This window comes from Protopterus annectens, chromosome 5.part0, assembly GCF_019279795.1.
Source record: "Protopterus annectens isolate FY-2018-M chromosome 5.part0, PAN1.0, whole genome shotgun sequence".
In the NCBI taxonomy this organism is placed as follows: domain Eukaryota; kingdom Metazoa; phylum Chordata; order Ceratodontiformes; family Protopteridae; genus Protopterus; species Protopterus annectens.
This window is the reverse complement of record NC_056735.1, coordinates 1,293,899,343-1,293,971,431: the sequence shown is the minus strand read 5'-3', so window position 1 is coordinate 1,293,971,431 and position 72,089 is coordinate 1,293,899,343.

Here is a 72,089-nt window from a genome sequence, read left to right as displayed (position 1 = left end):
CATCGTTATACGTCGCCACACGCCTAGCCAGGGTGGGGCTCTCAGTACTACTTTGGGACTACTGGTGTACATATGCCTGTGGCTAGTGTACTGTATGCCTACACATGTCATTCCACTCTGCCACTAACATGGCACCAACATACACATTTTACAGAGGCACACACATTACACTCGCACAGCGACACACACGGCACCCTCACCGCACACATACACATACTGCGGCAGTCATGGGGATGGTTGCACACAGTACCTGCGTGGGCCGCATCACCGGCGGCAGTGTCTACCTCCCCCCTCATATCATCATAGTATTACCCGCGCATGTACTGTTACTGTACTGTGGCCTGGCGATCATTCCGACTCGCGGTTATGCATTTCGGTATGTTGACCTTTCCATGGGTGGCGGTTTCCTCTTCTGTTAAACCTCCCAGATGCTCAGGTTGTCTTTCACTATGTATACTATGTACACATATCGCGTGTTACATCTCTGTCACCTTACATCCCTCTGATTCCCTGTCTTACCTGTGGTACTTATATGTATATGTGTACATATATTTCTATATATGTAATTATATCTATCTACATATCTGTATATGCACATATCTACATGTCTATATGTATACACCTTGCGGCGAACGTGGCAGCATACAGCAACGCCGTCTGCTGTAGGACCCGCGTACGATTCAGGTGTTGGCGTTCCATGCTCCGCTGGCTGTTGGGTGTACAGTGTTTGGGTGCTGCCTATGTTGGAGTCACACATGGGGCCACCCATACGGTACACTTTATGGGTGGTCATGTTTGTGTGCCGTCCATTTCACTGTGTGTGCAGGTAGGGAGGTGTCAGTCCATGGGGCCTACAATGTCAGAGTATATGCTATACGTTCCCTCTTTGCCAGGGCATAGGCATATTGGGTACGCCTCCGTCTGCCTACTGGGGCTGGCACAGTGTGTTCATGGTCCTGAACCCTCTGTGCCTGGACTGGCCTTGGCAGTTGTGGTGAGCTTTGTGGCCCTTCACCATTATGTCCCTGCAGCAGCTGCTTCCGCAGGATCATATTATGTAGCATGGCACATACTATGAATATGTGGGCACATGTGCCTGGAGAGTACTGCAGGGCTCCACCGGATGTATCCAAGCACCGGAACTGTGATTTCAGCATCCCAAACACACGCTCTATGATTATTCTGGTTTGTGCATGTGCCTCATTATGGCGTTCTTGCATGTGTGTGTGCATTTCTGATGGGAGTCATCATCCACGGCTCCAGTGCATAGCCAGCATCCCCCACAAGGTGGCCTTGTGGGATGTCCCCCCTGGCGAATACCTGGTACAGCTGTGAGGCATGCCAGATATGGGAGTCGTGGTAGCTTCCAGGGCTGCCAGCACACACATCCATGATAATGCCCTGCGCATTGCACACGACCTGGCAATTGATGGAGGGGAATCCCTTGCGGTTTATGTAGCGTCTACCCTGCTCCCCAGGTGGTGACTTGATTTGTATGTGCGTACAGTCTATTGCACCCAGTACCTCCGGTCATTGTGCCACACGGTGGAAGTGGCACATATTGCTAGCCAACTCCTCCTGAGATCTGGGGAAGTATATATGCTCATTGGCATGTGGTAACATGGCATCCAGAAACTGGTGTAGTACCCTGGATGCTGATGCCTGTGAGATGCCCATTATATCCCCAGTTGGCCTTTGAAAGGTACCTGTGGCCAGTATTCACAAGCTTACACATACCTTTGTGTCCACTGGGATGGGCTCCCCTCTGTTGTTTCTTGTTCTCAGGCATGGCCGGCACAGCTCCACTATTTGCTGTAATGTGTCCCTATCCACCCTGTAACGCTCTACTATCTCCAGGTCTTGTAGCCCCTGGTAGGTTACCCTTGGTCTGAACACTCTCCTTCTCCTCTGAGGCCTACGGTAGTTGTCGGCACCCTCCTCCACAACTCCGTCTGTCTCTAACACATGCTGATGGATCACGGCCACGGCGGCACCCAACATGTACATTTTAAAAGTTCCCCGTGTGTTTACACCTATGGTGCGGTGTTTGGGAATACACGGCTGTGTGTTGTGTGCATTCACACTTTATACTGTTGTGCTGTACACCCGGTGATGTCATAGGGTGTGTCTGTGCAGCCGTATCTGGGGATTATCTTCCGTGTTTTACTGTTGGCACTGCAACGCTGTTGCCTTTGGTGTTGCATTACTCTTGCCTGCAATGGAGTACCTTTCAACCTTCCCTTACTGTTTCTGCACGTTGCACCTACTATTTCCTGGCATGCATCCTGCAGAGCCCTGTCATGTGTAGTTTCTGGGACATGGCATATTGTGCGTTTTGTGTGCTGCCGCCATTATGCTGCCTGTCTACTTGGCTCTGCTGTGTCAGGTCTTCACTCTTTGCAATCTGCTACCTCCCCTACTTTCTTTGCATTCATATGCCTCCCCTATCCCGTTTTGCAGGTTTCTGCATGCAGAGTTGTCAGCTGCCGCCGATTGGCCTTCGTGGGTTGATTAGTGTTGATTGCTCATTACTACTCCAATTACACTGCTTCCGCATTTCCTCATATTCTCAACATCACCTTCCTGTTTCCGATGTTATTTGCGGGCGGCCACATGACTGGGATAAGGGAACGTAGTCATCCTCGTGCACATGCACCTCTGCGCGCATTGTGTGCTCTCAGCTCAACTATTTCCCCACACGCCGGTCCTGCAGCTGTGATGTGCAGTGTACAGCCCAGGTTTGCTGAGCTCCAATGTGCTTCCTCCTACAGTGGCACACCCCTCTGCAGGTGACCTGTATTCCCTCTGAGCCACTCCTCGGTGTATTACCGCTGCGCCGTTTGGTACAGCCTTACGCCGGCGGGGGTTTTGCGATTCAGTATTGTCTGCCTCATTTGCATGGCATTGACTACTAATTCATAGTTACCACGACGAACACTGCCGCAAGTCCTTGGCAACCCTTGCACCGTGGATGTGGCTTTCCATGCATACCATGGTGTATTGCGGCTGTGAAGCCAATGTGTATTACACTGCTGTTTTATGACATTGTCATATTATTTCATTGTTTAGCACCTTCCGCAGACATGTCCTGGGGTTCTGCTGTGAGTTTCTGTGGACATACCATTTATGTTATTATTTACATGTTGTGCATGTTTTCTTTTGACATTCTCTGTGTCTTTCTCCATTGGCATATGGCAACAGTGTGATACCTGACGTTGACAGCCTTCCGTTACTCCTATGTTATGTTTGGGTAAATGTAAACCGTTTTTTTTGGTTTACATTGCCGTGCCCTTATGCTACGCCTGCGCCACTTCGTGGATCGCTATATGCCTTAATTTGCATGGTGCAACACCGCACATGGGGTGTTTAGCATACCTACGCCGGAGGTGGCGCAGATCCGGCGCACGCCGGTAGTGCACGTGGGATTGGATCGTACCTGAATCGCTCGGCGGCCATATTTGGCATTGTAACGCCTACGTTATGCGTCCGCCTGGCGCAACGTTCATGAATCCCGGGGTGTGTTGTTTGTTCTCTTTTTGAGATCTGATGAAGCGTGAGTTATTCACGTGAAAGCGCTTATCCTGTTTTTACTTCGTGAATAAATACTGGATTTTAGAGCCGTGGTGGTCCTATCTTGCCATTTTTGCTTGTAAATAACTAACTCTGTATTTGCCATTAGTTATACATATATATTTTGCAAATATTGCTGTTGTTATTTAGAATAACTTTCTACAATTTGTAGGAATAACTAACCTTGTGTTAGTCATTAATTATACATTTAATGTCATTCTTCCTTACCCTTCCATTACTACTTTGCTATTTGCTGAAGCTTTCTTCACATCAGTATGTAAATACTGATGTTGTATACAAAGTTATCTTTATAAAATTATGCCTATAATAAATTACTTTTATACGTTACTGTGAAATATTGTCTTACTTTCTTATCCACTTGTAAAATGCTGCTTTTGGTTGCCTAATGGTTTAGGCCATGCCTGAAAATGATTCTTGGAAAAGTGCACTCACCTGGTTAACAAATTTAAAATAAAAACGTGTTAAAATAACTCCATTGTATAATAAACTGATCTCTTTCCTGGAGTCAGGTGTTTCAAAAGCCTACAAATATTAGATAAAGTACAGAAGCCATGGTGGTAAAGCGGTAGTGTTGTTGCCTCACAGCAAGAGGTTCTCCTGTTCGATTCACGGCTGGAGTGCCTTCTGTGTGAAGTCTGCATGTCCTCCCCACGGTCGAGTGGCCTTCAAAAGACATACATGAATGGGTGTGCCTTCGCTGAAGGTTGGGCGTCGGGCTGTCAACTCGGCACCATAAAAAAAATCTACTGCCAATCATTATTTGACCAGAGTTTCGCTGTGGCGACCCCTAACCGAGAAAAGCCGAAAAGAAAAACAACAAATATTAGATAAAGTGTTACATGCTGTTTGTAATAATGCTAACATTTTAACATAGTAAAACAATTCAAATCATACCTCTCAACTGTTCAGATGTTCACGGAATGCCCAGATTTTGCCTCATATTTTTGTTCTTTTTCTCATAAAATTTGTGTTTTTTCTGGCAAATCACAAAGGGTTGAAGTAACTAAATAATGGAATACATTTGAGTTTCATATTTTATATCTTCAGAAAATCCATGCTAACACAAATCCTGTCATTCTATCAACTTTCTAAGTTTGGGAAATCGACAAGGAAGAAAACTCAACGAAAAACAAGCAAAGCAGGCACCCAAGAACTCCAAACTGAATGTAAACGTATTTTTTAATAGTAAAACGTTTTCGCTCTTAGCCAACACATAGAGCTTCTTCAGACAATACAAAATTGGCGCCAAATGACTTTTGTATGCAATATACATGACGTCATTTCCTGGACCACAAGGAAATTGAACATTTAAAGAAACAAGGGTTTTAAAACTTATGTAAAATAAAATATGTTTAAAAACATACGTTTTTCACTCTGTAAGTATAAATATAAATAGGCATTAAATATCAATAGGACCTGCAATTTATGTCCACATAATATCTAATAATAACTTTTAAGGAATATATGAAGTGTCTCAAAAAATGTTTTAAAACAAGGTAAACTCAGACGTTCAGATAATTTGAAATATAAAACATAAGTAAAAACTTTATGAGATATAGACATTTACTCTATTAGGAAAACATACTAACCATCCTCATTATGAAAGTATACGTAGGGATGCTTAATACCATCAAAGGGCCAAATATTCCTACATGGGAATTGTAATACAAAATGTTTAGTATATCTACAAAATTTCTTACATTATTTTAAAATTTCTTAAGTAAGAGAAAAATAATTTCAGTTTCTTAAATAGCTTTTATACTTAAGGATAATAGATATATTACACAAATCATTTAGGCCGGGTGGGGAAAAGGCATTCAATAAGAGCTGCCATTCTAATTCCTTTAGTTCTAAAAGGAGTGATTGAGGGCCCCCCCTAATCCCAACTTTCACCCCATCAATTCCCATAAAGGAAAAACTATGTCCTATATTGTCTAACACATGCTTAGAAAGTGCATTGTCCGTTCTTTTGTTTTTCATTGCATAGCTGTGTTCAGAACACGGTCCGCAATCTGCGGTCCGTCTTCCGACATAAAATGCCGGGCAGCAATTACAAAACGCTATGTAAATGATGGACTTTGATTCACAGAAAAACTTCTGTCTGATGTAAAATTTATCACCCCTAATCATGAATGAATTTCCTGTTCTTAAGAGCCTACACCAGTTACAAAACCCGCACGCAAATGTGCCAGTTTGTCTAGGCGTCTCCAAGGGTAAATTTTCATTTTGTAGGAGTTCTTTTAAATTTTTGCCTCTCTTAAATGTAAACCCAGGGAAAACACCTAGAATATCAAAAAGATAACTATTATTAGTAATAAATTCCCAATTTTTCTTTACGATGTTACACATGCTATGGATATGTTTATTATAGGTTAAAATAAACCTATTTTTGAAATCCACAGTAGGGGTGCAAAGGCTGTGATTTATATTAATCTTATCATTCAAAGGGGGATTTTTTACCTCTTCACTTAGAGTTAATTCCAGGTCAATATGGTTACAATCATTTATTTGTACGGTACCTTGTAAGAGTGGCTGGTAAAACCCAGTGTTCCTTTTGAAAGAAACCTCATCTATGAGGTTATCCAAAAACTCTATGGGGTAACCCCTATTTTGAAACATATCTTTAAGGGTACTACACTCTTCTTCAAAATCACCGAGAGTACTACACATACGTGTTGCTCTTACTAATTGCCCCTTGAAGATAGACTTTTTCTGATTCAAAGGGTGGTTACTCGAGAAATGAAGGAAGGCATTACAATAAGTATTCTTCCTATAAATTTTAGAACGGAAACAATTATTTTGGATGTCTTTTGTAAGTTTCACATCTAAATAATCAGCTTCACATGTTGAAAAATTATAAGTGAATGTTAAAAAAGAACATGATTCATTCATGTAATTCACTAGGTTAGTTGCCATTTCAGAGTTACCATCAAAAAGGACAAAACATCATCCAAAAACCTAGTGTAGTATTTGGAATTCTCCTTAAAGGGTAGAAATTTAAATAAAAGTTCTTTTCCCAATAGGCTACCACTAGGTTCGCTACTCCCACCACATGGTGATCCCATAGCGATCCCCTTTTCTGAATGTAATGCTCATTGTTAAAGATGAAAAAGTTAGATGACAGAATAATGTCAAGTAACGTGGTGACCACATAAATCTCATCTTTTGGAGCTTTCATGTCAATCAACATTAATTCAACCCATTCCAAAGCTTCCAGGTGTGGTATGGAGGTGTACAAATCAACCACATCGATGGTAAGGAAGCTATAGGAAGGGTTGAACTGTATGGAATTCATGGCTCCCAAGAAAGACCATGAATCTTTACAGATTTGAGGAAGTGTTTTAAGGTATTTACTTAAAATGTGGTCAACCACTTTAGCACTGGGGTGGGTGATGCAACATCTCCCATCAACCAGTGCACGCATAGGGGGATCCTCTAAGTTTTTATGTATCTTAGGGATACCAAACATGATGGGAACTCTGGGAAAGGATATGTTGATGTAATCGAAGGTGTCCAAATCTATCTTCCCTTCAATAAATAGATCTCTCAAGTAACCTTTAATTCTATTATATTGACCTGTAGTTTCACTCACAGAAGACTTCCCGTAAGCTGGAGAGTCTAAAATTCTAAGCATTTTCGAGACATAGTCAACCTTATCTAGGATGACCAAACCCCCTCCCTTGTCAGGTTTGATGACTCTAATTTGAGAGTTGCACAAATTATTCAAACAACTCCTTTGCTCAGGGGTAATATTACTGTTGGTATCAAACCATCCTATTTGCTTAAACAAATATCTAAGATCTAATTCACAGGCATACTCAAATGATTGTAACGTAGGATGAAGCGGGGGGTTAAATACACTAAGCAGTTTAAAAGGTGGTTTTTCATGACATGTTCCACCATTAAACAATACTTTTAAGTTCATACTGCGTACAAAACATTTGAGATCTATCAATAATTTAGGCAAACTGATTTTTTGATCAGGAACAAATGTTAACCCAAGGGCCAAAAGTTCAATGAGATCTTGTTCAATTTTAAAATCAGAAAAATTGTAAACAAAAAAGTCTCCTTTGATGTTTGACAAGATGGTAGGCTTCTGAGTTTCAAGTGATGTTTCAGGGTCTAAAGGGGCCCCATCTAAACTTTCTTCGAATTCTTCTGTTGGTGAAAGTTCTTCCGCCCTAAAAAAGGTTTTGAATTACCTTTATAATTGGGCCGGAATCCTTGGTTGGTATAAGAGGCTTTTATCCTATTACTTCTTCTCGGTTGTTGAGAAGAAGGCCCTTCATCCCCATCATCAAGTTCCTGGTGAAATTCATCGGTGGTATCCAAAGGAAATTCGCCATTTTTGTCCCTGGTGTCCTGATTGTTATTTTCATTTTCCTTTTGATTTTCAAGCCTATTGAGGTGTTTAACTAAATTAGGGTATGCCAGCTCATTAGAATAAGCAAGCCGGTCTCTTACCAGTTTTTTACTCTTATTCGTTTTAAGTTTAGTTAACAAACCATCAATGCTTTCAAAAATCCGGGAATAATCATATTTGTACCGTAAAAAATTGATATCAGCCTTGATCAACTCATTTAAGTTATTAGATTCAATGAGTAATGTTTCAATTTGTTTTTCATAATGGTTAGCCATAAGGCTGAGTAATTCCATTCCTTGTTTATTAAACAGGTTAGTTAAATCAGCAATAAACCCAGTATCATTGAATAAATTTGTAGGAGTAAAGGAATTCCTTAACCCTTTTGGTACTAGTTTTTCCTGCAAGCATTGTCTAAAGTAAGAAACTTCCAATTGAAGTTTCTTAATTTTAAGCATTTTAATGTCAAGAAGTTTCAAATTTGCAGTAATACAGCTTTCTTTGTTACCTGCAATGTCCGAACCGGAAGTCGGCGAAGGAGTAGTGGTTGGTGGACCGAAAAGAAAGGTTTCAGTATTCCTCACCCACTGTCCAAAGATGGGTTCGCCAATAAACCCCGGACGGCTATTCGACCCTAGAGGGTAGCTGTTCCCACCATTCAGTGCATTGTTCCTCAATTCAAGAGCTTCGGGGGCAGTATTGACTTGATCTTGCCTCCGTGGATTTAAAATACTTTGTTCTGCAAGTCCCCCACTGATGTTTGAAGCCTCGAGAGTAACAGATGGACCTTGAATCTGTCCCGGTTGAATAAAAGAAGTGGAACAACCAATCGAACTCCCTTGGTTGCTCGTAGCATGTTCCTGACTTACTACAGTGGAAAACCTCAAATCCGAGGGCTGGTTAGCAGGATTTACGCCCTCAATGATGTTTGGTAAAAGGTACACTTGTCCAGGTTGAATAGAAGAGACAGGAACGCTATCCGGTCTCAAATAGTTACCACTCAATTGTGTAACGTTAGTATTTGGAAACAACGGCGCTCGACTGTTTTCCAAACAGTCCAATCTTGTATTTAATGAGTCCAAACGTTGCGTTAGTTTGGATAACAAATCAGCAAGGTTATTGGAGTCATTAGAAGCAGGAACGCCGGGTTGCGGACTGTTCCTGGACTCGAACAAGACCGGAGTTTTAGGGCTGCCCATGCTGCAACGAGACAAACCAGGGAAATCGACAAGGAAGAAAACTCAACGAAAAACAAGCAAAGCAGGCACCCAAGAACTCCAAACTGAATGTAAACGTATTTTTTAATAGTAAAACGTTTTCGCTCTTAGCCAACACATAGAGCTTCTTCAGACAATACAAAATTGGCGCCAAATGACTTTTGTATGCAATATACATGACGTCATTTCCTGGACCACAAGGAAATTGAACATTTAAAGAAACAAGGGTTTTAAAACTTATGTAAAATAAAATATGTTTAAAAACATACGTTTTTCACTCTGTAAGTATAAATATAAATAGGCATTAAATATCAATAGGACCTGCAATTTATGTCCACATAATATCTAATAATAACTTTTAAGGAATATATGAAGTGTCTCAAAAAATGTTTTAAAACAAGGTAAACTCAGACGTTCAGATAATTTGAAATATAAAACATAAGTAAAAACTTTATGAGATATAGACATTTACTCTATTAGGAAAACATACTAACCATCCTCATTATGAAAGTATATGCTTGCAGGAAAAACTAGTACCAAAAGGGTTAAGGAATTCCTTTACTCCTACAAATTTATTCAATGATACTGGGTTTATTGCTGATTTAACTAACCTGTTTAATAAACAAGGAATGGAATTACTCAGCCTTATGGCTAACCATTATGAAAAACAAATTGAAACATTACTCATTGAATCTAATAACTTAAATGAGTTGATCAAGGCTGATATCAATTTTTTACGGTACAAATATGATTATTCCCGGATTTTTGAAAGCATTGATGGTTTGTTAACTAAACTTAAAACGAATAAGAGTAAAAAACTGGTAAGAGACCGGCTTGCTTATTCTAATGAGCTGGCATACCCTAATTTAGTTAAACACCTCAATAGGCTTGAAAATCAAAAGGAAAATGAAAATAACAATCAGGACACCAGGGACAAAAATGGCGAATTTCCTTTGGATACCACCGATGAATTTCACCAGGAACTTGATGATGGGGATGAAGGGCCTTCTTCTCAACAACCGAGAAGAAGTAATAGGATAAAAGCCTCTTATACCAACCAAGGATTCCGGCCCAATTATAAAGGTAATTCAAAACCTTTTTTAGGGCGGAAGAACTTTCACCAACAGAAGAATTCGAAGAAAGTTTAGATGGGGCCCCTTTAGACCCTGAAACATCACTTGAAACTCAGAAGCCTACCATCTTGTCAAACATCAAAGGAGACTTTTTTGTTTACAATTTTTCTGATTTTAAAATTGAACAAGATCTCATTGAACTTTTGGCCCTTGGGTTAACATTTGTTCCTGATCAAAAAATCAGTTTGCCTAAATTATTGATAGCTCTCAAATGTTTTGTACGCAGTATGAACTTAAAAGTATTGTTTAATGGTGGAACATGTCATGAAAAACCACCTTTTAAACTGCTTAGTGTATTTAACCCCCCGCTTCATCCTACGTTACAATCATTTGAGTATGCCTGTGAATTAGATCTTAGATATTTGTTTAAGCAAATAGGATGGTTTGATACCAACAGTAATATTACCCCTGAGCAAAGGAGTTGTTTGAATAATTTGTGCAACTCTCAAATTAGAGTCATCAAACCTGACAAGGGAGGGGGTTTGGTCATCCTAGATAAGGTTGACTATGTCTCAAAATGCTTAGAATTTTAGACTCTCCAGCTTACGGGAAGTCTTCTGTGAGTGAAACTACAGGTCAATATAATAGAATTAAAGGTTACTTGAGAGATCTATTTATTGAAGGGAAGATAGATTTGGACACCTTCGATTACATCAACATATCCTTTCCCAGAGTTCCCATCATGTTTGGTATCCCTAAGATACATAAAACTTAGAGGATCCCCCTATGCGTGCACTGGTTGATGGGAGATGTTGCATCACCCACCCCAGTGCTAAAGTGGTTGACCACATTTTAAGTAAATACCTTAAAACACTTCCTCAAATCTGTAAAGATTCATGGTCTTTCTTGGGAGCCATGAATTCCATACAGTTCAACCCTTCCTATAGCTTCCTTACCATCGATGTGGTTGATTTGTACACCTCCATACCACACCTGGAAGCTTTGGAATGGGTTGAATTAATGTTGATTGACATGAAAGCTCCAAAAGATGAGATTTATGTGGTCACCACGTTACTTGACATTATTCTGTCATCTAACTTTTTCATCTTTAACAATGAGCATTACATTCAGAAAAGGGGGATCGCTATGGGATCACCATGTGGTGGGAGTGTAGCGAACCTAGTGGTAGCCTATTGGGAAAAGAACTTTTTATTTAAATTTCTACCCTTTAAGGAGAATTCCAAATACTACACTAGGTTTTTGGATGATGTTTTTGTCCTTTTTGATGGTAACTCTGAAATGGCAACTAACCTAGTGAATTACATGAATGAATCATGTTCTTTTTTAACATTCACTTATAATTTTTCAACATGTGAAGCTGATTATTTAGATGTGAAACTTACAAAAGACATCCAAAATAATTGTTTCCGTTCTAAAATTTATAGGAAGAATACTTATTGTAATGCCTTCCTTCATTTCTCGAGTAACCACCCTTTGAATCAGAAAAAGTCTATCTTCAAGGGGCAATTAGTAAGAGCAACACGTATGTGTAGTACTCTCGGTGATTTTGAAGAAGAGTGTAGTACCCTTAAAGATATGTTTCAAAATAGGGGTTACCCCATAGAGTTTTTGGATAACCTCATAGATGAGGTTTCTTTCAAAAGGAACACTGGGTTTTACCAGCCACTCTTACAAGGTACCGTACAAATAAATGATTGTAACCATATTGACCTGGAATTAACTCTAAGTGAAGAGGTAAAAAATCCCCCTTTGAATGATAAGATTAATATAAATCACAGCCTTTGCACCCCTACTGTGGATTTCAAAAATAGGTTTATTTTAACCTATAATAAACATATCCATAGCATGTGTAACATCGTAAAGAAAAATTGGGAATTTATTACTAATAATAGTTATCTTTTTGATATTCTAGGTGTTTTCCCTGGGTTTACATTTAAGAGAGGCAAAAATTTAAAAGAACTCCTACAAAATGAAAATTTACCCTTGGAGACGCCTAGACAAACTGGCACATTTGCGTGCGGGTTTTGTAACTGGTGTAGGCTCTTAAGAACAGGAAATTCATTCATGATTAGGGGTGATAAATTTTACATCAGACAGAAGTTTTTCTGTGAATCAAAGTCCATCATTTACATAGCGTTTTGTAATTGCTGCCCGGCATTTTATGTCGGAAAGACGGACCGCAGATTGCGGGACCGTGTTTACGAACACAGCTATGCAATGAAAAACAAAAGAACGGACAATGCACTTTCTAAGCATGTGTTAGACAATATAGGACATAGTTTTTCCTTTATGGGAATTGATGGGGTGAAAGTTGGGATTAGGGGGGGCCCTCAATCACTCCTTTTAGAACTAAAGGAATTAGAATGGCAGCTCTTATTGAATGCCTTTTCCCCACCCGGCCTAAATGATTTGTGTAATATATCTATTATCCTTAAGTATAAAAGCTATTTAAGAAACTGAAATTATTTTTCTCTTACTTAAGAAATTTTAAAATAATGTAAGAAATTTTGTAGATATACTAAACATTTTGTATTACAATTCCCATGTAGGAATATTTGGCCCTTTGATGGTATTAAGCATCCCTACGTATACTTTCATAATGAGGATGGTTAGTATGTTTTCCTAATAGAGTAAATGTCTATATCTCATAAAGTTTTTACTTATGTTTTATATTTCAAATTATCTGAACGTCTGAGTTTACCTTGTTTTAAAACATTTTTTGAGACACTTCATATATTCCTTAAAAGTTATTATTAGATATTATGTGGACATAAATTGCAGGTCCTATTGATATTTAATGCCTATTTATATTTATACTTACAGAGTGAAAAACGTATGTTTTTAAACATATTTTATTTTACATAAGTTTTAAAACCCTTGTTTCTTTAAATGTTCAATTTCCTTGTGGTCCAGGAAATGACGTCATGTATATTGCATACAAAAGTCATTTGGCGCCAATTTTGTATTGTCTGAAGAAGCTCTATGTGTTGGCTAAGAGCGAAAACGTTTTACTATTAAAAAATACGTTTACATTCAGTTTGGAGTTCTTGGGTGCCTGCTTTGCTTGTTTTTCGTTGAACTTTCTAAGTTTATAAGAGCAATATTAAAAATGTGTCCCTATTTTTGGGTCTTTGTCCCTCCATTATTTTAGGTTTTGTCCAGATTTCTTTTAAGAGTTTGAGAGTATGATTCAAACATCTCCGTCTGAATTTTGACCTTACTCTCTCATTCAGGCTGCACACAGCCACAGCCAATAGAAAGGAAAATGTTCAGCTTACAATACTAAACTCTATAATCATCTAATCACAGAGCCTAGAAAAGCCTTAGCTTAAAATGTGTTCATACCCAAAACTGAATATGCTGTACCTATCACCACATTGTAGAGAAAACTCTCAGTTAACCAGAACTCAAGCAACCGGCAAAAAATATTGAAAACATACAATTTTCATGTGTTGCACTTTTTGTCCCCCCCTCCCCCACAGAAACATACCTTATGTTTTTAGAGTTTCAGAGTTTTAAAAGGAAGATAGAAATAAATTCCCCCTCTCCCCAACCTGAGGACAAGTCAAACCAAACAAATAGTATAGGGTACAGTATTAGTCAGGCCTATTTTTAATAGTAGCTTTCAAGCAACCAGAAACTACAGTTATCCGGTTTCTACCAATCCCCATTGGTGCCGGTTAACTGAGAATTTACTGTACTCCACTTTTGACAATGCATTCAAATCACTATAAATAATATATAGAGATTTAGGATCATATGATGTACAAGACATTTTGATCAGAGACAATGTGCCCCTTGTCAATAATCATCGTCTGGCTTTACCACACTTTTCTGAGGAGGCCTGTAAATATTGAAATTAGTTTATGGATACCCAACCAGTTGTCCAAGCAATGTTTGAAGGATGGCAGGGAATATCATCGCATGAGCTGTAGGGGGAGCCTATTTAAGAGCAGGGGAGGTGAAAGGAATCAAACCTGCCTCTACATCTATTTTTTTTCCTGATGTAAGTTGAGTTCTCTTTTTCAAGTTCTGCTAGAGTCTACACTGTGTAAAACCTTAGAACTCCTGTAGTGGAGGCTCATAGGATGTATGCAAATGATCCCTTAAGAATATACCAGAGTTTCAGCTACATTGTTCTGAATGCAATGATGGTTTACTTTTTACTTTTTAATTCTTTACTGATGCAGTAAAAAATGAAAAGACATTTATATTCAGAAGCCTTATAGCTGAAACACTGGTATGCTCTTAAGGGATAATTTGCATATATCCCATGGGCCTCTACTACAGAAGGTTTAAGGTATTGCACAGTGAAGACGCTGGAATAGTTGGCACTTTTTGGAGTTTTTAACTGAATGGTTTGTGTTTTGTGACCATTTTATCCTTTAATTTGGTTGTTCTCGTTTTGCTTGCACTATTTGATTTATTGAGAAAAAGGAGGTCAAGGACAGTAAGATCCCTAGTGGGTATGCTAAGCAAAGCACTTATCAATCCTCTCAAGAGTCTTTAAGGCACTACTGAGCACAGAGACAAGGATTCCTGTCTCACTTGGTAGCTACAATTTGTGAGGCCAGAGATAATTTTTGTTAGGAACAACTGAGGTTTCTCATTTTTTTTTTATATTTCTAGTAAAGATACCTGCCAAAGTGTGTGCTGTACTCTATAATGGGTCTGACCAAGGTGATATATAAGGGGAAAAATGACTTCCTCGGTTTAAGAAGAGATACCTTTGGCAATTATTTGTAAGTTATAGAAGGACTTACTGAATACAGTAGCCACATGGTGATGAAAGGAAAGGAAGTTATCAACCCAGGTACTCAGTCAGATCTAATCACTGATTTGCTGAATACCGGGGCATTATTAATGCAGTAAGTTGAAGCACTGCTGTTTCGTGAAAGGGATGATACTGCATTTCTTGGCATTTAGTTTGGTTTTAGACCCTTTTCAGTGCATCAGCTACTGACTTTTACTAATTCTTTTTTGAAAGGTAGAAGTATCTTGGGTTAGCTTGACAACTACACCCAGATTGCATTCATGATTACATTTTGTTAACTAAAGATCAGTGATATCAGTTTTGAGGTCAGAGAAATAATGATAAACAGGAGGGGACCAATACAGATCCATGGGGGACACCAATGGTCACCCTCTCTCTGACTGAGGAGGTGTTATCAAGTCTGACAAGTGCATTCTGTCCTTGACCCAGTTTGCTATCTGTCTTACAACATAAGAATCAGTGTTAAATGCCATAAGTTTGTTAGCAATTCCATCATGTGGTGTGGTGTCAAATACTTTGACCAAATCAATTTAGGTAGCATGGACAGTGTACCCATTATTCACTGCCTGCACAACATTTTCAAAGAAGCTTACAGGATTTAGCAGGCATAACCTAACATTTACAAAGCTAAATTATTGGGGGGGGGGGTGGGGTGGTTAAGCCTAATCAGATTTTTGATGTTGTGATTTACAAGGTCAGTAATGATGTGCTCCATGGCTTTTCAGATAAGACTCGTAAGGCTGATGGGTCTATAGTTTCCAGAGTTTGTGGAAGGACCTCCCTTGTGCAGGGCATCATTTAACACTTCTGTTCCTCCTTTTAAAGTTAAGTTTACCTGAATGTTTGGTATTGCACATGCTCCCTTTGCAGACAAACTAAAACCTCTTATTACTGTGCTGCAAGCCTCTCTCCTCCATCACATTAGCATTGGGAGAATGACACTTTAGTAAAATAGTGCCATCACACTACAGCCCCCTGCCTTCTTGCATAGGAAGAGTCATTCAATTCAAAATTTTCAAAGAAAGACTATTGGTACACTTGAAATTAACTTAGAAATGTAAATGTTTTTTGACAAAAATTAAGTCAGATACTTGGCACAGTCTAAGGGTTACTGATGCTGTTTGTCGGTATCTCCATTTCAGATGTGATGATGGCTGTTACTTGTAAATAGGTAGTGATGTTGTATCCAGGACTGTAGCAAGACTAGGATGAAGGTGGCAGCCTCCCAGGAGGGCAAGCCATTAGGGGAGTGATCAGAAGATGCTGATCAGTCAGGAAGTGCAGCAGTTCGCAATTGTTTCTATACCAGCATTTCTGAATGTTGGAACAGAAATGCACTTTAGTGGTTCAGCACGGTGCCATATCAGGGGACTAGCACCAGACACGAGATGAGCTTGCTGCAGTTCTGTTTATATCACTAGAAATGCTGTTTAACAAATCAAATTATTGTGGATTCTTTTGAATCTTCACTGGATCTGCTAGCTGTATAGATGGGATGATTTAATTTCAGTTTAGTAATATGAATGCAATGACTATGTAGCCATATGAATGAAAACAATCACAGCGCTACTTGTTTGTTACAGTTTCCTTTGCAATTTGCAATTTACTTTGCTAATTTTAATGTACTACAAAATGTTCTTCACACAAATACTGACAGCTGGGTCTTCTGCTGAGGAAGGTCTGGCATCTGGCATGACTTCCAAAACTCATCACTATTCCCATTCCAAAATGAGCCTAAGGGACATCTGTGCCTTGTGTGTATAAAACTGGCATCGCTCTGCACCAGTTTAGCTCTTTCTTGATACAGTTTTGTGTAGCTCCCATAATCCGGCATTGATCAGCCTGTTCCACAGCTCTGTTTGGATAAGTGCACCACTGAGAAAATGTTCTGGTTGCCTTTTAGTGCTAGTACCGGTTACATAACTTGGATCATTGTGTGTGTGTGTGTGTGTGTGTGTGTGTGTGTGTGTGTGTGTGTGTGTGTGTGTGTGTGTGTGTGTGTGTCCAAGTAAACAGTAAGGGTATGTCCTGTCCTGTGAACAGATGTTGGTGTGGTAGAAAAATGTGCATCAAGATGTGTACTGCTGTTGCATTTTCTGTCTGGGACTGGAACATGATGTTAAAAGCTGTAATATTGACCAGAGTTTTATATACAAAGCACCTAGGAAAAGGTATTGTTCTCTTTAAAACTATTTCAACAGGAAGAGGCATGGGACCATGACTTGTACCCACAGTGGAGTTTTTTGAGTCCATCCTCAGCTGTGAATGTCCCCCTTAGAACAGTATGCAAAAGCAACTTATGAAGAAGCTGGACAGGGACTTTGAAAATGTGAACAAGTCATCCAGTTATACTTTCACCTAGCAAGTGGAGAGACCACAAAGGTTCCTCACAAAGAAAATTCAAGGTCTTCAGCATCTGTTCTATGCTGATCATCTGAAATCACTGTCACTTTATTCTGTTTCATACAGACTACTCAGAGGTGAAGTCTGCCTTGCATATAAGGCAATCTCTGACCCTGCTTTATTGGACATGCTGCATATCTGTAAGTCAAATGGTACACGGGTTACTCGCTCTAAAAACGTTAACCTGGTATGTGACATTAATAGAACCTGCTGGAGGGACAGATATGTCTCCCAGAGGTTACCACACCTTTAGAACACACTCCAACTTCATGTCAAACAGAGCACCTCACTGGCCCTCTTCAAATGCAGTCTGGGCAACTGGATGGATAACTGTAAATTCACTGCAGGGAATCCACCTGTGTTTCTCTTGGACAGAGGCAATAGGTGCTAATCATGGAAATAAGAGGTAGAACTTGGCTAGGCTTGTAATGGCCCTAGGGCTATTAGCCTAGTAACTTTTTATGATCCTATGATCCTTTGATTCTTTCTCTGATTAGTGATGTGGGTCCAAACATAGTTTTTTCACAGCCTCTGGCCCACGAATTTCAGTTATCTGAGGTCTTTGATGAAACCCCTTTTGAGTTCCATAGAGTTGTAGAGTAGAATACCTAAGTAGAGACAATGCATTTGTATATTTGCAATTATAATTTAAATGATATTATTATTATTTACAGTATGTACAATTAACTGCGGTGGTGGTGCTGCGATAGCGTTGTCGCCTCACAGTAAGATGTTGTCCTGTTCGATTCTCAGCTAAAGAGTCTTCTGTGTGGAGACATGCATGAATGGGCGTACCTTCATTGAAGGTTGTGCATCAGAGCTGGCAACTCGGCATGTAAAAATCTACTGCCAATCATTAGCGGACCGGAGTTCCGCTGTGGCGACCCCTAACTGGGAAAAGCCGAAAGACACAACAACAACAGTATGTACAATTAAGGTAGGCATTCAACCGGTGGTCATTTGTTAAAAGTATGTTTTAACAGGAAAGTTCCTGCATTGCATACGTTTTCCAGTGACAGGGAGGGCAAAGTGCTAGACTGAATTGTGAAGAAGGCATAATGATTGTCACCCTGGTCTTTAGATCTTTTAACTGTCTGACACATATGACAAACTTTCAGGTCTCTCTGCTTGACCAGATGGATGAAACTGAAAAGGTATCTGACGTGGATTTTGAGGGCAATATTACTGGACTCCACTCGGACTATTAGTTGGAAAAACAGTCTGTTAGGTGTAGCTATGACATTGTGAGTGCAACATCCAAGGTGACAGCTATGGGGTCAGTGATTAGGAGGCATGTCTGTCTGAGACTCCCATCCCTACCGGAGGATATCAAAGTGCAGCTTCTTAATGCATCCCTTTAGAACATCTGGTCGTTTTAATTCTACAATAACTTCTGAAAGCAGGAGTTAGTAAATCCAGTGCAAATGTAGGACCGCAAAGGAGGGGTTCTGTTTGAGACTCTTTGTAGTACCCAGGAAAAAGGGTCATTAGAGGCATATCATAGACCTTTCAAAGCTAAATGTCTGCCAAAGTGACCCAAAATTAAAAATGTTGCAGTTACCTTAGACCTCAAAGATGCCTTTTCCCATATACCAGTTCACATGGACCACAAATGCTTTCTCAAATTCAAGTCAAAGGGTTCACACTATCAGATTACCTCCTTTCCCTTTGAGATGGCTGCACTACCCATAATATTTACAAAGTGCCTAGCTTCACTGCACAACCAGAAGCAAGGGCATTCATATTTGCCATTACATGGACTACAGCCCCATTTAGGTACTATCCCAAATGATGGTGGAAATGACTGTGTGGTTCACTATGGATTGTTTCCAAAATGTGGGTTTTCACTCAGAGTTCTTAAGTCAAATCTCATTCCTTCTAAAAGAGTGGTGTTTCTGAGGACCCTACTGAATTATAGTAACTAGAGGACTTATTTCTCTCAGGACAAAGTGGAATCATGGAGATAGTACTTTTAGGCCCTGGCACAAAAGATTGTGATCACTGTCTGGGAAATCTGAGTGGCGTTAGGATTCATGGCATCCACAGTTGCAATGTTTCCCCTTGAACAGATGCTCATGTGGAGGCTGCACTTTTACATAAGAAACACTTGAGCCAACACTGTCAGTCCCTGTAAAAGATGATTCCTGTGCTACCTCATATCAGAAAGGCTGTAGACTGGTGGTGCAACCAGTTTCTATGGAACCATGGCACCTTGTAGACAGGATCCCCATAATCAGACTCAAACTGCAGATTTTTCAGACTTAGTGTCAGGAGACCACACACGAAGTCTCAAGGTGCAAGGCATTTAGGATCCAACTCACTGAAGAAAAAAGTGATTTTGCAAGTAATTGTGGACAACACTTCTATAATGTGGTATATAAACAAGCAAGGAGGGACTCATGCTTATCCCTCATGCAGACTGGCCATGACTGCCTAACAGGTAGCGCAACAGTCATAGGTGACCCAAGAGTTTGTCTATATCCCATCTCAGCTGAACTCAGTGGTGGAACACCCAAGCAGATCAGCTACAGATCTCCATGAGGCAATGTTACATTGTTTTTTTTTCCTTCTCCAAGCAACAAACAACTGAGGAATGTCAACCCTAGAGTACCACATAAATAAACTTGCACAGTGGATGCCTTTGCCTTCAGATGGACAAGTCTCTTTATGTATGCATTCCTTCTGATGCCCCTTTTCCCCTGGGTGAAACAAAAAATAATTTAGGCAGGTTCCCAATAGCACCCTTTTGGCACAGGCAATGGGTGTTCTCCCTCCTCATTTACACATGCAAGGTGAAGTCTCTTACTCTGCCTTTGCAAATGGACATCTTCACACAGGATAAGCGAGCCTAATAAAACCCATCCTGTTAGACTTTATGGCTCACTGCCTGGGTGATTTAGCTCTTTTTTCCTTGAGGTTTACAGATGACATGCTATTACCAAGGAGGCAGGAAGCCTGCCACTAGGAAATCCTCTTTAGCCCTATTACAGTATTGGTGTCCTTGATTCTAGAGTACCTAACCAAGTTGTTCAGTTTAGGCCTGATTTTATGAGTATGCAACTCTTAGCCATTTCAGCCCACATGCCTAAAGATCCCCCAACTATACAACTTGTTAAGCAATTCCTATAGGGAGTTTTACATTTTTTTAAATGGAGCTCTGCATTTAAGACCAGTTAGAAAATGTATTGATCCTGAATGGGACTTGGAATTATATCCTGGAAAAGCTAACAGCTGCCTTTCAAACCTGTAGCCTCAGCCCACACCCCCTAAATATGTAACCTGAAAAACTGCTCTATGACTTGCTATCACCTTAACTAGAATGCATTTAGAACTACAGACCCTTATATGCATCAAGGCCATTCTAGTTTTCCATAAGAGCAGGGTCAGTGTTAAAATGAATCCCTCTTTTATGGCAAAAATAGTGACAGAGGTCTCCTTCAGACTATCCACTTGCATATTTCCTTTCCTATCCCCCAAAGTAAAAGAGTTATGCACTTCTTAAATATACACAGACAACTGAGACATAATCTAGATAAGACCAGGGATATCAGGACCTCAAATCATCTGTTTGTGTCTGTGAAGGCTGCCAGCCTAGCTAGCTAGAATTTTGCAGATAATTCTATGTAATTTGTAAATATTAATATAATCCACTGGCTTGGTTTACAAATGTATATGTTATGATTAAACTATATGTTGTAATGAGCTTCAAAAATGTAACCACAGTGCACTCTGCTGGAAGAAAGCTGATAAGCCAAGCATTGTATGACTGTTTGATCTCAAGTTTGGAGACAGGACATCTGGGCCAGGAAATTCTTTCTATTATCTTGATTTAAGAGATAATTACTAAGGTTTTACAAGTATAATGTATTTTATTGCTGTGGCTTCCTGGCCAGGTGCAGCTTATTAAGAAATGTAAATTTTGAGTTTCTGTAAGCCTGGGAACTAAAGAAGTGATAAAAATGATGTAATGTGAAATGACTCAGCAGTAATGGCTGTTTATCAATTTAAGACTTCCTTAGAGAGAAAGATTAGAGCATTTTGGATTTTGTCTGAAGAATATCCACTCACCAACACTTGCTTGCTCTGTATGTAAGTAGGATCTTAGACGTTAGTATTTCTCTTAGGGATAGATAGAAATAGTAATATTATTCTAGCTGTTTTCTATGTTTATATCAGATTATCCTAGAATATTATTTAAAAATTTTCCTGTAATCTCTGAACTCTATGTCATTGTGTTGAAGTAATAAGTATTGTATTGGTGTTTTTATTGTTTATAAATAATATAATAATAATATTTTAAAACATTTCAACTGTGGCTGTTTTGTGTAGAGATAATTTAAGCTCTAGAGTACTTGCATGTATTTAGTGATACTATACTAAGCTACTTCAGAATAGCCTTAGCTCTGGGTTACCCTTACTATTTGGATAACTGTAATATTACACAGTGAAATTGGCCACCCTTTGGGAAGGGCCTTATTAGTAGCTGATAAGAGTAGTTGGTGGCAGTGATTACTACCTTATAGCCTGGCAGGAGGGGGCATAGCTGGAGAACCTGTACCAGCCTTCCCCAGGAGTTTCTGTGTGTTTGTATATAAACCAAATCTCAAAGTGTGTATGTTTCCACTACCTGGGCAGGGACACAAAGCACTGGTTGGACAGAGAGGGTACTGGAGGTTTTGGCTTGACTACTCAGCTGAGATCTGAACCCTATAGCTGTGCCAGTGGGGAGTCTTATTGGGGATCTGAAGAGAAAGGGAGAAAGCAGCCCCAGACTGACTGTGATCTCTGTGTGCTCTTAAGGGGGAATTGTACTTTACTGTGTATATACTTGTTATCCTTTCCAATGTGCATGCCCCTCACTGGTGCTAGTGGTGAGGATTGAGGCTGCTTGATTACTGGGCCAGTGTATGGGAATCACAGTGTCCTTTACAGCCAAGAAGGAGGGGCAAGACAGTCTACAAACAATTTCAAGGTGGTTGGCCCATTATATTGCTTTCTGTTACTGTTGTCAAAGGAAAAAGGATGGAAGGGTCTGTAAGAGCCTACCACATTAGGGGTACTGCATCCTCTGTGGCCTTTCTTTGAGGAGAGTACTCAATCTGTATTGCAGGCTGTTGCCTGATCTTTGGTCTCATTTGCTATAAACTGTGTAAATAAGATATTGCTTCTAAGAAAATGACTGGATTTTTTACGGCCATTCTGTAGTGCTTGCTACAACCTAGTACAACCGGTTTTTACACCTCCCACTCTTTGTGAGCTTTGGGAATTGTCCCAGTATTCAGGACTACTGCAATACTGATTTATACAAAGAACACAGTACAATTATGTAAGAACTTACAACAGGAGACATCGAAGTAGATCACTGTTGCACTAATAGTTTTCCTTCCACTATGTCCTCTTCTTTTCCTTGAGCATCCTGTGGCTGGGGTGGAGTAGCTTAGCCCTGTGGAATTACCCTCTTCTGCCACTTACTGTATCCAGGTTCTCAATCCCGCTCAAGTATGGACAGATAGAGTAGCTAATTCCTCAAACTTTATAGCCCAGAAAATGTCAGGTAGGGTGGATATTCTGCGGATTGCATTGGGACAAAAGCTCTAAAATGGTGCAGGTGGATTCCAGCTTTATACAGGGAAGGTATTGACATCCCTAAGGAGTGGACATCTGCCCAGCCTGAAGGGGAGAAGGACGATGAGCTCTGGAAGTCGGTATGGATGTCAGGACTTCTCTGTCAGAAGTTCTAATAGTCATTTCTAATGCAATGGCGATCTAGTTGAGCATCAACTATTACGGTAAATCCTTGCACACTTCATTCCTTACTACATTTTTATGCACAGTATTGTACTGTGTCTGTGTGCACATCTTTGCTCATCCTTTTCTTTGTAAATGTCTCAGTTATGTTGCTAAATTAATGTTTTTGCTGCTGGGTCTTGGCTGAAATGAGTTCCAGGACCAGTCCAACTACCCAGATACCAGAGTAAGAAAGTAAATAAATAAAACACAGTGATGGTCTTCAGATGTGATGCACTTGCCAAGTTCCCATACTTGTCTACTCAGATACAATGTGTGTCTGTAGTTCATGCCACTGATGCCACATAAAAGGTTGTTTTGGTTAATGTTTAAAATGTTTTCAGTCAATTTCAATTTTTAGACTCAAAGTTGGTGCATTTTTATTATTACTGAAGTCTTTTCACAGACTTGCTGTGTGTGTCTTTAGATGTCTGCTAGACAGATCTTTTTTGTAGTGATAATTGTAGTTTACCACAACTAAACACAATTTATTTTAGCCACTCAGTTGCATTTAATGGCTATTATAAGAAATGGTGTATGATTCAAAACATCTAGTTTTATTGTTCTTGTACTTAGCCTTTTGTTATTGTGGTAAGAAACAAAAGCTCAATGTCTGTGCTTTTTGTGTGAGCTCTGCTTTTCTTGTAAACATATTCTAAGTACTGTCAGTGCATGTATTCATTTTAAGTAAAATATTTTGTAATTCTTACATATTAACTGTGTTTTTATTGCTACTGGCTTAGTAATTTGCCTGCTCTGGTTTGAGTCTTATTTAAAAGTGAGATCCTAGATTTGTTGATCAGTACAGTTAATATTAATAGCTCAATCGTGTACTGCATAAGCAACAGAAACTGCAAATACAGATGTTTTATTGCCAAACATTTATTCAGAGAATATTGTTACTCAACAATGGGAACACAGCAAGTTCAAAGTTGTCATTCAAAGTAATAGAATATCCACCAGAAGAGGAAAGAGACTATGAGAAACTAGAAACACTGTAGCTGCACTCATTATCAATAAGCCCTTGAAGATGTCGTGGACATCTCAGTAGTACCCAGAACAACATATTACTAAGTTTAGGCCCATCTGAACTAACTCAATTTCTCAAATGAAGTTATTTTCATTTTGTGACATTTTGAATTTTGCTACACAGGAAAAAAAAATACATATTCTGTGATTTACATTCTGTGTGTGAGTCTGAGCAAATCATGTAACCAGACTGCTGTTCCCAAATCATCCCTGAAAGAAGGCATATTTTCTAGCAGGCTTACCCAGTTACGAAATAAATAAAATAAGAAGTGATTATGTCATTTCCCTGATCAGCTTCATTAGGGAAAAGCAATTCTAAAAATGAGCTGGATGAGACTTTTTTCTTCTTTCTTTTTTTTTTTCTGAGTGCTAGAACATGTACACTGCAGTCATAGCAGCTTTTTCACAGCCTCTGGAGTTAGCCATGACCTTTGATCTAGCAGTACATTAGCCATGACCTTTGATCTAGCAGTACAAATTTGTCCTGTTGATTATGTAGATGCACTCCATCTAAATAATTATTTATTCCCCTTTTTTAATTTTTGGTTATTTATTGTTGATACACTATTTTGAAATATTTTTCTTTTACTTTGTAAAACTGGATTACTGCTGGATATCTGTACATCCGTTAAGTAGAGTTTATACTTTAAATCTTTTATGGATTCCTTCATTTAATTGTGGAGTGTTTCAGACTGAACTGATAGGACTGTAGCCTTCAGGCACTAGACACAAAAACAAGCTTTCCTGTCTAGTATATTTGCTGGAAGTGGGGGGTGGGGATGGGCACATACTTAAACAAGTACTAACATTAACCATGTCTACAGTTGTGTCAATCCCTTAATCAGTGCATGCAGCTTATGCCTTTTACACTTCATCATTTTTTGACCATGCTACCCTGTATTTAGGGACTTGTACCTTTATAGCACAGTTCAGTAATTCCATATTAATAGTCTCTATATGACTTTTTGGTAGGTTTCTACTGCAATAATCTGATTCCTGGGCATTTCTCTGCACATTTCATGTAATAATAATAATAATAATAATAATAATAATAATAATAATAATAATAATAAGATGCATTAATTTTTGCATGCACAGTACAGACTAGCTGCTTCTATACCTTAATGAATGCCCACTGCTTATGTCCACAGCACTTACAAAGAGACAATCAGGCAGCTATTGAAAAACAGGTAACTTCCCCTAGGAAGAGAAAACTGTCCTCTTGGCAGTCATTATTTCTATCACTGGCTGACACAGTAGACTTGCAAATGAACCTAAATTAACATTATATCTAGTGGGTACTCCATAGATGGGCAAGTGAACAAGCCAAAGCTACATATTGTTGTAATTTCAATTCCTTCAGGACCAAGCTTTGCTCCTTCTTATCAGAACCAAGCAGGACGCTGGACAGTCTTTTGCTCTCTTTCAGGCAAACTCTCTGTGTCTTGTAAATGCATTCACTCCAGTATTTTGGCATAAATCGTTCTGTCCTTAATAAATTTACTCCCCCTGAAACACTCCCCTTGTTGCAGCATAAGATTTCTACCCCCACTGAGTTTGAATATAATTAACTTGTATATGCTGTGCGGAGTCTGCATGTCCTCCCTGTGGTTGCGTGGGTTTCCTCCGGGTACTCTGGTTTCCTCCCATATCCCAAAGACATGCAGTAGGTGGATTGGATACTCTAAATTGGCCCTAGGTGTGAGTGTGTGCATGTGTGTGCCTTCTGTGGAAGGTTGGGCGCTGGACTGGCAACTCGACACCGTAAAATTCCACTGCCAGTCATGAGTGGACAGATGATCCGCTGTGGCGACCCCTGACCAGGAAAAAGCTGAAAAGAAGAAGAAGAAGATGCTGTATACACTACTTTCTGTTCTATAGGCTCGTCAGGGAGGGAGTCAAGTGTGCTGCTTGGCAGTCTTTAGTAAGCTTGAATGCACTATCCCAGGTAAGCATCTTTCATCTGTGCAGATAGTGAAGTTATTTTTGAAAGTGGTAATTGTGGTACATTGTTTGATAACCATGAGGAGCTTGTTCCAGGGGCAGAGTAAGCACTTCTGTGACATATCAACCTCTCCTCTTTCCATTATTCATTCTTACAAGCACATGATTTCCCATTTACATATTTTCCTCTTAAGTCGTTTTGTTGCAAACAAAAGTTTTCAAACAAGACTCAGCCCACCATCACTTCAAGATTAAACTGAGCCCCCCTCTGATTGTTCTGCATGCCATGAGGTAGAACAGTAACTCTTATAAGCCATCTGGAGTAGCTCTTGTTTCTATCCCTCAGAGTTTCCCAGTTATGAATCCTTACAGTCTCAAGCGATGCAGTACACCTGATATTTGTTGCAGAAGATGCAGAAAGCTGCATTGTATTTGAGAATTGAATGAGTCATTGTAGTGTATCATTTTATTATTACTTCCGTCATGGTGTGGGCAGATATACGTTAAGCGCCACATGGACCACCACATAACCCTTTCTAACCAGAGTGGCAACATTTTTGGTTGAAATTAAGCTTGATATTTGTTATCATCCCTAGATTAAACTGCTGATGTCAAGTATTTGCCCAGCCATTTTGTAACTAGAGGGTGTCTCTTTCTTCTCAAAGCAAGGATGTTAAAGTTTTGTATTTTGAATGCATACTGTTTTCTTATACCACATATAGATTTAATTATTCCCTGCTCAGAGTCTTGAAAAATCTGCTGGAATTATGAGTATTTTTTGGAATACGAAGTTGTCTTTTTACTTTAATATTGAAAATAAAGCTCCAAATATGAGACAGTCCAGCATAAATTCATGTGACGTGCCAGTGATTATGTTTGCCAAAGCTGATAACAAGCATTTCACACTTAATTGATGCATCCCTATTATTCAGCTAGTATTTACCCACTGAAAAACATAGTCATTGTGTTTGTTTTGCATAATATGTCAGTAATTCCCACACTGGATGTTGCATCATAAGTTTTGGTCAGGTCTAGGTACATAATATGTGTACAGTAAGCTCTTCCTCCATAGCCAGTGTTAAAATGTTCAAAGAAATGGCAAGCTTTAGAAGGGTCATACCTCTCAGCTGTACAGATTTTTACAGAATGTCAAGTTTTTTGCCTCTTACTTCTGGTCTGTTTCTCATAAAATTGTGGTTCTGGCAAATCATTGGCAAGTCACTGAGGAGCAAAGTCAGAAAATGAGTGTCATTTGAGATTCAGACTTCCTCCATTTCAGAAAATTAATGCTAATGCAAAACCTGTTATTCCATCAGCTTTTTAAGTTTGTAAAAGCAATATTTAAAAAGCGTCCCTACTTTTGAGCCTTTGTCACCCCATTATTTATGGCTTTATCCAGCTTTCTTGGTCTAAGAAGTTGAGAAGTATGAAGGGGATAATAAATCTTGACACATCTGTTTTGGTTCTGGGCAAGGAAAAGGAGGTCACTTGTGACACTTTGAAATAGTTCCATGGTGATTGTCTCCATAGGTTCATAATAGGCTATCTGCCCTGGGGCAATTATAAGCCTAGCCCAATTCTGTATGGCTTACGCCACCCCTTGATTGAAGTATACTGTGCCCTTTTTAAGGTTTAGTTTACTGTGCCTCTGTCTAATAGTGACACGGGAGTAATCCCTGGGACAAACCTACGATCCGCCATCCACCTATCGAGATTCTTCTTGAAGAGATTCAGTGAGGTGCTCTGCCTCACATGAACTGGAATTCTATTCCAGAGCGAAGGGAGCCTCTGGGTTATGAACCTGTCCCTCCAGCAAGTTCTATTTATTACTGTGCTGAGGTTCAAGTCCCTCGAGCGTGTGGCTCTAAGGGATTTAGATTTACTGAGGTGGAGCATGTCCATTAATTCTGGATTTGACATAGCTTTGTATGTCAGGCATAGATCGCCTCGAAGTAGGCGGTATGCAACTGAGTAGAGCTGGAGTTTTTAACCGAGCAGCATATGGCATCTGTTTGAGACCCTTGATCCTCTTGGTGAGATACTTTTGGGGTCTTTCTAATTGCTGCAGGTGTCGGGTAAGGTACATCCCAAAAGGGCATTGTATTCTATGATGGGCCTGATGAGGGATGAATAAAGGGGCACGATTACCTCTCTTGATCTAGATGTGAAACCCTTCGTGATGAGGTGGGCTATGTAGAAGGTCTTTCTAACCACTTTGGCAATGTGGTTTTCAAAGGAGAGATTGCTATCAACTTGGGTCCCCAGGTCCCTAATAACTTTCTCTGTACTTAATGGGTTTCTGCCTATGTGGTAATTTGTGGGCACATTGTTTTTGCCAAAGGGTATGACTATACATTTTTTGGCATTTAGCTTTAAACCATGGTACTGGCACCAGTTATCTGTCTCTGTGAGACCTTTTTGAAGGATGTTTGTGTCAGCTGGAGAGTCGATTATGGCGCCCAGTTTGTAGTCATCTGCGAACTTGGTGAGCCATAGTCCTCCCACATCTGCCTGTACCTCAGAAAAGTATATACCGAACAAGAGTGGTCCCAGGACAGAACCCTGTGGAATGCCACTTGTGACCGGTTTCGAGTCTGACATGGCTCCAGCAACTCTCACTCTGTGGGTTCTGTCTTTGAACCAGTTTTCTTGGTTCAATGTTACATGCGTCTTGTGTCTCTCACCCTCTAAAGGGCCCATATCTATACAGGAAGAATGCAGAGTCCCTGTAATCACAACTACGCAGGTAAAAGCTGCACTCTCTAAAGCCAAAAACACAGCATCGATGAGACTGGACAACATCCCAGGCTACGTTTTACATGAACTTCAGAATGAACTGACTCCCCACCTAAGCACCATGTTCAGTCATAGCCTCACATCAGGCCTTGTGCCCACTGAATGGTGTACAGCAACAGTTATCCCACTCCACAAAGGGGGAGCCACCACTGATCCTGGAAACTATCGCCCTATTAGCCTGATGAGCCTGGTCTGTAAGGCCATGGAATGTATCATCATGGAACTCAGAAAAGACATTGATAACCTCCAAACTCTGGACCCCACCCAGTTCGGGTTTGTGAAAGGCAGATCATGCCTTCTGAACCTGATTGACTTCTTTGAGGCAGTCATCAAAGCCGTAGACGAGGGTAAGTTGGTTCACACAGCCTATATTGACCTCGCCAAGGCTTTCGACACCATCCCCCATTCTGGAATTATAGCTAAACTCACTAAACTAGGTATAAATCCCTACGTCACAAGATGGGTTGCCAACTGGCTCACTGACAGAACCCACACTGTAAAAGTTGCAGACTCCAAATCTGACTTCAAACCAGTGACAAGTGGTGTACCACAGGGTTCGGTCCTGGAACCTCTCCTGTTTGGTATCTACTTCTCTGAAGTACAGTCTAATATAGAAGGCCTTTGGCTAACAAAGTTTTCAGATGACTACAAACTAGAAACCATAGCTGAGTCCCCAAATGATGTGGACATCCTACAGAAGGGCCTCACTGAGACAGATGCCTGGTGTCAGAGCCATGGCCTCAAGCTCAATGCCAAAAAGTGCATTGTCATCCCCTTTGGTAAAAACTCAGTACCCATGAAATACCACATAGGTAGCAGTCTACTTAACACCGAATGTGTGATAAGAGACCTTGGGACCCAGGTGGACACTAGTCTCTCCTTTGATAATCACATCGCCACAGTAGTCAGGAAATTCTTCTACATGGCACACCTCATCACAAAAGGGTTCTCATCCAGGAAAAAAGAGGTCATTGTTCCCCACTACTCAACACTCATTAGACCCATTATAGAGTACAATGCCCCTTTTGGAATGTACCTCACAAGGCATCTGCAGGAGCTGGAAAGGCCACAGAAGTACCTCACATAGAGGATTACTGGCCTCAAACAGATGCCCTACACTGACCATCTCAAAAAACTACAGCTTTACTCCGTATCATATCACCTACTCTGAGGTGATCTCTGCCTAACATATAAAGCTATGTCAAACCCAGAGCTGTTGCACATGCTACACCTAAAGAAATCACAATCCCTCCAAGCTACACGCTCTAGGGACCTAAACCTTGTCACAATAAACAGAACATGCTGGAGGGATAGATTCCTGTCCCAGAGACTTCCCATACTCTTGAACAAGCTACCTATCTATGTCAAGCAAAGTTCCTCATTAGCACTCTTCAAGAAGAATCTTGATGAGTGGATGGGAAATGGGAAATACACCCCGGGGATCACTTCTGTGGCTCTGCTCAACAGGAGCACAGGAGATTAACTTTCTTGGGTGGCGTAAGCCAGGGAACCTTGTTGGCTAGGCTTACTTAGGCCCTTGGGCTGATAGCCTAGTACCTACCTATGAACCTATGGGAACCACTGCTACTTGGTGCCAGAGATCTGCCACTTATCACATTTTTAAGAGATGATCAAGGAGTAACTGAAATTAAACAAGGTTGTCCTTGGGGGGAGTCACCACATCCCACACTCATATCAAACACATATCTACACATGCAGTTCTGCCATGTTCAGTCATTGGGGGAGTTTAGTGGTAAGGTAGGGTCAGGAGGTGTGTGAGTGTGAGTGAGTGTATGTGAGTGGATGCATGTGTGAGTGTGTGTGTGTGTGTGTGTGTGTGTGTGTGTGTGTGTGTGTGTGTGTGTGTGTGTGTATGTATGGGTTTGTTTGGTTGGGTGCCTCTACCTGGGAAATAGTGTCCGGGGGGAAGTAGTGAGGAGGAGAGGTAGGAGTGGTGTGTGTAAGTGGGCTTGGCTGGCTGTCGTACCTCCCCACAACCCTAGGCTAAAGAGAATAGTCTATAACTTAGATGGGGAGACTATTAGACACCAGGGATTACTGAATTACATGGATGGGGGGGGGGACCACTGGCCACCTGGGATTACTGAATGACATTTATGCCTTAATGGCACTTAAACAAGTACAGGGATTGGGGGTGGTGGTACACTAGACATCAACAATTACTGTACAACACTAGTACTCTAACGGTACTTAAACAGGTATGGGGATTGGTGGTGGGGGATGAACGCTTGACACCAGGGATTACTGGATAACACTTATGCCTTAATGGCACTTAAACCAGTATGGGTGGAGGGAGAACACTAGATACCAGGGAAAGGCACTATGGAGTGTCATAGATGCACCTTAATTAAAAGGTGTGGGAGCCACTAGACATCAAGGACTGTTTAAAAAAAATAATGAAGGCAGGCAAAGGATTTGAACTGTTCATCCTTGATACAAAGGCCCTCTGCATTAGCCTACTGCACTAACTGATAAGCTAGTGCAGCAGGTGTTTTTTTAACATATTGAGGATTTAGGCATTATTCAATACTTGCAACATGTTGTCATGTATGGGGGGAAGGAATTCCTTAGAATGCATTTACTCAAGGATATGAAGTGTAAAACACAAATGTCTGGCATTAATGACTGAACTGTAATCTTCTGTAAATTACCAGGGCAGGGGGAAAAAGAGACATTAGGGATATTCTGACAACAGGGATTGATATGGGATGTGTGTGAGTGTGTGTGTGCATGCATGTGTGTGTGTGTGCACATGCTCATTTTACTGTGTGCTTGTATGAGCAAGAGTGACTCGAGTGGGGGGGGGGCTCTGCTTCCACATTGAGGTCACCAGCACATTACCTATCACAACAAGTGATGATCTGCACTTCATGGCAGTTAACACAATTCAGAGACATGCAAATCAGCCCACAATGAGGTCTTTCCTCATTGCAGTTAATGTGTCACTGAATTTCAAAATACCACATTGTGGGAGTGGGAAGTTTATAGCATTAGCCATACAGTTCAAGCTGGGACTGCTAATGAATCCCCGGGTTGATTGTTATTTTTCATGCAATCACCCAGGGCATGGTATGGATCCACAAAGCTGTAGTTTTTCATTTTGCATGCTGATAGGATTATGCTTCTCATTATGTGAGATATATTGTTTTCTTCTGGGATGCGAGATTGATCTCCATCCCACTGGGTGCTGTAGCTGGCACAAATTTTATTTCCTAGGATATTGTTTATTTTCATTTGAGTGCAGATGACTGTATTGCTAACTGTTAAAATTCTATATTTCTGATTTTTCCCTTTAATTTTCCTGATGTCATTAGAAAATGATCTCCTTGTTGCCCTTCACCTTTGATACCAGTCTTTTATAGATGATTTAATGTCTCTTATTAAAAGTTTCTATATATTATTTAATCTGGATTTGTTCTGGCTGCTGAGGTTGGGCTTGGCATAATGGCTAAGGTGTTTACCATACAGACCAAAGGTGCAGTGTTTGATTGGGAAGCATGAGTAGCCTTAAAAAGACCCCCATGTGGTCATTAGCTTAATAATCACCTATGAACCTAAAAACCTTTTTAAAGCCAGGTATTATCTCTTCCTGTTTTTTTAATTGTTTTTTTTTTCTGACTTTGTACTTTCTCCACAGGGGCTTATTTTGAATTTAAATTTTTAGATTTGCTTAGGTATGGATTTGTTATATAATACAGTTATTAATAACATTGTAGAAGTTATTCATGTAAGCATTTGTGGTTATATTTATGGTTTTAAGCAGTGTGTCGCAATCTGTTTCAGAAAAAATATATATGTATAATTTATTCTGATATAATTCCAATTTGAAAAAAATTAATAAGCTAGATTTGCCATTGCTGGCATTGTTCTCTGCTCATTTTTTTTTTTAAAAATTACATTATTATGGTCTAAGTCTGCTAGAGAAAAAGTAACAGCAATTAAAAGACAGAATAACCAGAAGCTTCTTAACAGTATACTGATGATTTTGTTATCCCTTGCAATAAACTAAGACAGTGGCAATAATATTGGACTAGTAATTTATTAAGTCAGTTTCAACATGGTTGAAATCTCCAGTAATACTTGGATTATCCTTCATTTTTAAATTCTGAAGTTTAATAAAAAAATCCTCATCTCTGCTAGTTGATTTAGCTAGAGCAAATAACATTGTATAAAATTGTACTCATTGTAATCAAACAAAACAGTGATATTTTGTAATTTGGGCCTTAACTGTGTATCCTGTATTATAGCTGTGAGATTTTAACCGACAAATATGGATACCATTACTTGATCTAATCAGTCTTCAACAGCAGAAGGCAGAATACACTGCTATTTGTGAAATGAATGCTATATCTTTGAATGAAGTCTTAGGGACTGTACACATTTTAGTGTTCCCCAAGTAAATAAAAACTTTGTGGTTGACTACTTTAGTGGGTAAGCACAATGCATTTAATGGTGCTTCTTCATTTATGTATAATTTACTATGTGCCAAATTCATATTTTTTAACCCCTCTGCTTGCCAACTGTCAGCCCCCCCAAGACCTATCTGTCTCCTTTGTTCATCTTGGGAAGGTAAGAGTCATCATCTGCCTATTTGTTCCCCCATAAGGTGAGAGCAGGTCATGGGGCTGTTTTCCATTCAGACATTGGGGTCTCCCCCACCCCCAGAAACCCTAGCATCCCTTCATAGTGAAGGATATGTGAAAGAATGTATTGGGGGATGGAGCATGCAAACTTTACCATATGACTATCCCCCTTACCTATGCAGCTACTTCTGTGGCAGCAAATCTTTCTGACTCAGACTCCATTAGCTATACCACCCAAAGCTCCAACTGGCTGTAGTCTATGCAGGAAGCTAGCCACAAGCATCCCTCTAGAATGGACAAATCGTATAATGCACACTCCCATCCTTCCACCCAGCCTCCTCCAGCTCCTGTGCATGCTAATTGAGCACTAGTTACCTGGGTTGCAGTTAGAGCTTTACCCCTCTGTGCCACTGGAGTAAGGTGTATGTCAGATTCATAATATCTGGACTTCAGGCATGTCTAAGCTAAACACTATGAGAATAGAAAACTTCCCTCTTACTACCGAATCTCCCATCTCTTTTGGGGGGAGAGAGAAAGGGTAACATCAAATGAAAGCAAACTGATGAGCCAAGCATTTCCCTAGGAAGTGAACAGGCACTGAATCTCTTATCTGTGTAACAAAGCTCTTAACACAGTGAAAACTGTAGTATGACTCTCTGCTGTGGTAGTAAACACAGTATTTCTTTGAAGAAATGCGTCTTTCTTGTGCTACCAAGGACAGTCACCTTTGTCACCATATCCTTCTGCATCTACCCCAAGTTAGAACACCTAAAACTGTTCACCTCAGCATAAATAATGATCATGTCGCAGCCATCATAGTAGCCCTGTCATATTATTAACCTGTTTTTGATCTTTGATTTTCACCTTTGGCAGAGAGGTTTCTGTAATTGGTTCCTCACAAAGCCTGTTCAGTATACTGCCTGCTTTCTGGTCTTCGAGTAATCAATCAACAATATTTCTGAATTGTTAGGATATTATGTATGCCTCAGAGATTGGCTTTATGTGGTATGGTCCACTATGTGAAATTTCTGTTTTTTTTCATTCTCCCTTATATGGTGGTGCTGTATAAATTTTAAATGGGTGTGGGAATGCCTGGTAGATGTTTTACATGTGTTGTGCTCTGATTTAGTGACAGATGAAGTCTTGAGTGTTTTGCTAAGAGTTTCAGTGTAGCTTTGTGGAGAGGAATTATGTGGTTGCTCACACAGGGAAAGTACTGCAGAGAATTTGGCTTCAGGGTTTAGTGTGTGTGTGTGTGTGTGTGTGTGTGTGTGTGTGTGTGTGTGTGTATATATATATATATATATATATATATATATATATATATATATATGTGTGTGTGTGTGTGTGTGTGTGTGTGTGTGTGTGTGTGTGTGTGCATGTGAGTATTTATATAGATCTCATACAGATTATTTTTATCATTGTCTGTGGTCATTGTGCACAGCTCCAGATATTCATCTACAATGAGATACTCAATGTTTTAGGTCATGCAGCATTTGCAAGCTTGCACATATTAAGTCTTTTTCTCTTAAGATCTTTATTGTGTTAAGGATAGTAGCAAGGTATACAAACAGTTTCTGAGGCTTCCTAATTGGAGGGGTTTGAAATATCTAGTCTACTATAAATATATACAGATCAAAATGGAAGTACACTTTACTGGCTTCTGCTGGTTAGAAGAACAGACCAAATATGCATAAAATATACTGGCTGGAGCAGCTATGGACACACTGTAAAATGTACAAATGTGGAAAATGTTTGTTGTTAATAAACATGTTTTTAAAACTTGGTAAAACTGCCCATCTTAACCCTGCCCCCAACTTGCCAGATCTCAACATAACATGCAGGTTCAAGTCTCACTTCACTGATACAGTTGCAGCAGTAATTAAACTCCCTTCAACTCACTTTACAGCATCATTTTAACCAGAACCTGCTATCATCCTCTCCTTCACCTTGCAGCTAGTACTGACAAAAAATATACAAAAGCTGCATAGCAAACTTAAACCCTCTACTCTAGCTGCTGACACTCTTCTGCTGAATAACTGAAGCTTACTGCAGAACCCCTAGCATATCCTGCTTCCATTCTCATACAGTGGTCAATTTCTAAATCTTTCATCCATATGTAATGGAAACAAAATGTTATTCTTCTTTTAAATAAAGGTGGCAAATCTACACAACTATCCAGTTACCATTCAGCTGCCATCCTTTCACCTGTGTCTGAAATCCTTAAGAGATGCATCTGTACCCCAGTTCTTTAACACCATTTAAGTAATAATTTACTTTCCATTTTAGTCCTCTCGATATTTTCTTTCCCACTATTCTACCTATTCACTTTCTTCTTTCTACTCCTATATCTTTCTAATACATAATTTCATTCTACTTAGCTAGCCTCATTGTTTCAACAATTCTTCCTTTGTATTTGATGATTAATATGTTTGAGTAATTTCTTCTCTTTTGTATTTGCTTAATTTAATTTGAGACTTATCTCACTGTATTATTTTTTATTTCAATTTATGTGGAGCTTTTCTCACAGGGCCTCTACTGTAAAGAGGTTTTGCATGGCCCAGTTAGACTATCCCCATAAACAAATGCAAATAAATCATTAAAATAAAAATAAGTAAACTTATGCTATAGTAGAAATCAGCATAGCTAGTCTGTACTGGGTTACTATTTCTACGCTAATATTACATATGGTTCAAAATAAATTAAGCATAAAAAAATTATATGACTATAAAAAACATAAAAACAGACAGCAACCAAGACAAAGAAATCTCATTACCCTAACTACTACCGCCTTTGCAGGAACACACCAGTCAGGGCAACAGGCTTGCAGAAAACAGTCCTAGTAAGTTGATAACAGGAAATTAGATGATGTGCCTTCACAGGAGACAAATCTGGACTTGTTCCAACAAGGCCCTCCTGTTTGGCTACCCTCTCAGGCCTCCTGCATAAAAAAAAAAAAAAAAAACAACAAATAGGGCAAATAGTAGATCACAAACACCTTCTGCCTGCACTAGAGTTTTATGACATCCTACACTGTCCACTACTCATACTGTTTTATAGAGTTGTCTACAAATAAATATTATATTTATTATCATTTTTAATAATCTCAGTTTATTTATTTCTATGTCTCTACTTAGGTATTTTTAGTGCGCTAACTACAGCCACATTGCCTTGTTTTAGTTATTATTGTCACTTGTACATCAACTGCAGAGAAGACAATCCAGAGCTTATCCAAACAACCCAGTGCTGATTTATGATTGTGCAGTTGCCTGGTAAGAGAGGATTTATTTTGATTTATATTTTATTTTTTATCTGTTTTTCACTGTTTGTAGGAAGAAAAGGGTAGCTTGTTGAAAAGAAGATTTACCAGTATTGATTTGTAATGTATTAATCTTTACTTTTAAAAAGAGGTGCAATTGCAAGCAATAGTGAGCAGAAGCTAATGCGTGCATCTACATGGGAGGTACAAATGATCTCATCTGCAAAGACTCCCTTACTCTTAGTAGGGAACTTACAGCCCTCTTAGATAGCATAACTTTTACAGGTGTTAGGACATATTTTTCACAAATCACATATAGAAAGGAGAGTCAGGTTACTGTGAATGAAAAGGTTTTTATGGTAAATATGTGAAAAAAATGCCCCTTTCAAAAAAATGGAAACGTGTAGAGCATCCAGGCCTAATTTTGGGCACACGTGTTTAGACAGGATGGTGTGCACTTGCCAAGACCAGGGAAGATAATTTTTGCAACAGATATTTTGCAATGTTTGACAAACACAAGGAAGGATTTTTCCAGATTGAAAATTTAACAGCTCACAGATAGCAACATTTGATGCATCTCTGATAGTTGTTAATGCTAGGAGCATTAATAATATTTTTTTTTTATTGGAAAATTTGCTGTATTCCCATAGGATTGATACTGTTATTGTTTGTGAAACATGGCTAAAGAACAGTGACTGGAAACCAGTTCAGTCAGGGTATATCTTTTTTTACTATAACAGATATTCTAACAAAAAAATCAAGTGAAGGTGTTATGATGGGGATTAAATATTGTTTTGACACCTGTGATTATTATATGTTCAATGATTATGCAAATACTGTAGACTGTGTAACTATAACAATAAAGACAACCCTGGAACATATAACAACTGTTGGCGTGTATACACCACCAAAGTCATGTGCTGATGACCTAGAAGAATTTATACATTTCTTGCATGAAACACAGAAGGGAAGAATAATAGTGGATGGGGACTTAAATTTACTAGGAACAGGCTAGAACATGAGTAAGGCAATTACTTATAATGTTTGTTCAGGAACAACATTTGCTTCAGACTGTAAATAAGGCTACCAGGGAATGGAACATACTAAACATTGTTTGTGTTCCTAAACAAATCACTGTTACCTCATGTTAAGTTTTACCATCATTGGTTTACATTGATCATGGGGATATAAAGGTTGCTTTCTAACTAAATAATACTGCAAAACTGAAATCTAATCCAATACACAGAAGATTAATAAGAGATTGTACGAAAGAAAAAAGTCACTATGTAAAACAAACTAGAGTGATGCATTTAGTGGAAAAACTGCAGAAGGAATGTAGACAGATTTGAAATAGAAATTGTTTGAATGCAAAAAAAATCAAAAAAATGCTTAACATCAGGATCTAGGCCCACAAAGTCAGGAAGATATATTTCCATAAGAAGAAGACACATGATTAAAGTGACAGACAAAAATAATAAGAAATAGAAAACAGGTTGAACGACAACTTTGAAAACTGAAATAAGCTGGACAAACAAATTAAACATAGTGTGAGACAAGATCAAGAAAAATTGAAGAAAATTTATAGAAAGATATTGAGCATAATAGGAAACCAATTTATAGATAAATAAGCCTGGGGATTCAATAAATTCCATGTAGGCTTGATGCAAAGCCTACATGGAGTTTGCATGTTGGTGTGGTGAGTAGCAGTGCTAATTACATATTCATGCTGTGCACATCGTTTAAATGTAAAGAAACATGGTTTAATGGCTAGCAAGAGTGTTGCCAGCTAGGAAACCATGGAAAGCCACACAGACAGCAGCAGACATATAAACCTGTTTATCTACTGGCAGGCAAGGTCTGCGTGTTTGCATGAAATGCCACAATGATTACTAGGGTTATTAATACAGCAATGTATATATTTCCAACACATTACATGACTGTATACAGTGTAGAGTATTGCAGAAACCTGTTTCAGGAATACTGAACAAAAGGTTGAGTAAATGATTAGTAAGGGTACACAGACAGGTCTATATTACAATGTCGAACTCACAGGAGTCTGATCGTTGTAATATTGAACCCATATGTTCGAAATGTGAAAATAGTAAAGCTGAGGAACACCAATTTTTTTCCCAGGGAAAAAAAAATTGGTGGGCTGTTTTTGCGGCTTTTCTATTTCCTCCACTGTGGTGAGATCTCAGAGTTGGTATATTTAAGTGTGGGGGGGGGCATTAGTATAACTTTAAAGTGTACGTTTTTTTTGTTTTTGTACCGGAACAGCGATTTCTTTTCCTGGGCAAAAGTCGCTGTTCTGTGCTTTTGTACATGTTGCATTTCGAACTTCCTGGTTCGATATTACATCATTCGATCTCTTGTGAGTTTGGCAATGTAATATAGACCCTACACAGACTGCATTATAAATAAACAGTCAGGGAAAGTTTGTGTGTTAAATAGTGACACACAGAAGACTTTTAGGAATGAACACAGGGAAAATGACAGGTGAAATATGGTAATGTACAGCAGATGAGGGCATTTCAATGAACATAGTTGTAGCCCGAACACTAATCACATATCAACATGATACAGTATGGACTGCACAGTGAATATATATGTAGAATATTCCATCACCCAGGATGATGCTACAATATAAACAAGAAATGATCAACATCAATAATTGGCTTGGCTTCTGGTATCATTCCAGGGGGATCCAATATCTTTCAACCTGGAATGAGATGGTTGACAGGCCATGCTGTTTTGTCAGAGATGGTCTGCACCTGTGTTCTGTAGGCTGTCAGCTACTGGCAAAGGTGCTTGCCTCCCCTATACTGCCTTTTTAGGCAATGTCAAAGCAACAAAAATTCCAATGTAAAAAATCCACTGGAGGCAAACTCAAGATTCTGCTACTTAATGCTAGGAGTCTAAACATGAAGCTGCACTGGAAGAAATTGCCAACCTGCTAGCTGACAGATTTGGTGACCCCCCCCCAGACCCACCGGCCATACCCCAAAGCATACCTGACAACAGTCCTCTGTCAAGTATCTCTAGAGATCAGGTCATATCTTTGCTCTCCATGGCTAAAACCATGGCCTCAGTGGTACCAGATAACATCCCAGATTGCTTACTAAGCAATCTAAAACAGTACCTAGTGCCCCACTTAGCTTCCTCTTTAACCATAACCTGAGAACTGTCTTTGTTCCAGCAGAGTGGAAAACAGCAACAGTAATCCTCTTGCACAAAGGGGAGCCATCAATTAACCCTGGAAACTATAGACCCATAAGTCTTACCAGTGTTATCTGCAAGGCCATGAAAATAATCATCATGGACATTATCAACAATGACATAGCTGACCTTCAAATTCTAGACCCAAACCATTTTGACTTTGATAAGGGTAGATCATGCATATTAAACCTAGTAGACTTCAAGAAAGTCACCAAAGACCTGGACCTGGATGAAAGTAAGACAGTGCATACTGCCTATCCTAACCTGGCCAAGGCTTTTGACACAACCCCCCCCCCCCGGTATCATTTAGAAACTCTCCCAGCTGGGGAGATGATAAGTCAGCCAAATGAAGAGATGATAAGTCAGCAAGCAAAGAAGAGTAGTATTGCTGAAACTGAATTCACTCTCAAGTCTTGGTTAGTACCTTCATGAGGTGGACCCTGTTTTTCACAAACTCCTACCAAGAGGTCACTGATATATAGACTGTATATTATATAGCATATATCAGGGACAGAAGGTCAAAATTGAAAAAAAGATAGTTGGGTGCACAAGACCTAGGATAAAAAAGTGCCCAATCCTGGTAGGTACATTGGTGCCAGGACCGGAAAAAAAATGACAGTGTAGAATCCTCAAAATACAGAAACATTCCTACAATGGGGCTAGGCCAGACCCAGGGGGAGGATGGCCCCTTGTTGTAGAAGGAAGTACCAGTCCACAAAAATCACAAAAATTGATAGGCCAAAGAAGAGCCATAAAGATGATAGAGTGGACTATTGAGGATAAGAAATAAATTATGTATTGTTACTATTATGCAAAAAGAACAGAATTTCCAGAAACAAGATATGCAAAATGATTAAGAGAGAAATTAGAGGAAAGAAAAATGCTTCCACAAGGAAAAATGTCAGAAGCCTCAAATAAACAATTGTGTTCATTACTATAACAGATGTATGAAAAACATTATATAGACTAAGAAACTTTGATCTGTTTGGATAAAGAAGCACCTGAGGAAGTGCGAAAATATAATCAACAAATCCTAGAGATTTTTGAAAAGTACAAAAGAGAAATATGGACATGGGAATGAGAGAGATTTGATATGGTGCAATATTTATGCAAAGATGAAAGCCAAATGAATCAATACAAAAAGGCAGCCCCAAATAAATATTAAGAGAAATACAGGCAAAGGCATCCAGATATGGAAAATTTTGCAATAAAAAAAAACATAATATCACAAAGAGGGAATGTAGAAAAGAAAATTAGTAAAGTAGAAGTTAAAAAAATAGAAGCTGAAGTTATGGAATACCTGCGTAGTGAAGGATTTGTTGTAGTAGGTCTAACACAAGTTGCATTACCACATGATAAAAAGATCTCCCAAAGTAAGGAGAAACAGGAAGATCAGGAGACATCTGAAAAAGAAATATGGACATGGGAAAGAAAAAGAGATTTAATATGGTGTAGTATTTATGCAAAGGAAAACGCAAAACTAATCATTTCAAAACAAGCAACACCAAAGATATTTGAAGAGGAATACAGGCAAAGGAATCCAGACATGGAAAACTTTACAATACAAAAAATAAGAAGACAAAGAGGAAAAATAGAAAAGAAGATTAGTAATGGAAAAGTTAAAGAAATAAAAACTGAGGTTATGGAGTACCTGCAAAGTGAAGGATTCAGTGTAGAAAATCTAACTCAGACAGCACCACAGCAGGATAGAGGAATAGACAGCCAAATTAAGGAGAAACCAATGGAATGGGAAGCAACTGGGCAGTTGCCATATGAAGATATTGTGGAACCTTCCACAGGAAATCAGTATAAATGTTCACTTGAAGTTGAACAGCAAGGAAAGGAACAGGAAACTGGCAACTCTGACACAGTCAAAGTTGAGGAGTGATAGGCCAGTGAGTTCCCATGTGACAGAGCAATGGATGACACAGGATGAAACTGAAGAGACTGTGCCACAGGAAGATGCTATAGCACTCTCTATGGAATGCCCACAGGAAATGGAGAACAAAAAATGTGCCCTCAGTTTAGAAGAAAATGAGCTAAGAGAAGAGTTGCTTGATTTAATAGAGATAGACATATTAAGATCAATGAAAAAATAGACTGTAGAAGGTCAATAAAATCCCAAAAGTCAGAAGTCTGATAAAACAAATGAATACAGTAACTAGGACTGTCCATAGAGATCCATGCAATATAACAGAAGTAAACAGGATATATTGCTGTGCAGCTAAATTAATAACAGATACAATTCTACCATGCGAACACAGGGTAGAAAGGGAAAGAAAGGGGAGAGATTGAATACCATCATGGAAGTATCGAATAGAGTAAACTATAAAGCAACTAAGACAAAGTGTCACTGTTGGAAGAGTATAGAAGAGGGAACAGATCAACAAAAATACTCAGAAAGATAGACGTGATAAAAGCAATGCTCAGTATTATAATGGATTGGGATCTAGCTTGCAGTATTGCAAATAAACTAAAAATCTCAGCATAGGCAGAACAAACGTAGAAGATACACACATAAATATAAAGGAAAAGTACAAAATAAGCAGTTTATTGACAGCCTCAAAAATTTCTATAGAGAATTGGGAAACAAGGCAAAAGGAATTAAAAGACACCCAAAAAAGAAGAAATAGATACATTTGGGAGACATATCTATGAAGATCCTGTGGAACATAACAAAGATGCTAAATGGCTAGAAGAAGTAAAAGAATAAGAAGTTCAAAGGTACAGGATATGAAATGGGATGAAGTAACAGCCAGAGAGATTAAGATAAAGTTAAGAAAAGCCTCCAACTGGAAAACCCCAGGCCCAGATGCAGTACCTAACTTCTGGCTAAAATATTAACATCTTTGCACGAAGATTTAGCCATGAGTAAGAACCATTTATATGTGCATGTGAACATACACCAACCTGGTTAACAACAGGAAAAACAATGCTCCTACTTAAGAGTGAACCTGCAAGTTATCCTAAAAATTATAGACCAATAACTTGTCTTCCGAAGACGTATAAACTATACAACAGAATTGACGCTGACAGAGTTTATAGTCATTTAGAAGAAAATGTAATCATGGCAACAGAACAAAAAGGTAATAAAAGAAGGCCATATGGAACAAAGTATCATCTATTGCTAAATAAAGTCATAATGGAGAATTGTAAAAAAGGGAAGAATCTAAGTATGGCATGGATTGATACAAAAAAATGTATTATCCCACACTCATGGATAAAAGAGTGCTTAAAATGTACAGGATACACCCTACACTGATCGACTACATTACAGTGACCATGAAACAGTGGCAGACCAATTTGCAATTAAGCTATGATAAAGGACAAATTATTACTCCAGGGATAAAAATTCAAAGGGGGATATTCCAGGGTGACTCCCTGTCACCACTGCTATTCTGTCTTGCCCTTAACCCATTAAGCTGTCTACTTAACAGATTAGGCCATGGCTATAATTTGGCTCCTAGAAAACAACAAAGTGTAAAGACTTCTCATCTTCTCCTTGTCGATAATTTAAAACTGTAAAGCTCATCAGATGAGGAACTGAAAGCACAGCTGCAAGTATTCAAAACTTTTTCAGATGATATAAGAATGTCATTTGGTCTTGATAAATGTGCAAAAGCAACCTTTAAAGCAGGAAAACTGCAGCACCAAGAAAACACCAGTTTGGGACAAATAAATTGACATAAAATAACTTTAGCAAGAGGGAGTGTATAAATATTTGGGAATTGATGAAGGATCAACAATAAAACATGAACAAATGTGAATAAAACTTAGCAAGGAGTATTTTAGAAGGCATAAATTAATCCTGAAAACAGAGTTGACATTAGGAACAAAATTCAAGCTATAAACCAATTTGCTCTTCCTGTCCTAACTTACTGTTTTGGAGTGATTGACTGGCCCCAAAATATGTTTGATAGATTAGACAGGAAAACAAGAAGGATGCCTCATGCTAACCAAATGATTTATAAAAATCAGTGCATACCAAGATTATATATTCCCTGTTCCGAAGGAGGTATGGGCCTCCTTGAAATGGATTACATGTATAGATCTGCAATCGTGGGACTGCACACATATCTGCTGACCTCATAAGATCTAAATGTAGTGAAAGTTTTGAAACACGAGGAGAATAAATTTAAGATGACTTCCATTCTCAGTCAGGCAGAAGCATATCAGCATCAAGCAGGAATAGAAATCAAACCAGAAATAGATAAAAATCAGGCAGCAACTGAATGAGCCAAAAACAAAAGAAAGAATATAAGGTGAAGGATCAGATGAGAAGGCAAGAAATGTGGAAAATGCATAAATATAGTTGCAAGTATAGAAAACTCCTGGAGGAACCTCATGTTGATCAGGATCAAATGCAGGAATGGTTAAGGAGAGGTGAATTCAAACCAAAAGATGAAAGGTTAATATTGGTGGGCCAAGATAGTGGGCTATGTACACATTGGTTTACAAAGTCCGTTGAACATGTGGGAAAAACAGACAATTGTAAGTTTTGTAAAACAGAATTGGAAACAGTGGCACACCTTATTGCTGGTTGTGACATACTAAGGATTGCATACTGAAAGGCATAATAATGTGGCAAAACTGTTACAATGGGGATTATGCAAACATTATAATATTGAAGTAGCTGAAAAAACACTGGAAGTATGAGCCACAAAGCATCATAGAAAATGATGAAGTCTACATCACATGGGATCATCCATTACCAACAATTCAAAAGATAGATGCAAGAAAACCAGATATAGTGGTCCATGAAAAAAAGACAAAAGTAGCATTGATCATTGAAATTGCTACACCCAGTGACTACAGTGTCTTGTATACAGAGAGACACGAAGTCATAAAATATCAAGATTTGCAGGCAGAAATGAAAACAATGCGGAAGAAAGATGCCCAGACAGTTCCAATGGTATTAGGAACAATTGGTCTTATAAAAAAGAATCTACAATCGTGTTTAGATATGTTACCAATACATGTAACTCCATATGAATTGCAGAAGGATTCATTACTGGGCACATTGCAGGTGCTGCAAAGAGCACTTTTGGCTGACATCAAAGATTGAAACAATACTAATTTCATGAACTTTGATCATACTTTGACTTAGGAATGGTGTCCTTTCCCATCATGGTATTAGAAAACCAAAAGATTTGGAGAAATTAAAAAAAAAACTGGGGATTAACCCTTCTGCCACTAGGTGGATGGCCAATTGGCTCACCAACAGAACACGTAATGTCAAAGTTGGTGACTCAACCTCTACCAGTATTACCACTAGTGTACCACAAGGATGTGTGTTGGGGCCATTACTGTTTGAAATCTATTTTTTTTGGAAGTCCAGGCTACAGTAGATGGCCTTTGGCTTACCAAGTTTGCTGATGCTTGCAAATTGGGTGGAGACATTTAGTCCACCAATGATGTTAACATATTACAGGAGGGGCTAACACAAACAAATGTTTGGTGTTAAGGCCATGATCTACAACAATCTACAACTAAATGCAAAAAAGTGCCATTATTATTGCCTGTGGTGAAATGGAATTCCCTGCTAATTACAGTGTTGTCAACACCCCCCCCCCCCCCCCACACACACACACACTAAGCTCCAAACCAGTGGTATGAGACCTAGGAACACAGGTAGATATCAATTTGAACTTCAACCAACAAGTTTCCACAGTGGCAAGGAAAACCTTCAATATTGTGCACCTCATAAGTAAGAGCATCACATTCAGGACTGAGGATGTTATAACACCACTGTGCTCGACCGTCAGCAGAACATAAATAGAGTACATTGTCCCTTTTTCAATGTACCTCACCAGACACCTGCAGCAGTTGAAAAGACCACAGGGGTTTCTTGACAAGAAACTACAGGGCCTCCAAACCATGCCATGATATACGTAAAATGACTGAAATCCCTGTCACTGTGCTCTGTATCGTATTGGCTTCTGAGAGTTGACTGGTGCCTTGCCTATAGGGCAGTATTTGACTCTACACCGATGGAAATGCTGCACATCCCCAAATCCAGAGGCACAAGAATCGTTCACTCTAGGGATCTTAACCTAGCCTTTGACATTAACAGAACATGCTTGAGAGACAGATATATATCCCAGAGACTGGCACTCCTCTAAAATAAACTTACAAATCAAGTAGAGTAGAACTCCTCACTGACCCTGTTCAAGCACAACCTAGACAAATGGATGGGAGACTGTAAATTCACCACAGGGGTGGCACCCATGTCCCTCATGGACAGGAGAAGTTGGTGAGGACCATAGACTTGCTCTGTGAATTATGTCCACCTAACAAGGACAATTGGTGCTACATGTGATGAACATGGCTAGGCTTGTAAGGGCTGTAGGACCACTATCCTAGTATCCTTGTATGAAACTATGAACCTATGTCAGCAGTTCTCAGGGGACATATTACTAAAGCTGTTATAGAAGGAGCATGTAATGTAAAGGTGGCAATGGCCATCAATACATTAGCTCACATCACAGATTGTAATAACCTTTTGTAGTCATACTGTACATCCACAGCTCAATATAGCATATATCAATGACAGCAACATTAACATGTCAAGTGATCGTAAGTCATAGGACACTATTAGGCTGATGGCCAACATCATATGAAATCCTAGCCATTATTATAAAATGTAAAATGCCTATATTTATATTATGGAAGATAGTAAGACTATTGTGATGAACATGGCTAGGCTTGTAAGGGCTGTAGGACCACTATCCTAGTATCCTTGTATGAAACTATGAACCTATGTCAGCAGTTCTCAGGGGACATATTACTAAAGCTGTTATAGAAGGAGCATGTAATGTAAAGGTGGCAATGGCCATCAATACATTAGCTCACATCACAGATTGTAATAACCTTTTGTAGTCATACTGTACATCCACAGCTCAATATAGCATATATCAATGACAGCAACATTAACATGTCAAGTGATCGTAGGTCATAGGACACTATTAGGCTGATGGCCAACATCATATGAAATCCTAGCCATTATTATAAAATGTAAAATGCCTATATTTATATTATGGAAGATAGTAAGACTATTGTGCATATGTGTATACTTGTTGGATTGCACTACATTCTGCTACTGTCCATATGTCACATGTGCACCACACCATGACAGAATTAGCAATCGCACATGCTGTGATCTGTGGATGTCTTGCATAAGCTCATGGAAGGACAACAATCTACAACTAAATGCAAAAAAGTGCCATTATTATTGCCTGTGGTGAAATGGAATTCCCTGCTAATTACAGTGTTGTCAACACCCCCCCCCCCCACACACACACACACACACTAAGCTCCAAACCAGTGGTATGAGACCTAGGAACACAGGTAGATATCAATTTGAACTTCAACCAACAAGTTTCCACAGTGGCAAGGAAAACCTTCAATATTGTGCACCTCATAAGTAAGAGCATCACATTCAGGACTGAGGATGTTATAACACCACTGTGCTCGACCGTCAGCAGAACATAAATAGAGTACATTGTCCCTTTTTCAATGTACCTCACCAGACACCTGCAGCAGTTGAAAAGACCACAGGGGTTTCTTGACAAGAAACTACAGGGCCTCCAAACCATGCCATGATATACGTAAAATGACTGAAATCCCTGTCACTGTGCTCTGTATCGTATTGGCTTCTGAGAGTTGACTGGTGCCTTGCCTATAGGGCAGTATTTGACTCTACACCGATGGAAATGCTGCACATCCCCAAATCCAGAGGCACAAGAATCGTTCACTCTAGGGATCTTAACCTAGCCTTTGACATTAACAGAACATGCTTGAGAGACAGAAATATATCCCAGAGACTGGCACTCCTCTAAAATAAACTTACAAATCAAGTAAAGCAGAACTCCTCACTGACCCTGTTCAAGCACAACCTAGACAAATGGATGGGAGACTGTAAATTCAACACAGGGGTGGCACCCATGTCCCTCATGGACAGGAGAAGTTGGTGAGGACCATAGACTTGCTCTGCGAATTATGTCCACCTAACAAGGACAATTGGTGCTACTTGTGATGAACATGGCTAGGCTTGTAAGGGCTGTAGGACCACTATCCTAGTATCCTTGTATGAAACTATGAACCTATGTCAGCAGTTCTCAGGGGACATATTACTAAAGCTGTTATAGAAGGAGCATGTAATGTAAAGGTGGCAATGGCCATCAATACATTAGCTCACATCACAGATTGTAATAACCTTTTGTAGTCATACTGTACATCCACAGCTCAATATAGCATATATCAATGACAGCAACATTAACATGTCAAGTGATCGTAAGTCATAGGACACTATTAGGCTGATGGCCAACATCATATGAAATCCTAGCCATTATTATAAAATGTAAAATGCCTATATTTATATTATGGAAGATAGTAAGACTATTGTGATGAACATGGCTAGGCTTGTAAGGGCTGTAGGACCACTATCCTAGTATCCTTGTATGAAACTATGAACCTATGTCAGCAGTTCTCAGGGGACATATTACTAAAGCTGTTATAGAAGGAGCATGTAATGTAAAGGTGGCAATGGCCATCAATACATTAGCTCACATCACAGATTGTAATAACCTTTTGTAGTCATACTGTACATCCACAGCTCAATATAGCATATATCAATGACAGCAACATTAACATGCCAAGTGATCGTAGGTCATAGGACACTATTAGGCTGATGGCCAACATCATATGAAATCCTAGCCATTATTATAAAATGTAAAATGCCTATATTTATATTATGGAAGATAGTAAGACTATTGTGCATATGTGTATACTTGTTGGATTGCACTACATTCTGCTACTGTCCATATGTCACATGTGCACCACACCATGACAGAATTAGCAATCGCACATGCTGTGATCTGTGGATGTCTTGCATAAGCTCATGGAAGGACTCTGATTTATTATGTATGTATGCATATTTGACATAAGGACATGCTTCACTCCTCTGCATGAAGGACATCATATGGCCAGAGTACAAAGGAGGATGTGTAGGGCTATGAGACTGGTACCCCAAGTGGTAGTGAAATGAAGAGCTATTTCAATGACCACACAATGATCATAATGTACCAGCAACCAAACACACAGCAATACACTGGGCCTGATATGAATGTCACAACTGTGTAGGCATAGAATATGAATGCCATGCAATGTCACAGTAGCAACACCACATATGTCTGACTGTAACACTGTCACGCAGTATATGGAGTATCACAGCATCATTGTGTGCTGAGGAGAACATGTTGCACACGCACTGTTGGGCATAGATGTGGAGTCACATCCCTGTGTGAAAGTGTCTCATAAGTGATAGTTGTATGTATAGGCATGCAAGTAGCTTTCTGTCAGATTAGAACACTTATATGTGTAGTTAAAGTAGATTGGAAACACAGTAGTTAATATTATTGCCACAGTACAGGTTTGTCTTGAATACTGTCAAATTGGATGTTAGACAGGATGTTATAATAATTGTATGCAACAACAAGAAGTTTCAAGGAGTGTTGGAAATAGCTGTGAACTCACATATCATCCTAAAACTATCTATGTACCCAGCACTGTTCTTAACAGAAGCACTAGAGCACAAGTCTAACTTTTATAGTGTTGGAGAGTACTTTATAGCTGATTTTATCAGCAGAGTCTGGTGAGAGGAAGATGGTAATGCATTATCCCACATGCTGGTGTAAAATGCTATCTTTCATATCAAGCAAGTGCACAAACGCAAAATCACACACACACACACACACACACACACACACACACACACACACACACACACACACACGCTCCAGTTGACTGCAGTGAGAACAGAAGCCCTACCAATCTAACTAAACCAACTAGAGACCTCTGTATTTAAAGCAAGCATCACAGCATGAGTCTGACTTGGCAAGCATCAGACAATACTTTATAAATAAAATCGTATATCCACACACACACACACACACACACACACACACACACACACACACACACACACACACACACACACACACACACACACACACACGTTGACTGCAGTGGGAACAGAACTCCTAACTAAGTACACTGACTAGAGACCTCTGTATTTAATGCAAATTCCACAGCACAAGTCTGACTTGGAGTGTCAGATAACACTTTATAAGTGATGACATCACAGTGTCTGGTGAGAGGAAGGTGATAATAACAGTCTCAAATATGCTGGTGTATAATGCTCTCTCTAATGTCAAACAAGTGTACACATGCACACACACACGCACGCACGCACACACGCACGCACACACACACACACACACACACACACACACACACACACACACACACACACACACACACACACACACACACCAGTTGACTGCAGTGAGAACAGAACCCCTACCTAAGTACACTGACTGCAGACTTCTGTATTTAATGCAATTTCCACAGCACATGTCTGACTTTTACAAGGCTGCAGGACAATTTATAATGGATGACATCATCACTGAATGTTGGATAGAAGATGTGAGGCCTGAATGAACTGAATGTGTAGGCATGTCCAACTGTCAAAATATTGGTGCTCCATGGAATTGTAGTCAATGACTGCAGGATACAGAATTATGCTCTTCTGACTAGACAGACACACACACACACACACACACACACACACACACACACACACACACACACACACACACACACACACACACACACACACACACACACACCAGATGACTGCAATAAGATTAGAACCCCTACCTAAGTACACAAATTAGAGAACTCAGTACTTAACACAAGCACCACAGGATAAGTCTGACTTTTACAAAGTTGCAGGGTATTTTATAGTGGATTACATCATCATTGGATATTGGATAGAGGATGTTGAGATGTTGGGAGGCCTGAATGAAATGTACGTGTAGGCATGTCCAACTGTCAAAGTATTGGTATTCCATGAGATTGTTGTGATGAGTGCAGGATACACAATTATGCTCTTTTGACTAGACAGACACGCAGACACACAAAGACCAGTTGATTACAGTGAGATTAAATACCTACCTAAGTACACCAATTAGATAACTCAGTACTTAATGTAAATGCTGTGGCAGAAGTCTGACTTTTACAAGGCTGCAGGAAAATTAATACTGGATGACATCATCGTTGGATGTTTGAGAGAAGATTTTGGGAGGCCTGTCTGAAATGGATAGCCAGCCATGTACAACTGTCTAGATATTAAAGATCTGCATGTTACCACATTGATGAGTATGGAAAGTGTAGCATTTGCTGTTGTGTTTCCAGTGTGCTGGCATACCTTCAAAAGACAGGTTTGCAAACTGTTTGGAAACAGCTATCCACATTTCTACAAGTACTGGAAAATCTGAGTGTATATTGTCATTATAAAGATGTTTATGGTATATAAGAATGCATTTGTTATTTATTTCTGTAGTACAGTTGATATATTTGTGAACAAGCACTGAGATACCAAGTTTGAAGTGCATGGGTGGAGGTAACAGACTGCTGCAGTGTAAATATGTGTTCTTTCCTTAAAACCTGCCTTTCCTTTGTTTGCATTTTATATGTACTTTCATGGGATGCAGAGAAAATGGACAGTAAACATAAGTAGTACATGCTATTGTGCACTTTCTATAGTGCACCACTCCACAGCGTGTTTGTGCAATCAATAGCAAAGTGTTTGTGCATGCGAGACACACATTTCTCCTGCTTTCTCTGTTTGCACAATAAGTGGTGAGCAAACATGAGCCTCATTGCTAAAATTATGAGAGTTCTGAGGAATGAGTGTGTGAAACACCCCTGCTGCTTAGCTGACTCTGTGGCAGCAGGTGTAAATGCATTTCTTTTGGAGACCCGTTGATATAGGTTCAAAGGTTCATAGGTGTGTAGTAGGCTAATGGCCCTGGAGCCTTTACAAGCTTAGCCCATAGGATTACCCTGGCATCGTGCCACCCGACCTTAGTTCCCAGTGTCTCTGTCGAGTAGAGCCACTGGAGTGATCCCGGCGTGAATTTTCTATTTCCCATCCACTCATCAAGATTTCTCTTGAAGAGGACCAGTGAGGTGCTCTGTTTGACATGTATGGGAAGTCTATTCCATAGCATGGGCAATCTCTTGTTTATGAACCTGTCCCTCCCGCATGTTCTGTTGATTGTGGTAATGAGATAGAGGTCTCTGGATCATGTGGTGCAGAGGGATTGGGATTTCTTTAGATGTAGCATTTCTAACAGAGCTGGGTCAGACATGGCTTTGTAAGTCAAGCAGAGATCGCCTCTAAGTAGATGATATGAGACAGAGAATAGTTGGAGTTTTTTGAGTCTGTCCATATAGGACAAGTTTTTAAGGCCTAGGATCCTCTTTGTGAGGTACTTTTGCGGCCTCTCCATTTGTTGCAGGTGCCTAGTGAGGCACATGCCAAATGAGACATTGTAATTGATGATTGGCCTAATGAGGGAAGAGTAGAGGGAGACAATGACCTCTTTCTTCCTGGGTCTAAAACCCTTAGTAATGAGATGTGCCACATAGAAGGACTTTCTGGCCACAGTGACAATGTGGTGGTCAAAAGAGAGGTTGCTATTAACCTGTGTTCCCAGATCTCGTATAATGCCTTCTGTGTTCAGTGGACTACCATCGATTTGGTAGTTCATGGGAACTGGGTTTTTCCTAAAGGGGATGACAACACATTTTTTGGCAATGTCCTTAAGACCATGATTCTGACACCAGTCATTGGTCTCAGTGAGGTCTTTCTGTAGGATGTCAACATCACTTGGGGAGTTAATAATAGCTCCCAACTTGCAATCATCTGCAAACTTTGTCAGCCAGAGTCCCTTTATGTTGGCCTGGACTTCAGAGAAGTAGATACCAAACAGGAGAGGACCCAGGACTGATCCCTGTGGGACTCCACTACTTTCACACTGTGGGCTATATCTGTGAGCCAGTTTGCAACCCACCTAGTGATATAGGGGTTGATGTCTAGCTTTGTGAGTTTTTTGAGTTTTTTATGATTCCTGAGTAGGGAATGGTATCAAAGGCCTTGGCCAGATCAAGGTAGGCTGTATGAACCACCTTGTCTTCAGCCACAGCTCTGCTGACTGACTCAAAGAAGTTGACCAGGTTGAGCAGGCATGATCTACCCTTCACAAAACCAAACTGTGTGGGATCCAGAGTTTGGAGATTCCCTATATCCTTGTTTATTAGGTCCATGATGATGCATTCCATAGCTTTGCATATCAGATTCATCAGGCTAATGGGGCGATAGTTCCCAGGGTCTGTAGTCACTCCTCCTTTGTGGAGAGGGATGACTGTATCAGAGCACCATTCAGTAAGGACAAAGCATGAGGTGAGGCTTTGGTTGAACAGAGCAGAAAGGTGAGGTACCAGTTCACTCTAGTTCATGTAGAACACAGCCAGGGATATTGTCAGGTCCCATAGAAGCTGCATTCTTGGACTTGGACAGTGCTGTTTTAACCTGTGCAGCAGTAATACTGTAGGCCTGGCAATCCACTGGTATTGTGATTGGTCCTTTGGGGGGAGAGGGGTAAAGTTGGCACTGACTCTGTAGGCTAGTATATTAGCAATATCTGTTGGCTCTGTATAGGCGGTACCATTGTGCAGTAGCTCAGATCAAATCTGGCTATTGCTGTGGAGATTCTTTACATAACTATAAAAGGCCTTGTGGTTATCTTTACTATCTGCTGCAATCCTGTTTTCATAGCTAGCTTTGGAGGATTTGATGAGGGATCTCAGCTTTTTGTTGAGGCTGATAAGGGAGTTTTTACAGTCTTGGGGTTTCACCTTATTCAGCATCAGTTTCTTCCTTCTGTTCTAGAGTTTTTTTATGGCAAGGAACCACCAGAATGGCTTCCTTTTTTCTGGAAGAGAGCATCTTGGTTCTATTGGATATGGCAAGATCCATGCATTTCTGTATGTGTTTGTACAGTGCATTGGTGTATGATTTGGTGGTCATGCAACTATTCTCCATTTGCGTGGGTGCCATGAAGTTAGCCACCTCTGTTTTTAGGAGCCCAAAGTTAGCTTTGGAGAAGTTTTTTATGGTGGTTTCCTTTGTGGGGGTGGGGATGGGAGTGATGTGTATTTCCAAGGTGATTAGTTTGTGCTCGGATCTAACCAGGGAGGAGTTGACTACTGGTGTAAAGCAACGGACACCCATGTTGGTAATGACCAGGTCAAGGATGTTGTTACCTCCAGTGGGGGTAAAAATGAGCTGGTCCAGGGCATTGGAATTAATGAATTCCAGGAAATGTTGGGCATGAGTAGTTTTCCCAGTTAATGGAGGGTTAGTTGAAGTCACCCATTATGAGAATGTTAGGTTGGACCATAATATTCTCCAGGGTGCTTAGGAATGTGGAGTGTGAGTCCTGGGACATGGTTGGGGACCTATAGCAGACTATGACCTGAATCTCTTTCTTACCCAGTGTTAGCTGCACCGCAAGTATCTCTGATGCATTATGTTGAGCTACCAGTCTGGAGGTGTGCACATCCTTTATGAATATGGAAACACCACCAACTTTGGAGCTTCGGTCCAAGTTCTGGGGCCAAAAGGTGTGGAATGAGTTAGAGCCTGGTAGTGCAGGGGTGCTTTCTGCTGCTTTAAACCAGGTCTCTGTTACAGCACAAATGTTGATGATTTGAGGGGTGCTTTGAGTGAGTGAATTTTGATATTTAGACTTCTAGTGTTGAGCAGCATGATCCTCAGATTGTATTTGTTTGTAACTGTTATGGTGGTAATTTGGTCTTTGGAACACCACCTAAAAAAAGGCACTATATGGGTTGCAAGAGCCTTGGCCAGTATCCGGAAGCCCAGGGGTGACAGATGCAGGCCATCTCTGGCAAAGCATCAAGGTCTGTCAGTCATGTCATCCCAGGCAGATACTAGATCCCCTTAGAATGACACCAGAAACTTAGCCAATTGTTGAAATCAATCATTTTCTGCTTGTACTGTGGTATCATTCTGGGTGATGGTAGGATGCTGCTCAGGGCTAGGGTCATACCCACCTGGGCTACATAATCTGAGAGCTCCTCCATGTCTCTTTTCATGTAGTCCGGGGAGGTACGTCTCAGGTCATTCACACCCACATATACAATGACAGAGTCATATTTGTACCTGTTGTTGAGGGACTTGAGTGTGTGTGTCATGTGGTGGATCCTGGCACCTGACAGGCAGCTGACTGTTACTTTCTCCTTATTCAGTCTAGTGAGTGGGATGTCAGTGTGCCTCACTATCGAATCACCTATGACTAATTTGCTGGGCATGCTGTTTTGCCTTAAGGGCTTTGGTTGAGTGGCACACTGTTTAGGAGAGTTATGTGTCTCATGATTAGTATTGTGTTGTGGTGATCAAGTGCATTTCTGCCTTGGAGGTCTCTGCTGTTTGGGTAGATTTTTTATTGAGAGCCTCCATGAAGGTGGGGGTGTGGTTTGTGTTTTTATGTGAAGACAGTGCTGGTGTGTGTTCTGGAGGGTTATGTGATCCATGTGGTGTGGTGCAAGTGCTGTCCTTCTCCTCTTGACCAGCTATTCCGGTCTTGGCTGGAGAGTGTGTGGCTTCCAATTTGAATATATAAGTGCATCTCTCACAAGTCTGAGTATTGGGAGGTAAGAGGAGAGGGTTGTCAGTGTACATAAGGCAGTTGCTACATTGCATCAGGATGCCCAAGTTCACTAGGTTAATAGGAGAAAACACAGGGAACTGACATTTAGACATGCCTGGAGGTGTGGGCATTAATAATAAGTACTGGAGCTGTTTCCTTATAGAACGTTTAGTTCTGGTAGCACTTTTTGTGCTATAATAATTGCTACAAGAAGTATGGTAAAGCACTAGACTAATAAGCTAGTAAAAGTGCAGGAGAGTAGAGAACTAGTGGATCTAAGTAAAAAATTGAATAGCAGACTTTGGCACTGCTCAGAAGCTTAAAAACAGTCCTGGATACAACAGATCTGTATCTGGACTAGACTAGTTACAGGAAAGGCAGGAAACAAGCTCAAATGTGAGCTTTTAATATAGAGAAAATTGAAAGAGATGGAAAAAAACTGCCCAAACAACCAATAAACTACAATTTCTGGGCTAGAAACCACTCCTCTTGTGGTAGATAGGCCACCCAATGATTACCACTCCTACTGATAAGCTAGAAGGCTTCCCTCCAACACAGAAAGGCTTGGGGGCTCAGAAGCTTACAAACAGTCCTGGATACAGCAAATCTGTACCTGGATTAGACTAGTTACAGGACAGGCAGGAAACAAATGTAAATGTGAGCTTTTAAACCAGAAAGTTGAAAGAGATGGAAAACTGTCCAAACGGCCAATAAACTACAATTTCTGGGCCAAAAACCACTCCTCTTGTGGTTAATAGGCTACCTAATGCTTACTACTCCCACTGATAAGCTAGAAGGTTTCCCTCCAACACAGAAAGGCTTTGGGGGCTCAGAAGCTTACAAACAGTCCTGGAACAGCAAATCTGTATTTGGACTAGACTAGTTACAGGAAAGGTGGGAAACAAGTGGAAACATTGGCTTTTAAACCAGAAAATTGAAAGAGATGGAAAAACTGCCCAAATGGCCAATAAACTACAATTTATGGGCCAGAAATCACTTCTGTTGTGGTAGATAGGCTACCTAGTGCTTACTACTCTCACTGATAAGCTAGAAGTCTTCCCTCCAACACAGAAAGGTTTGGGGGGCTCAGAAGCTTACAAACAGTCCTGGTTACAGCAAATCTGTATCTGGATTAGACTAGTTACAGTAAATGTGGGAAACAAGTGCAAATGTGGGCTTTTAAACCAGAATGTTGAAAGAGATGGAGAAAACTATCCAAATGGCTAATAAACTACAATTTCTGGGACAGAAACCACTCCTCTTGTGGTAGATAAGCTACGTAGTGCTTACCACTCCCACCCATAAGCTAGAAGGCTTCCCTCCAACACAGAAAAGCTTGAGGGGGGCTTAGAAGCTTACAAACAATATTGGATACAGCAAATCTGTATCTGGACTAGACGTGTTACAAGAAAGGCAGGAAACAAGCTTAAAATCTTTATTTAGCTGATAAGCTAGAAGGCTTCCCTCCAACACAGAAAGGCGTGGGGGGGTCAGAAGCTTACAAACAGTATTGGCTACAGTAAATTTGTATCTGGGCTATACTAGTTACAGGAAAGGCAGGAAACAAGCTTAGAATTTTTTTTACAGAAAAGCAGCTAAAACAGCACTAAAAACAATTAAAGTGCAGTGCAAAGTAACACACTTGAGTGTGTAGCAATATTAACGCAAATACAGTTTAAATAAATGCAATTTATTCAAACTGTATTCTGAATTGAATTCATTTATTGTTTTATTCAACTCTGAACAGTTAAAATGTGCCACAAATATACTTAGCTGAGAAGCACACTCAGTCAGAACACAAGGAGAGCAGTTTTTTTAAGTAAAGTGGAAAGGAAGAAAGGAGGAAGAGAAGATAATTGGTTAAGAACCTAAGTGGGTTGGCCTTCTCAAATGTTCTCTCTGTATTAGGTAGAATGAGCTAATGACATTGGATTGGAAGGAGTGTCCCAGATCAAATGTACAGTAGAGGCGGGCAACTGCAAACTCACCAAATATAAGAACAAAACACAAATAGGGAGGGGGTGGTAAACTATCACAGCCAGTAGCTATAGTAGTTTAGGCAGAAATGTTTATCACAGCAGACAAACAGCCACTAAATGAAAGTTTTAAACAGATAAAGGAGCAAGGAGGCTCTAGAGAATGCTTTTAACTGCATACAAATCAGTTATATGATACAGTCCTTGGCAGGAAATCAGAGCAAACAAACATAAACACTCCTTGGCAGGAAATCAGAACAAACAGATATGATTCAAATCCAGTTGTATGTAATAGTTTTAAATAAGTATTTATAATGCAATGAAATAATTCTTTGTACTACATTCACTGTATGCTACCTTAGCACAGCATGTTAAAATGGCATTGTGCAGAGGTAACTGCACTAAGGAAAACCTGTTCATCATCACTTGGCATTGCTGCACAATGCCAAACTCATCACAAACACAGAGGCCAAAAAGTGAAGGGCTCTATTGCTATGTTTTTACTTGTGTGTGTTGTGTTTGATTCTATTTTTTGACCAGATTAAAGGTGTTACAATAGGGTAGATAGGAAAGTGGTGAAATGGAGGACAAGCAGGGGGAAGAACAAAGGAAAAATAATATAGGAATTTGCAGGAGGGAGGTAAGAAAGAACCATAGCTATCCACTTCTTCAACAGTGTAAAATGAATATGTATAAAATATTGGCTGTATTTGGACTGTCAACTCAACAAAGAGGGGTGACAACAAAGCAATCATGTTGTATAGCCAACTGGACCAAATCATGTGTGCCAAGAAGACGTGTGTGAAGTGGAGATCTATGTATGGGATGATAGTTTTTTTTTGTGGGACAGGTACCCATTTTTTTTATTTTTACTTCAGTAAGAGAGGAATTTTGGGTAAGGGATGTAGGTATTTTTGTGTCATGTAAGTAGGGTAGGACAAACAAGATAAAATAAAGGGATAGTGAGAGACACAAAAGGTTGGGGGACACTATGATTGGGGTTAGGGAGGGGACGACAGATGCCCATGCCCATCAAACATGAAGACTCACCTGCTGAACTGTCATCTCTGTGCCCTTACTCCACTGGCTGCTAGAGTGCTTGACTTTTTCTCCTATAGACCATAAGGGAGAGCAGCCTCTCCATCTGGCATAGGTGTACACCAATGGTGCTGTACACAGCCCTATGCACCAACCATGGTATCTCCTGGTGGGTGATAAAATCCCCTTCTCCACCAGTACTCCCGGAGATACCACAGCACCAGCTGCTGATGTAGTCCTACTTGAGGGTGCAGGGGAAGCAGATGCAGTACTGCCAGACTGAGTCCCAGATGTGCTTGGCAGGCTGAGCCACTGGGGTTGGCCTACCTGCCTGTGCTGTAAAGCATTTTGTGATGTGTCAGAGATGGATGACATGGAAATGTTTTGATGACATGTAGAAAAAAAAAGACAAGGGCTGGGGTGAGAGAAAAAAAGAGATACAATTAGTATCATCATATGTGACATACAATGCATACTAACAATAATAAAATATTTTATCTGAACTTTTACATTTAAGTATACTTCTTAACAACTACAAGGTATAATTAAGGATTGCTCAAAGTAGCCCTTGCAATGTGCATATATTGCACATATGCTGTTCCAGTTATACAGACTAAGCTAATAGCAGGACATTTTTGTGTAGAAATTAATGTAATATTTTTAAAGGATTTTAATATTTTATATTTGATACTTGTGGTATTTCAATCCACAACATCTGACTACAGTCTTAAACTTGACTCCTACAGTTGGATTATATTACAGACTGAAGTATGCATGCTTGTTTTTACAGTTAGGATATGCATGCTTACTTTGCTACAACTGTATAGAGAAGATATAAATTTAAAAGCTAAAATAATAATTCAATTGTGTGCATACATACCCCTTGCTTCCCTCAGTCTCTCTAGATGCTCAGCCCCTCCTGGGCTTTGTGCTTTCCTTAAAAAAAACAATAAAACAAAAAAAATCTTGCTTTTTTCCCCACTTTTCTGAGATTTAAAAAGGTTCAGTTACAGATTTGCTGTTCTGAACTGTTTGTAAGTTTATTGGAGGCCATTGTTTGCTTGGGCTAAAGGGAAGTCTCTGTGTTTATCAGTGGCAGTGATAAACATTGAGCAGCCTGCCTTCCCCTGTGGGAGTGGTTACTGCCTTGAAACTGTAGTTTTATTGGCCATTTTGGGTCATTTCCTAACTCCTTGATCTCCATCTCTTAAAACCAGATTGCCTCGTGGTTTTGGCATCTTTTTGGACTTGTTGGCTGTTGGTGAAGCACCCACCAAGAGGAGAAAATGCTGAGAGAAGAAAGGAGCCACTTTTGAGATTTTAAGTATTTTGCTTCCGATTATTTGTTAAGTTTTTCTGCATTGCCGCCTACTTTTGAGCATTTTCTGGCTTGTTAAATTTGATTTCTGTGTTGGTAACTGTATTTAGAACACAACCTAGAGCGGATTACTAAATTTCCTGCCTGCACTTATTTTTAAAATCGTTTTTTTCTTAAAACTTGCATTTTATCTGTTTCTGGCCTAGCACTCAAGTGTGGGGTCATTTACTGCACTGTTCTAACTTGTTGATACTTGTGAACCTCTGCTTTCCTTAAAAAAAAAAAAACAAAAAAAATCTTGCTTGTTTCCCACTTTTCTGAGATTTAAAAAAGTTCAGTTACAGATTTGCTGTTCTGAACTGTTTGTAAGTTTCTTGGAGGCCATTGTTTGCTTGGGCTAAAGGGAAGTCTCTGTGTTCATCAGTGGCAGTGATAAACATTGAGCAGCCTGCCTGCCCCTGTGGGAGTGGTTACTGCCTTGAAACTGTAGTTTTATTGGCCATTTTGGGTCAATTCCTAACTCCTTGATCTCCCTCTCTTAAAACCCTCTTTTGCGTGGTTTTGCGCGTTTAAACTATTCCTGGCTCCACAAAGTCTGCTCTTCATTTTTTCCCTTAGAACTGCTCTATCTCTCAGATTAAACACCATATTCTCATTCTAAGCCCCCTCACTGGTCCAAATAAGTAATTTTACAAGTTAGCACTAATAAACCATATGCACTACTTACTCTTATACTCTCTACGATTACCTTGTCCCCTATTGGTCCATTTTAATTCAGTTCCCTAAATTACTCTAGCATGTCCAAAGGTCAGTCAATGGTTTCCTCTCCAGTCCAGCTGGTGAATCTGGGAATTTTGAGGCAATGTTACAACTGTCTCATGTACAAGGACAACCCTCTCCTCCTCCAAACAGGTTCAAATATATGTGAGAGATGCAACCATATAGCCAAAATGGAGGCTGAGCTCTCTCATCTCAAAACTGGTGTAACCAGTCAGGAGGAGAAGGTAACCTCACACAACATAATTCCAGTATCACATAGTCCCACCACAACAGCGAACCAAACACATAAAAACACAAAAACATACTCGGAGGCTCTAAACAAAAATCTACCTAAGCAACTGAGACCTCCAAAGCAGACATCCAAGCAAACGCTACCCCAAAACAAAACACGTACAACACATAGCACACAAAGTCAGTGTGCCAAGCAGTCACAGCCCTTAAGGCTGAATAACACACCTGATACTCTTGTAATAGGTGACTCTATTGTCAGACACACTGACGTCCCGCTCACCAGGCTGAATAAAGAGAAGGTCACAGTGAGCTGCCTGTCGGGCGCTAGGATCTGAAACATAACACAAGCACTCAGGTCACTCCAAAGCAAATACAAATATGACTCAGTCATTGTACATGCTGGCATGAATGACCTGAGACGTACCTCCCTCGACTACATGAAAAGAGACATAAAGGAGCTCTCTGATCATGTAGCCCAGGCTGGTATGACCCTGACCTTGAGCAGCATCTTACCCTCACCTAGAATGATGCCACAGTATAAAGACAAAATGATTGATTTTAACAATTGGCTAAAATTTTGGTGTCATTCAAAGGGGATCCAGTGTCTGTCAGCCTGGGATGACATGCTCGACAAGCCATTTTGCTTCACTAGGGATGGCTTGCACCTGTCACCCCTGGGCTTTCGGATATTGGCAAAGGCTCTTGCCACCCCCATAGTGCCTTTTTAGGCAAGGCTCAAAAGTCAAATCCACCTCCATAGACAGCACAAGGAACAAGAAACTAAGGGTAATGCTGCTAAATGCCAGAAGTCTTAACCTCAAGATGCATGCACTCGAAGCTCTCCTCAGTATGGAGAACATTGATATCTGTGCAGTGACAGAAACCTGGTTCAAGGCTCCAGAGAGCACCCCAGCACTACCAGGTTATATCTCATATCATGCTTTTTGGCCCCAAAACCCGGACCGAACCAAAAAAGGAGGGGGAGTTTCCATATTTATCAAGGATATCCACACCTCCAGGTTACTGGCATTGCACGAAGTATCGGAGACCATCCATGTGCAACTGACAGTGGGCAAGACTGCTTTTCAGTTTATAGCATCATACAGACCACCCTCTCAAAGTCAGGAATCCCACTCAGCTTTCCTGAAAACATTGGAGAACATGAAGATCTCTCCGAACACCATTATATTGGGTGACTTCAACTACCCAAACATAGACTGGGAGCATTACTCAAGCCCCAGCACCTTAGCCCAAAGGTTCCTGGAATTTATAAACTCAAATGCTATGGAACAACTAGTCACTACTCCCACAAGAGGGGAAAACATACTAGACCTGATCATTACCAACATGGGGATTCTATGCTCCATACCAGAAGTATATCCCTCATTGGTAAGATTGGACCATAAATTAATTTCACTGGATGTCCACATCCCGACCCCACCCCCAGCCCAGAAAACCACAGTGAAAAACTTCTCAAAAGCGAACTTCACACTTCTCAAAACTGAAGTGGAATCCTTCAAAGCTCCAGGGCCAGTGGAAACTACGGCCCAAACTGCAGAATCCTATATAAACGCATTCTACGGACATCTCCAGGAATGCATGAATCATGCTATCCCAAACAAAATCAAGACCCAATCATCCAAAGGCAAGCATCCAGTCTGGTGGACCCCAGCCATAAATAAACTGTACAACAGAAGGAGGAAGCTACTACATGATAGAGCAAAATCCCTAAAAGGGAAGGCATATCTGATCAGTACTAGCAAAAAATTACGATCCCTCATAAAATCCTCCAAGGCCAGCATCGAGAGAAAAATTGCACAGGACACTAAAGACAATCATAAGGCTTTTTTCAGTTATGTTAGGAACATGGGATGCAACTCCCAGACTTGTTCTGAGTTGATTCTAAGCAACAAAAAATACACTGAACCCAGAGACATCGCCAATATCCTGGCAGACAGGTTCAGTGCAAACTTCTCCACCCCCTCCCCCACAAAAGAGCAAGTATCTATCCCGGCAGAGTGCAGCCTCCCAAACATCTCTGATGCTCAAGTGAAGGCCGCCCTCTCCAAAGCAAAAAACACTGCTTCCATGGGACCAGATGGCATCCTGGGTTGTGTCCTACATGAACTCCAAGAAGAACTAACCCCTCAAGTAAAACTGCTGTACAATCTCAGCCTCACTACAGGATATGTGCCCAAAGAATGGCGTACAGCAACAGTGGTCCCACTCCACAAAGGTGGCGCTTCTGCGGACCCTGGAAACTATCGCCCCATAAGCCTGACTAGCCTAGTCTGCAAGGCTATGGAGAGGATCATCATGGAACTCATAAACAAAGACATTGGGGACCTACAGACACTAGATTCTACCCAATTTGGCTTTGTCAAGGGCAGATCCTGCCTTTTGAACCTGGTCAACTTCTTCGAAACAGTCACCAAGGCCATAGATGAAGGGAAGGTAGTCCACACAACCTATCTGGACCTCGCAAAGGCATTTGACACAATACCCCACTCGGGCATCATAGATAAGCTATCCAGCCTAAATATAAACCCCTATGTCACAAGATGGGTCGCATACTGGCTCAAAGACAGAACCCACAGAGTCAGAGTTGCTGGAGCCATGTCAGACTTGAAACCGGTCACAAATGGCATCCCACAAGGTTCTGTGCTGGGACCTCTCTTGTTCGGTATTTACTTTTCTGAGGTACAGGCCAATGTGGGAGGACTATGGCTCACTAAGTTCACAGATGACTGCAAACTGGGCGCCATAATCAACTCTCCAGGTCTCGCAGAGATGGATAACTGGTGCCAGAGCCATGGTCTAAAGCTAAATGCCAAAAAGTGTATAGTCATACCCTTTGGCAAAAACAATGTGCCCACAAATTACCACATAGGTGGTAACCCATTAAGTACAGAGAAAGTAATTAGGGATCTGGGGACCCAAGTTGATAGCAATCTCTTCTTTGACAACCACATTGCCAAAGTGGTTAGAAAGACTTTCTACATAGCCCACCTCATCATGAAAGGATTCACATCTAGATCAAGAGAGGTAATCATGCCCCTTTATTCATCAGTCATCAGACCCATCATAGAATACAATGCCTCCTTTGGGATGTACCTTACCCGACACCTGCAGCAATTAGAAAGACCCCAAAAGTACCTCACCAGGAGAATCAAGGGACTCAAACAGATGCCATATGCTGCTCGGTTAAAAAAACTCCAGCTCTACTTAGTTGCATACCGCCTACTTCGAGGTGATCCATGCCTGACATATAAAGCTATGTCCAACCCAGAATTAATGGACATGCTCCATCTCAGTAAATCTAAATCCCTTAGAGTAACGCACTCGAGGAACTTGAACCTCAGCACAGAAATAAATAGAACATGCTGGAGGGACAGATTCATAACCCAGAGGCTCCCTTCGCTCTGGAATAGAATTCCAATTCATGTTAGGCAGAGCACCTCACTGATTCTCTTCAAGAAGAATCTTGATGAGTGGATGGGGGATCGTAGGTTTCTCCCGGGGATTACTTCTGTGTCACTATTAGACAGAGGCACAGTAAACTAAACTTTAAAAAGGGCACAGTATACTCAAATCAAGGGGTGGCGTAAGCCAAACACAATCGGGCTAGGCTTATAAATGCCCCAGGGCAGATAGCCTAGTATGAACCTATGAACCTATGAACCTATTTGCTGTAATCTCTGCAATGGCTGTGGAATGAAGAGAAGAGAACAAGATAAGAGCATTATGCATTATGCATACCAGTCTTGCCTGTATGCAGTTTTCTATCTTCTATAAATTCTCTTTTTCAATATAATTATACAACTCTGGGATGTTGCCAGTCCCGAACTCATCAAGCCACTGGTTTAGTGTATCCCTCTTGTGCCTTTTCAGGTCATTAAAGTGATGTCTACACTGTTTGCAGTGCGTGGAATGCTAGCTGCACTGGAGACAGCTTTGGCCAGACTATTTCAAGCCTCAGCATTGTCTTGGGAGCCCCTGCAAAAGTCTTCAGCTGTGGCACTTTACAAGGAGTCCAATGAAAATTTTAGACTTTCAGCACCCCACTTCTACACCCTAAATTAGGCACCTCCCCTTCTACCACCAGGCATGTCCAATCAGGGAGTAGATCAATAGCTAAGAATGATTTCTGTCAATGCCTGTTATTGCATTTACTGGTAGTGAGCAAATCCAAACAATGATGCCAACCATGTTTGCACGACATTACATGGAGAGCAATACTACCAAACAGAGAGGAAAGCAGTTTTTGAAAATGGAAGGTTAATCTGACACTTGGCATTAATTTGAGGGTTGTTTGCTGTTGTAACTGTTAGGAGAGGTGCAGTAACAGAAACCTGGTTCAAGGCTCCCGAGAGCACCCCAGCACTACCAGGTTATACCTCATACCATGTTTCTCGGCCCCAAAACTTGGACCAAACCACAAAAGGAGGGGGAGTATTAATATTCGTCAAAGATACCCACACCTCCAGGTTGGTGGCACAGCACGAAGCATCAGAGACTATCCATGTGCAACTAACAGTGGGTAAAACTGCCTTCCAATTTATAGCCTGCTACAGACCACCCTCCCAAACCCAGGACCCCCACTCGGCCTTCCTGAGAACACTGGAAAATATGAAGGTCTCTCCAAACACCATTATACTGGGCAACTTCAACTACCCTAACATAGACTGGGAGCATTACTCTAGCTCCAACACCCTAGCCCAAAGGTTCCTAGAATTTATAAACTCAAATGCTATGGAACAACTTGTTTCCACTCCCACAAGAGGGGAAAACATACTGGACCTGATCATCACCAACATGGGGACTCTATGCTCCAGACCAGAAGTGTATCCCTCACTGGTAAGATCAGACCATAAACTAATCTCACTAGATATTCACATCCCGACCCCAGCCCCTGCCCAGAAAACCACAGTGAAAAACTTCTCTAAACCAAATTTCACACTCCTCAAAACCGAGGTGGAATCCTTCAAAGCCCCCTGGCCTGTGGAAAATATGGCCCAGACCACAGAATCCTTTATAAACGCATTCTATGAACACCTTCAGGAATGCATGGATCATGCAATCCCAAACAAAACCAAGACCCAATCCTCCAAAGTTAGGCGTCCTGTCTGGTGGACCCCAGCCATAAACAAACTATACAATAGAAGGAGGAAGCTACTACATGATAGAGCAAAATTCCAAAAAGGAAAGGCATCTCTGATCAGTATTAGCAAAAAACTATGGGCACTCATAAAATCATCTAAGGCCAGCTTCGAGAGAAAAATTGCACAGGACACTTAGGATAATCACAAGGCTTTCTTTAGTTATGTTAGGAACCTGAGTGGGAATTCCCAGATATGCTCAGAATTAGTCCAAAATGACAAAAAATACACCGAATGCACAGACATTGCCAACATCCTAGCTGACAGGTTCAGCGCAAACTTCTCCCCCCCTTCCCCACCAAAAGGGCAAATATCTATCCCAGCAGAGTGCTGCCGCCCTGACATCTCAGATGCTCAGGTAACAGCCACCCTCTCCAAAGCAAAAAACACAGCATCAATTGGACCAGACAGTGTCCTGGGCTGCGTCCTACATGAACTCCAAGAAGAACTAAACCCAAACATAAAACTACTGTTCAATCTCAGCCTTACTACAGGATATGTACCCAAAGAGTGGCGTACAGCAACAGTGGTTCCTCTCCACAAAGGTGGTGCCTCAATGGATCCTGCAAACTATCGCCCCATAAGCATGACTAGCTTGGTCTGCAAAGCTATGGAAAGGATCATCATGGACCTCATAAATAAAGATATTGGGGACCTACAGACACTGGATCCTACCCAGTTCGGCTTTGTTAAGGGCAGATCCTGCCTCTTAAACCTGGTCGATTTCTTTGAAACAGTCACCAAGGCCATTGACGAGGGGAAGGTGGTCCACACAGCCTACCTGGACCTTGCAAAAGCCTTCAATACAATACCCCACTCGGGCATTATAGATAAGCTCACCAGCTTAAATATAAACCCCTATGTCATTAGATGGGTTGCAAACTGGCTCAAGGACAGAACCCACATGGTTAGAATTGCTGGAGCCATGTCAGACTCCAAACCAGTTACAAGTGGCATCCCACAAGGCTCAGTCCTGGGACCTCTCTTGTTCAGTATATATTTCTCAGAGGTACAGGCTAACACGGAAGGACTGTGGCTGATCAAGTTCGCAGATGACTGCAAACTGGGTGCCATAATCGACTCTCCAGCTGACACAAGCATCCTACAAAAGGGTCTCATAGAAACAGACAACTGGTGCCAGAGCCATGGCCTCAAGCTAAACGCCAAAAAGTGTATAGTCATCCCCTTTGGCAAAAACAAATTGCCCACAAATTACCACATAGGTGGTAATCCATTAAGTACGGAAGAAGTAATTAGGGACCCAAGTTGATAGCAATCTCTCATTTGACAACCACGTGGATAAAGTGGTTAATAAAACATTTTATATAGCCCACCTAATCATGAAGGGATTCACATCTAGATCAGGGGAGGTCATTGTGCCTCTTTACTCATCCCTCATCAGGCCCATAATTGAGTACAATGCCCCTTTTGGGATGTACCTTACCAGACACCTGCAGCAACTGGAAAGACTCCAAAAGTACCTCACCAAGAGGATCAAAGGGCTCAAACAGATGCCATATGCTGCCCAGTTAAAGAAACTCCAGCTCTACTCAGTGGCATACCGCCTGCTCAGAGGCGATCTGTGCCTGACATATAAAGCCATGTCCAACCCGGAATTAATGGACATGCTTACCTCAGAAAATCCAAATCCCATCAAGCTATGCGCTTGAGAGACTTGAACCTCAGCACTGAAATAAATAGGACATGCTGGAGGGACAGATTCATAACCCAGAGGCTCCCTTCACTCTAGAATAAAATCCCAGTCCAGGTTAGGCAGAGTCCCTCATTGACTCTCTTCAAGAGGAATCTTGATGAGTGGATGGGAGATAGTAGGTTTACCCTGGGTATCACTTCTGTGTCACTGTTAGACAGAGGCACAGTATACTAACCTCAAAAAAGGGCATAGCAAAATTCATTTAAAATGGGTGGCGAAAGCCAAACACACTCTGGCTAGGCTTATAAATGCCCTAGGGCAGATAGCCTAGTATGAACCTATGAACCTATGAGTTAACCATGCAGACGTGCTGGGGGCATAAATTTCATGACCTGGCAGATTTTTTGCTTTGGCTTTGTACACCAATAAAACTTACTTTTACAATGTGGGATTCAAACCTATGCATATGAGACAAAACATTTTCTTCCACAGCAGTGATTGTCCATCCTTGCCACAAAAAATTTCTTCTTAGACATACATACGAATTATATATAAATACACATGACAAATTGAGGGGTTAACCATTGATGTGTGTGACCTGACAATGTCCTGCTTTATATATTTATGTGTGTATGAGTGTTATTGAAGTCTGAAGGCCATTCAAGGCTAGATAGCACAATTATAATTACAGAAATATAGTAGTCAGTATACCCTCAGTCATACATATAATTCATATGAGCTCCACTGCTTTACATACTTATTGTTATTTATAATTATATGTAGATTTATATGTGATATTTAATATAAAGTGAAATGGAACAACAGTAAAATATTTGGAATTTCATATTTTAGAACCCAGGACCATTTGTATTGCAGCCCTACACTTACATCTGCTGCTGCAGGAATGACTAAATAACAGTTGTATATTTTCCTATTCATTATTAACGTCTGTGTGTTAACAGCACAATGATGCTTAGCATGTTTGCATGGTGTCAAACATACTTGATAAAATGTATCCATGTTGAAATTGTTTACTGTCTGCTTCCTCTCTGCAGGTGTTCTAGACCTACAGGTGTTGGAAAAGGTTGTTAACCACTGCACAATGCTGTTCAGTGGATTTGCAAGATGGAAAGCAAAAGCTGAAACAATATATCCTTTTTGAATTTGAGAATGTCTGCATCCTGTCTGCAGTGTTCTGTTTACTACTTGTTTGGGCTATTAGCCCAGGTTTACATCATGGCAAGTATTGAACAAGCAAGACAAGCAAAGCTAAGCTTGTTTTAGACTTGAGAGCAGTATTTATTAGGTTTCTTCCTTAAAGGATAAAGGTGGGACTTGAACCATGATCTACAGATAGTATATGCTTTGTGGATAAATGTGTTTTGCAGATGTGCTACACACACAGGTGATTCACAGGTACATTTCATGTATTGATTATTAAAGAAGTACATGACATTTATTGTGTTTATCTGTTTCCTGTGTTTGCGCTAAGTCATGCACTGCTCAAATACAGGCATTAAAAAAAGAAATCTATAAAATAAACAACACGACAAAATATATGTTAGTAAGTACATATGAAAGAGTTATACACACATCTGGATTTGAACTCTCACACAGCTTTGCAGTAGGGAATGAAAATCATTGTGCATACAAGCAAGTCCAAAATCATCCACAGCATTAACAAGACATATGGCACTTGTATACTTCCGAGTGGTTTTTACATGTATTAATTTCAGGGGTAAGTGCAATGAGTTATCACACAACCATTTATGACTATTGTCTGCAGAAATGCATCTCTATCTTATCTGTGTATAGTGTTCATTCTGAGCAGTTATCTGAGACATGCAGTCTGTAAGTCATTTTGTATCAGTGTCCTTAAGATGTGTAAGAATATTTTACAGTAATAATATACAGTTTTCAACCAATGCAGGGAAGGTTGGATGTCACTGAACAGAAACTGAAATGTGAGTTGCATATTTTCATTTAAAAGCTTAATACAATTACTTCAATACTTTGTAAGTCTAAACTGGCTGACACACCCTGGATGTAGAGGAGTCTGAATTGCTGTTGTGTTTTCCTTCTCTCTACCAGTAATCATTCGCAGTTGCAACCCATTAGCAACAAACAAACACACCCTAGAGATAGGGGAGGCTGAATTGCTGTTGTGTTTTCCTTCTCTCTACCAGTAAGCATTCACAGTTGCAGTCCATTAGCAACAAACACTAATGGAGTGCCTGCACTATGTTTACATCTGATACACGTAACCAAGAATTTGGGATTCAGTAGTTCTAATGAGTTCACACATAATTTTCATTTTCACACTGCTGACAGGCCTGAATCTGCACTATAAAAAGGTAGCTGGGTAGCTAGTATGTGTGTGTGTGTGTGTGTGTGTGTGTGTGTGTGTGTGTGTGTGTGTGTGTATATAGGTTCATAGGTTAGTAACTGGGCTAACTGCCCTTGCTGCAGCCATTTTAAGCATTTTGTTTCCTTTGTGAGACTCCAAACCCCTGTTGTGTGTGTTTGTAAAGGCACACACCTCACCCTTACAACCCTCCCAACCCCTATAACATTCATATATATTCATATATATATATGTATATATGGGTCCCCTTCAGATCATCACACTTTTAAAAGTTCAACTTTCATATGGCTAAGACCATATGATTGAAATTTTAAAAGTTTGAATTGTCTGAATAGAGATCTCCATACAGCGCGGAATGGGAAGATTTCCCTTTTCCGCACTGTAGTGCGATCTCGAAGTTGGTACATTTAAATAGCGGGGAGTGTGGGGGTGCAGGGGGGCTTGCCCCTCTGCTAGGAATGTTTATTTTATTTTTTTGTTTTATTTTTTTTTAACATGTTCGAACTTTTAAATATTCGATCATATGGTCTCGGCCATATGAAAGTCGAACATTTGAAAGTTTGATCATGTAAAGTAGACCCATATATATATATATATATATATATATATATATATATATTATAAAATGTAGTTTTATCTGTATGCACTTCATAAAAGTTTACAGATGGCATAGGCCTTTATGGCAGGGCATTTTACTTTTTGAGATGCACAGCCTTATTTAACTTTTATCACAAATGTTAATGTTACAAGTGTTTCTCTTTATATTCTTCTATGGTTATTTCAGTGAAATGTAAATTTCCTGTCTTGTCAGTGACACAGGGGTATTAGCCTTCTAGGATGGCCCATAGACAGACACAGGCAGCAGTGACATAAGTTGCATAAAAATGAATGTTATGTGCTAAATGTGTACACATGTTTTGGGGCAGTTTGTTTGATAGCATTTACAGCAATTCACTGATATTTATTCCTTTGTTTGGTACAGAAATGTCATTTGCCTGTTGTTTTGTGGGTGGAGGAGCCCAGTTCCATCTCTGTGTTGCTACAACCAAAATGTTTTTACAGAGGTTTTCTTTGCTATTGCTACTTCTTGTTTTGGATCAAACCTTTGTCTGTGTGTGACTGTGATATTTTACAGTCACATAACCCTTTTTTATATTTGAATAATTTGAAAAAATGTTTCTCCAGTGGGTAATATTGAAAAACTAATAATGTCTGTTATATGTAAGCAGGACTTTTATTTATGTGTAGTATCCTTCTTTTGTGTTTTATGTCACCTAGAAATGTGGCACCCAAGCATCCCAGTCCCCACAAAATCCCCATTCAGTGACCCCCAAAACAGCATGATCATCCAAGAATTTCAGCAACATGGTGCCTTTCTGCTTGAGAGAGGACGTGGGGATATGAACTGGAAGAATGCAAATTTGGAACCAGATTGAGAATGATGTGACTACTGTTGGTGGACACAGCAGAACATATGATTAGGTGCATCATAGGGTTACTGACATGATTTCATTTGCCCAGAGGAGAGCAGCTGCAGTGGCTCCTGGATAGTTGGCTACCAGGGGGCCTACTACAGAGCCACCACTGACACCAAATGAAGAGTTCCTGTCCACTGCCAAAGATCCAGAGAGCTCAGTGGAAAGTGCACAACAGCATGTGATTGATGTTGGTGCTGCTGTTTCAGGGAGAACAAGTATGTCTCAGGAGGAGTTTCCAAGTAGACTTACCTATGTCAATTTTTAAATATTTCTTGTATAGCAAAATATTGAAAGCAATACTTAAGTTGGTTTAATAATTTTTGGGGGGAGAGCTAGTTACACATTGATATACTTAACAACACATTCTGGTTCATTAGACATGGGCATGGGGTGAACGCGTCATCCAAATTTCAGTTAAATGTATTGTTAATGGAC